The sequence below is a fragment of the Podarcis raffonei genome, chromosome 3 (assembly GCF_027172205.1).
Source record: "Podarcis raffonei isolate rPodRaf1 chromosome 3, rPodRaf1.pri, whole genome shotgun sequence".
NCBI lineage: Eukaryota > Metazoa > Chordata > Lepidosauria > Squamata > Lacertidae > Podarcis > Podarcis raffonei.
Window position 1 is genome coordinate 98,317,937 of NC_070604.1, and position 72,089 is coordinate 98,390,025.

General features: G+C 44.5%; 1 long non-coding RNA gene across 2 annotated transcripts; it reads right to left on the reverse strand.

Annotated features, from left to right (window-relative positions):
- Nucleotides 1-18,288: 18,288 nt before the first annotated feature.
- Nucleotides 18,289-23,334, reverse strand: LOC128411143 (uncharacterized). 2 transcript variants are annotated; one of them, XR_008329706.1, is made up of 4 exons: nucleotides 22,851-23,334; nucleotides 22,231-22,396; nucleotides 21,079-21,318; nucleotides 18,289-18,821 (listed from the first exon to the last, which is right to left on the reverse strand). It is a non-coding gene; the product is annotated as an uncharacterized LOC128411143 (long non-coding RNA). The 2 variants fall into 2 exon arrangements; XR_008329705.1 differs by lacking the exon at nucleotides 18,289-18,821 and adding an exon at nucleotides 18,849-19,841 and having other exon boundaries at nucleotides 22,851-23,333.
- Nucleotides 23,335-72,089: the final 48,755 nt, after the last annotated feature.

Genomic DNA, 72,089 nt, shown 5'->3' on the forward strand with positions numbered 1-72,089 from the left:
GACAGAGAACGAGATGGTTGGACAGTGTTCTCAAAGCTACCAGCATGAGTTTGACCAAGCTGCAGGAGGCAGTGGAAGACAGGAGTGCCTGGCGTGCTCTGGTCCATGGGGTCACGAAGAGTCGGAAGAAGAAGAAGAAGAAGAGTTTGGATTTGATATCCCGCCTTTCACTCCCTTTAAGGAGTCTCAAAGCGGCTAACATTCTCCTTTCCCTTCCTCCCCCACAACAAACACTCTGTGAGGTGAGTGGGGCTGAGAGACTTCAAAGAAGTGTGACTGGCCCAAGGTCACCCAGCAGCTGCATGTGGAGGAGCGGAGACGTGAGCCCGGTTCCCCAGATTACGAGACTACCGCTCTTAACCACTACACCACACTGGCTCCACTAAACGGACATGACTAAACGACTAAACAAGAAGTAGTAAACTGTGTTGAGGTTGTTGCTGTTGTTGTTTTACACACAAGCAGTATATTTTTTTTTTTGAAATAAATAAATAAACAAGTAGTAGCCAATTCATTCTCTTAGTGTGGAACCTGACTGAGCCAATGCAGGCAATTTATTTTCACAAGAGAGGTGTATATCAGCATGCCTGTGGGGACCCCAAAGTTTGAGAAAAACAGAAAACCCTAAGGGCAACAAACCTCTTCGAAATAACCTAAGGAAGGCTGAGCATGCTCAGTGAGCACAGAATGCGAACTGTGGTGGGTGTAAAGGCATGTTGCCCTTGAATGGACTTAATTGTCCCAGGATCCTTTACCTTTTACCTGGGAGGGGGTGTGACTAGCTTTCTAGAATCCTGAACCCAACATGTTGGCAGCATGATGTTGTGAGTACTAGTTGTTAGTGCCTAATTGTGCTACCTTTCTGGTTAAAAGAGAGGGAGAGACATTTCACCCCTTCAGATTTCCTAGAAGGAATCACTGATTGCCTATATGGACATCAAAGAAACGGAGCTGCTATTATTAATCTGTGTCATTTTCAAGTGGTATTCAGATTTAGTTGCAAGAGGGCAATGCACATAATAATAATAATATAATGAGTGACGTAACGGCAGCAGGAGATCAGCTCCTACCTCCACTGCTTTTCAACCCTCCCATTTAATGCTATATTTAGTTGTTTTTCATAAGTGCGCCCAAAAGCGGTAACCTAAAGGATTTGTGCGTCTGTTTTTAAAAAAATAAAATCACAGAGATAAGGCAATACTGATTTTTCCATGAAATCCGAGAACATTTTCTAGATGCTTACGGTTCTGATTTATTATTTCATTTGCATTCTGCTGGTGGAGCATAACTTAATTACCTCTGTAAAAGCCTATTTGTGGCTAGTGAAGGAACAGGGGTTATGAAATTACAAGTGGGTGTTTGGGAAGTTTCAATGGCTGGAACGTTGCTCTTGAACAGTCTCTCATTTTTTACACTGTTTACCATCGTTTCAGGAGCACATATGGGTACCGTGGATGAGTTTCTAACTTAGAAGGGCAAAATTGGGAGGTACAAGAAAGAAAACTGAGCCTTGCCTGAGGTTGTGCATAGTAAAGGTAAAGGTACACCTTGCCCGTACGGGCCAGTCTTGACAGACTCTAGGGTTGTGCGCCCATCTCACTCAAGAGGCCGGGGGCCAGCGCTGTCCGGAGACACTTCCGGGTCACGTGGCCAGCGTGACACCGCTGCTCTGGCGAGCCAGAGCCGCACACGGAAACGCCGTTTACCTTCCCGCTAGTGAGTGGTCCCTATTTATCTACTTGCACCCGGGGGTGCTTTCGAACTGCTAGGTTGGCAGGCGCTGGGACTGAGCAGCGGGAGCGCACCCCGCTGCGGGGATTCGAACCGCCGACCTTTCGATCGGCAAGCCCTAGGCACTGAGGCTTTTACCCACAGCGCCACCCGTGTCCCATGAGGTTGTGCATACTTAGGGCTCAAACACAGATCACGGTACAAATGGAAGTGTGGAGCCAATTTACAGTTTTGGGTGAATGCATAGAGGCCAGTAAACAGGGCTAGAGGGCATGATCCTGCCCTGCCCCTCTGTACAATCATAGCCACGAATTTGGCTCATGATCAGGGTTTACCTTTCATATCATCTGCCTACTGTAAGAATCTTGGGAATTGTAGCTTTGCGGAGACCAACAAGTTAATCTTTCGAAGCAATTCTCTGAAGACTCTGCACACTACTCTATTACAGCTTCAGCCCCTGCCCCCCAAATTCTGGGGAATGCCATTGTTGAAGATGTCAAGAACTTTCTGTTAAGAGTTACCTTAACGCCACTTGATTGAAGTGCAGCTCTCAGTGTTTCCTGGGGAGCGGGAATGATTCTGAACCCACTTCAACCTTGTAGTGTGGTGAGATACTCTGAGTCCTGGGTGCAGAGCAGACTTTATGTTCACCTTAGAGAGTCTCCATCTAGCAAAATGACCTGCCCCATGGTTATAATTCATGGAGCTGTTTGGGGAGTGTAGTTCCACCACGAGGTAATCAGTCTCAAGGCCTTCTCAAGGCAAGTCGGTTACTGCATCGAGATCAGACAAGTGCCTAGTGTTCTGATACTTAGTCAGTTCCCATTTTTGTTTAAGAAGATTTCCCTGGAAGTGTGACACAGCCATTTTATTAATAATAATAATAATAATAATAATAATAATAATAATAGTTTTATTTATACCCCGAACTTCCTGGATTGAAAACTGGGCTCAGGGCGGCTAACAGCAAATATAAAACATTGATTAAAATGTGACTCAAAAACAAACAGCATAAAATACAACATAAAATGCAGCATCAATTTCAATAAAATTCAAAAATTCAGGGGTCATTTTTTTTTGGGGGGGGGGATCTCAGTCAGTGGACACCAAATGATCACCTGGGCTAACTGGCCAAGTTGGTCCTACTAGGGCCAGCAAGGAGACTAGGGAAGAATTTAAATGTGGGGTCCCAGAAAGGGTTTCTTCATAGAAGAGGAAAGGGAAAAGGGAATGGAGGATCAGGCTAATTCAAATTGAAGGCCAGGAGGAATAGCTCTGTCTTACAGGCCCTGTGGAAGGAGATCAAGTCCTGCAGGGCCCTAGTCTCGTGGGACAGAGCATTCCACCAGGTTGAAGCCATCACTGAAAAAGCCCTGGCCCTGGTGGAGGATAGTCTGGCTTCCTTAGGGCCCGGGACCTTTAAGCTATTATTATTCATGGACCTTAGGGTCCTCTGCGGGACATACCAGGAGAGGTGGTTCCCATAAGAAAGAAAAGTCCTGTGGTTTTTTTTCTGGGCGTCCGCAAGGATACACAGTACTGGCACCTCCAGTTCCCCCGCTCCACGTGTTAAAAGTGTGTGGCACATACCGTAACAACTTTATGGTGAGAACCAGCACCTTTCTTTCTTAAAAATTTTAAAAAACTGATAATAACTATATAATTGTTGGACTGGTTTTGCGATCTTTGTGTACTGAGTTTGCAATCTCTTGTATATTTTTAAATCGTATTTTATGGTAGCCTGCTTAAGTATTCTTTTTTTGTGGTGAAGTGGCCTGCAAATAAATGAATAAAATAGTCTAGCATGGGCACAGTGAATCAAATCGTAAGGTCATAACTTCACTGTAAATAAGTATCTGTCTTACGGCCAGGCATTTTTGGCACAGCAAATGTAGCATGTACCCTGGCGCTGGCTCTCTCTGATTCACACTTACAATAGTGCAAAGTAAGTGCAAAGTGCATCCTGCCATTAATTGTAGATGCAGAAACAGACTGTCATATTCACAGCTGAGAATTCTAAGCTAGGCTAAACCTCAAGTCTAATATAATATCAACAACAGAACAGGCAGTTGCTCTCTAAGTTTATGGTAAGTCCATTTGCTCAAAATCTGCAGGGTTGTCCATCTCCTGTTCTATAATAAATGCCTGTTTATTCAGCACTGAAAAGTTCAGGATCAGGACCTGTGCCATCCTCAGGGTCCTTTCCAACGCTACAATTCCACGATTCTGATATTCAGGACACCAGGGTTTGGCTTTTGTTGTTGCTCCATTGCATTGCCACCTCAAATATGATTATTTATTTATTACTTGTATGTCCTGCCTTCCCTCCAGTGATCTCCATGTAGTGTACATGCCCCCACCCTTCTCTGTTTTGTCATCACAACAACCCTGTGGGGTAGGTTGGGCTGGGTGACCACAAATGGCCCACGTTCGCCCAGAGAGCTTCATGGCTGAGTGGGGATTTGAAGCCGGGTCTCCCAACGCCATAGTCTGACATGGGAACCACACTGGCTTTCACTTGCTGAGGTCAAGATTGCCCCAAAAGTGGGATTCTGTTGCTTCTTTCATTGGTTTGGGTGGTGTTGTTTGTTGGTTTGTCTGTGTTGTGTGTGTCACACACACACACACACAGAGAGAGAGAGAGAGAGAGAGAGAGAGAGAGAGTGTAAGGACTGAGCTTTAGGAACCAGTAACTGCGCCATGGTGTCAGAGGTGAACAACCAAGCCAGGAACCAGAGCTGAGAAACACACCCAACAAGCCTGGGAAATCATCAAGGCTCAGGCAATGTTTCCACCCAAACAGGAAGCCTTTTATAGCCCTCCCTGGCCAGGGAAGCCCACTGATTTCAGTGGGTCTTCATAATTAAGTCTTAATCCAATGCTGTAAAGCTAACTCAGTGGCCTTTGTCTAAGTAAGCAACTATCCCTCAGCATAATCTACCACTCAGGCTGTTCTGCAGAGATAATAATATACTAGCTGAGCTGCTTTGAGGAGAAGGTGGGACGCATACCCTACAACATTCCTCACATTAAACTAGGAACATTTCTCACTCACCCCCCAACTGACCCACCTCGATCCCCCCTCTTTTTTTGCCTTCCCCCTGAAGAGCATTTTCTATCAGAAGAAAGGCGAGTGCCGCCACCACTACAGCAGCGGGACACAGCACACACCGTCCTGAGAAAACCCCTTAATCCCAATTTTATTATATTTTATTCTTTCATAGATTTACAAAAAGAACAAAAAAACCCACACCAATAAATATATTTCGGAAAGGGTCTATATTAGACAAAGACACACAAAGCATTAAAAAACCAACAACATCAAAAATCATTGCGCTCTGACCCGCTTCCCCTTTCTTTCTACGCAGGGCAGCCCTGTCATCAGCCTACCACCTCAGAGCCGTCATGTCACATGGGGTTTGGCCTGAGTGGTGGCAGCCTCTTCCCCTCTTCCTTTTCCTCCTTACCCACGCTCCAGCAGCTGCTACAAGTTGCTCAAGGATGGAGGCCGGCAGTGACAGCCATGGAGAGGCCATGGAATATTCTCTCACAGCTGCTACTGCCACCACCGCTCAGGATGACTTGCCGGTTCATCCTCCTTACGGAGTGCAGTGGCGGCAGCAGTGGGAGTGAAAATAGGGACATTCCGGATTCAAATCAGAGGTGGGGATGGCTTTCGTAATTCTGGGACTGTCCCTGGAAAAGAAAATAGAGGCACTTGGAGGGTATGGACACAGTATGGAGGGTATGGAGGGTATGGACACAGTAAGCAGATAGCTGCTGAGGGGAACGAGGTCTATGCCAGTGCTATATCCAAAGCAGAAGCCAGATTTTCAGGGATCCAGCCGCTATTGTCAAGTGTAGCTGCAACAGCAAAGTGATAATACATTACAACCTTATCCAAAGAGGGGGATTTATTAACAAATGCATGTAGCAACCAAGAACACAAAAGGGAAAACGGGAATGGGAAGGTGTGTTGGCAACTGTTGTCCTTTAACATCTCTGAAAACATAGATGTTAATAACCAAGGTGCATCCAGTGAATGATAGATGGGTAATACATGATTCGGAGTACAGTTAAAAAAGGATTCATCTTGCTTACATGCTGTATGTTGAATTAGTTAAGGACGCCATAGGAAAGAGCACGATGAGCCATTGTCCCTGCAAAATTATAATGACAGCCTTGCTAACTACTGTATATTTATTATGCGAGAAAGGAAATGTCTGGTAAAATTCAGCATAGGTTAATAACACCCATATAGTCCTTCTTTTCTACTGTCTTGAATAGACCTCCGACTGACTTTTACTGGATTATTAGCGTTAATTGCATCAATTGCAATATAATTGATTCTTAAATACTATGTAGAAACCTCGTACAATTATGGAAAAACAAAAGTCATCTAGACATCTCAGATTTAGAATTCCTACACATTTAATTCCCGATAATCACCAGTCAGTTTGGATGTTAAGATTGCAGGGTCTCTTGTTTTCTTTCAGATAGGTTTTGACAGAATTGATAGTTTTGCAACATTTAACACATTGCACATGGAAATAATAATATTAAGGCTTCAATGCAGCTTGTAAAAAAAATGAAATAACTTTGTTTCTTAAATGTGAGGTGAACATCACCACTGAAGTATAGCCTAGAAAACACACACACAGAGAGAGAAAGAGATATTCATATGCAGTAGGGAGTTAATATTCTTATCTTACTTGCAGGGTTGGCGTAAGGATTGTTAAGATAATATGCACTACATATTAGTGTATGGCAGGAGAGATGAATTTATGGCTCTCCAGATGTTGGACTACAATTCCCATCATCCCTAACCATTGGCCATACTGGTTGGGGCTGATGGGAGTTGTAGGCGACCATCTGCAGAGCCACAGGCTCCCAACTTCTGGTCTAGGGTTTTGGATGTGAGATACTTTGCATGCAGATGGTCCTAGTTTCAATCCTCGGCATATCCAGCCAAACTGGAGAGCCAGCTGGTTCTTAGCTAGCTGGACCAATAGTCTTGACTAGCTTCCTATTATACGAAACAAAAACAAAGTAGAAAAATAAATCTGTATTTCCTGGTTGGTGAAGAATGAAATGCATTGTCCACGTGTGCAAGAATTGCTCTAGGTGATGCTTGTTAAAGTTACCCAGGCTTTTGGTGTCTGGCATGAAACAGACATGAAATGTTCGTGTCTTGGAGGCAAGAGTTCACTGAGGCATTAGTAGCTTCAACATTATTATTGTTGTTGTTTAGTCGTTTAGTCGTGTCCGACTCTTCGTGACCCCATGGACCAGAGCACGCCAGGCACTTCTGTGTTCCACTGCCTTGCGCAGTTTGGTCAAACTCATGCTTGTAGCTTCGAGAACACTGTTCAGCCATCTCGTCCTCTGTCGTCCCCTTCTCCTTGTGCCCTCCATCTTTCCCAACATCAGGGTCTTTTCCAAGGAGTCTTCTCTTCTCATGAGGTGGCCAAAGTATTGGAGCCTCAGCTTCAGGATCTGTCCTTCCAGTGAGCACTCAGGGCTGATTTCCTTAAGAATGGATAGGTTTGATCTTCTTGCTGTCCATGGGACTCTCAAGAGTCTCCTCCAGCACCATAATTCAAAAGCATCAATTCTTCGGCGATCATCCTTCTTTATGGTCCAGCTCTCACTTCCATACATCACTACTGGGAAAACCATAGCTTTAACTATACGGACCTTTGTTGGCAAGGTGTGCAAATTAATTGAAACAAAGCATGTTTTCTATCTTACTCGTAACCCTGTACTCAAAACAAACACGAAAAGTCAGTTGATCATTATGGTGTCGGAAGCCTGCAGCCAATAGAAGGAATGATGTACTCGCCACAATATATTGAGGTTCTACGAAAGAGAGTTATTCCAGAGCTGGAAAAGAGGTATCCTGACGGTACTGGGATATTGCAGCAGGACCTAGCCCCCTGCCACACATCGAAAGTGGTGAAGAAATTCATGACAGAGCAGCAAATACAGGTATTTGATTGGCCATGGAATTCCCTGGATGTAAACCCCATTGAAAATTTGTGGGCTATATGCAAAAGTTGCCTCCGTGCTGTAGACTGTACGACTATGGAGAAGCTCATTCAGGCGCTGATTCAAGTGTGGTACAGGGATCCGAAAATCAACAGTGACTGTTCAAAACTTGTAGACTCCATGCCAAACCATGTTCAAATGCTGCTTAAAATGGCGGAGGCCATATCTGTTACTAATGTACATATATGTGAGTTTTGTACATGTATATGTGAGTTTTGTACAATAACCTACATTGTTTGTTTCAATTAATTTGCACGAAGGTGTATATATGTATAAAAAGTTCTGAAAGACTGCCCTTCTTTCAGTAGAGTGGTATCTTTGGTTTAAGAACAGCTTAGTTTATGAACAACTTGGATTAAGAACGCTGCAAACCTGGAAGTAGGTGTTTTGGTTTGTGAACTTTGCCTGGGAATAAGAACATGTTTCGCTTCCTGTTGAGTGTGTTGCATTTGTAAATTGAGTCCTCCGCTGCTATGGGAAAGCACGCCTTGGTTTAAGAATGCTTTGGTTTAAGAACGGACTTCCAGAACGGATTAAGTTTGTAAACCAAGGTACCATTGTATAAGGAAGGATTACACAGAATATCGAGAAGCTCAGAGGCACTCAGCATTATTAAGCATCTATACCCCTTTGCAGTCAATTGGACATAACATTTCTTGCACTGCTGCTCATTCTGGTCATGATTCCTGACATGTTTCTTATTGGCTCATTCCAGGCTCTTTATTGGCCTTCCAGGAGTCATGTGGTGTGTTGTATGAGCTGACTTTCTTTGGGCATAAGCTTTTAACAGTCTCCGTAAGGCTAAATGCAGCACGCTTTATGTCGATGACATTGAACGGGACCCATTTTGACCATTGTTGGGAAGGAAAGCCTTCAAATGCACCGGCACTCCTCATTTGACATAGAGCACTTCCCACAGACTCTGCAAGTGGCCCCATTTTCTAGTGACTTACAAAAGCCATCCTGGTTTCTAATTTGATTCTGGAATGCCCCACATTTTCTTAGGCTGTCCCTATTTTCATTGGAGAAATGTTGGAGGGTATGGAGTTATCTGACCCCAAGCCATCTGAAGGCAGCATTGTATAGGGAAGTTTTAAAAAACGTTTAATATTTTATTATGTTTTTATACCATATTTTTTCATGTATAAGATGCTTTTTGCTAAATTAGGCAAAAATTGGGTGCTGTCTTATACACTGGTAGTGAATGCAGAGAGGGGACGTGCAGAGAGGGGACGTGGCAGCAGCAAGAAGATTGGCAGCGACGATTGGGTGGGTGATTGGTGGCTGCGGCAAGGCCTGCTGGCCACTGGCTGTGGCAAGTGGGCGGGTGGGCTGTTGGTGGTGGTGAGCGGGCAGACAATTGGCGGCTGCAGCGAGGTGTGCAATCGGCAGTGGCGGGCAGGTGGTGGAAGTGACCTCCCCCACCCCCCAAAAAAGCTAAACAACTTAGTTTCTTAATTTTGGGTTAAAAAAATAGGGGTCATCTTATACATGGGGGAGTCTTATACATGGAAAAATACAGTATATGTTGGAAGCCACCCAGAGTGGCTGGGGCAACCCAGTCAGATGGGCGGGGTATAAATAGTAAAGTTATTACATTCCTTCCTTGGAAGTCGAACGGAATCCGTTCCGGAAGTTCATTCGACTTCCAAAACATTTGGAAACCAAGGCGCAGCTTCTGATTGGCTGCAGGAAGATCCTACAACCAATTGGAAGCTGCAGAACCTGCACTAGACATTCGGGTTCCAAAGAATGTTTGCAAACCGGAACGCTCACTTCCAGGTTTGCAGCGTTTGGGAGCCAAAATGTTCGACTTGCAAGACTTTGGACTTCTGAGGTACAACTGTATTATTATTATTATTATTATTATTATTATTATTATTATTATTATTATTTAGGATGTCCCTATTTTCATCAGAGAAATGTTGAAGGGCATGTTTCACAGGAGCAAGCTGGGCAAAAATTTGGTTGCATTCTTGTACGGCATGTTATTATTTTGCGGCGAACGGTCCAACTTAATCTGTGTCACTTAAACATGCTGCAAAGCAGTCCTGCCGTCAAAAGGTTTCCCTGAGGAAAAATTAAGCCCTTGCAGGCATCAATTATGCAAAGACTACATCTAAGGGCACCATCCACCTTGTCCTCCTGCCTGCCCGAAGTGTTAAATAAATCATAACATCCTGTTCATCCTGCCGTCAGTGCGGGTGAAAGAAGTCATCGTAAATGAGGTCGAAATCACAGGGTCGGAGACGGCGTCCAAGTTTTTGTTTGCAAGAAGTAGCGACTCCAGAGCTTTTGATAATTCAGGTCCTCAAGGAAAGCCTTCCCCCCTATCTCAACTACTTCCTGTTAATATGGACCAGGGAGGAAATGGTCATTAAGCACAAGGAAGTGCCCACCCGTTTCCAGTCGTGTGCCTTAATTTGTCATGGGTAAAATTGGCACCTGGCGGCTTGTTTTGGCTCCTGTTCCATCCCTAATGAGGAAGTATCAAAATACTTGTAACCCGCTGTGTGAGGACTTCAAAGCCTTTCATCAGTGGAGACTTAAATGCATTAAAAAAAAAGCGGAAAGGAAACTTCTATGGCATTTCTTTTATGATGATTTTTTAATAATAGTGATAGAAGAGAAATGAATTAGTTAACAACTGCCCGTCGAAAAGTATGTTTACAAATAATGTTTAAATCGCTAGGAGTGATGCTGCAACTCCATCTTGAGGATTTGATATTTTGCCTCGATAGATATTGATGTTTGACAGTATTTGGCAGTTGCCATGGAAGTGTAAAGCACTCAAGTTTCGTCACATTTCAGACGCCGAAGCCTAATTTCAGAATCCAAATTCACATTTGGTAGGCTGGAGGATTTTGAAATGATCCACACTGCAATCCTTTATGGACCGCAGTCTGGGTTGGAGAATGCAAACTGAGAGTTGATTAGACATATCAGACCCAATCTTACTGTCAAGGAAGGCTGTAGCTGTAGCTCAGTGGCTGTAGCTCAGTGGCAGATCATCTGCTTTGCATGCAGAAGGTTCCTGGTTCAATCCCCAGCATCTCCTGATGGGGCTAGGAGAGACACTTTCCTGAAATCCTGGGGAGCTGCTGCCAGTCAGTGTGGACAACACCAAGCTGTTGTTGTTGTTTTATTTAATTAATTACATTTATATACTGCTAGATGGACCAGTGGTCTGACTCAGTAGAAGGCAGCTTCCTTTGGTCCTTTGTTGTTGTTTAGTCGTGTCCGACTCTTCGTGACCCCATGGACCAGAGCACGCCAGGCACTCCTGTCTTCCACTGCCTCCCGCAGTTTGGCCAAACTCACGCTGGTAGCTTTGAGTACACTGTCCAACCATCTCGTCCTCTGTCGTCCCCTTCTCATTGCGCCCTCCATCTTTCCCAACATCAGGGTCTTTTCCAGGGAGTCTTCTCTTCTCATGAGGTGGCCAAAGTCTTGGAGCCTCAGCTTCACGATCTGTCCTTCCAGTGAGCACTCAGGGCTGATTTCCTTAAGAATGGAGAGGTTTGATCTTCTTGCAGTCCATGGGACTCTCAAGAGTCTCCTCCAGCACCATAATTCAAAAGCATCAATTCTTCGGCGATCAGCCTTCTTTATGGTCCAGCTCTCACTTCCATACATCACTACTGGGAAAACCATAGCTTTAACTATACGGACCTCTGCTTTTTAAGATGCTGTCCTTTGTACTAACACAAATTATTGCCAAGTAGAAACTTATTCAGCTTTCTGTGCCTCTTTTCTCTTTGAGCCTTGTCCTCCCGCCATTCTCTCCTTGCCTGTCTGATCCCAGTCTGATCTCCCGCCTCAAGCCAATCTTGCAGAGATCACTAGTGCCTCAGCTCCCTTGCAGACATCAAGCTTGTGAGATCTTTTTTTCTTTTCTGCTAGAACCTTGAGATCCATAACGGGGCTTTCTGGTGGCGGGAGGGCACAGCACTGAACCAGCATCATGAACCACATATGATTCAGGGTTGATCGTTGCGCCAGCGATCTTGCTGTCTGTTGCACCTTCTCCTCCAGTTGCCATATGTGATGGGGCTGAGGTTGCAGCAGGGGCATAGGAAAGGGGGGCAGGGGAAGGAGGCCGCCCCAGGTACCATCATGTGGAGGGGTAACAAATTATCAACAATTACTGCCCTACTAGGTCGGTTCATAAAAAACTTTTTTTTAAAATGCCTGCTGCAAAGGTCTTATATTACTACACTAGGGATTATATAGATATATATGAAATGTCATGCATATCAGTTAACATCTTGACCCTCCTCCATGAAAATTCAGTGGTACCTTGGGTTACATACACTTCAGGTTACATACACTTCAGGTTACAGACTCTGCTAACCCAGAAATAGTACCTCGGGTTAAGAACTTTGCTTCAGGATGAGAACAGAAATCGCGTGGCAGCAGTGGGAGGCCCCATTAGCTAAAGTGGTGCTTCAGGTTAAGAACAGTTTTAGGTTAAGAACGGACCTCTGGAACGAATTAAGTATTAACCCGAGGTACCACTGTAGCTGTTTACTTGGCCGTTTTCCTATGTAGTGAAGGCTGAAATTTCAATTCAGTGGAGCAGGGTCAAGATATTAACTGATATGCATGAAATTTCAGATATAGCTATATAATCCCTAGTTTAGTAAAATAAGACCTTTGGAGCAGGCTTTTTTTTTAAAAAAAAAAGGTTTTTTTATGAACCGCCCTACTGCCCTACCCTCCGCTGGGCTTCCCAGGTCCTGGAAAGTCGGCCTATGTGAAGAAAATGAGACTAGGCCAAGTAGATTAGATAATACAGAGCATGGTGAAATCACAGTAAATAAAACCTCCACTTCAGTAGTTTCAAGCACTACTACAGGTTCCACATAATATCTGTACTGCATTGTTTAAGCGTGTTCTCCCTAACAGAGAGCATGTGTTGCGGTTGGGGGAACAGGCCACCCTGTCATGACTAGGCAAATTTGGTATGGAACCCTAGCCTTAAGGGGTTAATTGGGTTGCTGGGGAATTTTGGTTGTTGCCAATTCGGAGGAGGGGTCAGAGGCTTTAAATATAGGGGCCAGACGATGGGACGTCCTCTTGGCTGTTTTGCACCGGATCACCCGCCCTCCCTCCCTTTCATAGGGTGGTTTTTTGCTCGCTTGACCTTGCTATGCCTGTCATGGGGTCGTCCGCCTTGGAGCGGGGGCCTGGTAGGAATTTTGCCATTTGGCTGATTGGCTGGTGCCATTTGGTTTTCGCCTACTGCGTAGCAAATCGTCACAACTTGTAAGGTTGGCGGTTAGGCATTGGTTAAATTGGTGCTTGGAGGGGTAAGTGCCTATCCCTCCAAATGATGCGGAAAGGGAATTCCGTTAAAGGAATTCAGGGGCTTGCCATTCTTTTCGTCCTTGTCCGTGGAGCCGGACTTGGGCCGTGCAAGCCCCACAGGAACATGAGGGTGAGAGGTGAGGGACTGTTGCCCAGCTTCATTTTCTCACCCAATACTTGTTTCCCACGCTGGCTTCCGTTGGTGTCCGGAAGGCCAGCTCTGTCCCTGAGGGCAAGGACAGATAGTCATAACCAATGCCTAAGCAACCACTCACATTTTTTGTATTTGAATAAAGTTGTGGCCAAAAATTATGCCAAAAACCTTAAACAAAAATTGAAGTGTGAAGTGTGAATTATTTTGGGGGGTGGCACTGTGGGACTCAACACGCAACTGTGACAGCACCTGCACTTTGGAACTCCCCACCTATTGCAACAAAGCACGTGCCTTTGCTAGACTCTTTTCGGGCACCTGCTAAAAGCATTCTTCTTTAGGCAAGCATACCTAGATGCTTAGGAAGTTGAAGTAATTTCAATCTTAATATTTTAGCTTTTATATGTTTTAAAGTAGGATTGTTAATTTTTCTTGATTTTACTGCTGTGGTGTTTTTTTGTTTTGGTAAACCACTTTGCAGGTTTTTTAAAATACATTTTATTAAATAAAAAACAATAAATATAAATAAAATAACACAAGCCAAAACACAACCCATCCTGTAGATTTAAGTATCTATCCATAGTCGCCTACTTGTTATCAGAGGCCCAGAATCCACATTCCTTTGTAAGAAAATATGAAATAACGTAAGACCATTTTTGCAGGCAAAAACAAAAACAAATTTAAAAAATAATGTGTGTGGGGGGTGACAAGAAATTTTCCGTACTGGGTACCACCTGACCTTCCTATGCCTCTAGGTTGCAGCAGTGGTCCCACCTCCCTGGAAGCCCCACCAAATTCTGGGGTGGGGAGTCTGAATTGCTCCATTAGCTTCACAACAGGCTTATGAGAGGGGTTATGCTGAGACAAAGTGACTGGTCCAAGGCCTGACTTTCATGACTGAGCATGGATGTGTCATCACTGCACCATAAAACTGTCTCTTACCAGTTTTATGCAACTTTGTGCCATTTTAAGCAATTCGTTGACTGAGCCAAAGCTCATACGACTGACCGACTAAATTATTTTTAATTAACAGCCGTATCATTCTTATAAGTGTGGTGGCGTATTTTCAAGAACAGTGGAGCAACTAGTAAACAAAGAAATAAACCACGGCCATCCCTTTCGCCGCCTTAGAAATCCATGCCACCTCCCTGCCACCCTGGAATAAGAGTTTTTGCAAACTAATATTTACCAAGCAAATCCTGTCTTTTCCTGCCAACTGCCCAGGCATGTGGGTTTGGCCAAATTCACCGCTTAGACACACATCCAGCTCCTTCCCACTGAGCAGGTGAAAAGTTTCCTGACGTGATTCACCCCGCTGTGGTCTTCTTGTTTGCTGAATGTGATTTGGAAAGAATATACTTCCTCCACCACCCGCTTTCATTCTTACTATTATTATTAAAAATCATTGTTTCAAGAGGCAGCCATAAGCAACGAAACCACAAGGCTAGTCTTGGCTGGCTGACTACATTCAGCAGCTGCTGTGTTCCAAGTTCTGGGCAAGCCACCGTTATGCAGATTCCCACTTGTCCTCTGTGTCTTCTGCCTCAGTTGCATTACAGCATCTTGAGCAAGATGGACCACTAATTGACCAGTCTGGAAAGACTGCCAGCGTTTTGATGCAGCCCGTTCCCTATCCCCAGCAGACTGTGCCTGCCCCTGTCACGCCGCGTTTCCCACCCCTGTTATCTGAGGCCTGCGACATCTTCCAAGCCCTCCTTGAACGCAAGACTCCGATTTAGCATGTGATATGTGCTGTGTAGCTTTTATTTCCAGCAGGCTGCTTGGGGTTATTGCATCTCGACCAAAGTATATGTTCCGAGTGGGTAAGTTCTTTCGGCAATTATATTCTAGCAGACTAGCAAGGCAGCAAAGCCAAATTTCTTCTCCCCTTCTTTTCGTCTTCCTCTCCCACCCCTTCACACAAAGAAAAAAACAAACCCCATGCACCAAGCCCTATCTTGGGCTCCTTCGCAATTATTCTGAAAGCTCTGCACACTCACAAAAGTGTTGATAGCTACATATTTAGCGATCCTTTTCTTAAAACAAGAGAGAAAATGCTGGATGCGTTTTCCACTAACCCCCACACCTCCTGACTAAAGTCGGAAGGCTATTTAAGTTGGCTTCAGTGCATTTCTTCATTGTGTTGTGCTGACATGATTTGTTCAAAGAAATTGTGCTTTTGGAAGGAAAAGGTTAAAGTTTGCTACTGATATTCATCAGGAGATGGATATTTAATCTTTAATCTCTTGTTCTAGGCCCCTACTTCGGATCAACTCATTATCCCGAATAAACGATGTGTCATTCCCATTATTTATGTTTCATTGCAGCCAAAGTATCTGGACCTCGTTTGGGTAAGCACCATTCATTTCGACCCATTCAGCATTAATCTCCCTGCTAACATCTTTCCTGTCCTATGCGCTGTCCCCTATTTGCTTTTATGTTTTCCGTGGAGTGTTTATAAAAGGATAATCTTTTACAAAGCAGACAGAATTTTTTTGTGTATAAACTGCTGGGTTTGAATGCCTCATTGATACACCATCTAAACTGAAGTGTTCAGCAAGATTAGTGCATCCAGCGAGCTTCTGAACTGGGTAAAAAAAAAAAGAATTTAAAGAACAGAGGGACTGCGCCTTTCTTTATGGTGGGAAAAAAAAGGGTGGCTAATGATTCCGTCACCATTCAGATGGGATACTTTTTAAAGCAGATGGACTTGGGGAACAGGAAAACATTTGAAAAAAATAATTTTAAAAAACCAGCCAAGGAGGTCGCTTATGGTGACAGAGAGAAAGGGAAAAGAGACAACAGCCATGTTATTTTGTGGATTCTGATTTGCTGGGGAGTGAATGTCAAGCTGGAATGGAGCCACGGAAATCGGCAGAGTGACTTCTTCTACATCATGGTAGCTGCGATCAGAAATTGCCTCCTAGCACCGCTAAATGCATACGACTTTTGCTGGGGAGCAGAAGCACATCGCTCTGTAGTATGGAAATAGGGTAATTATTTTTTTTAGAAGAGAGATTCATAGATGCATTAGCGATGCATTTTGCCATCAACTCCCCCCTCCCTCCCTCCCCCCCGCCCGCCGCCCAATCTGTGCACTTTACAAAGCCATATCTTTGAGGATGTTGAATGTTGGGTGCTATTGACAGACATCCCCCTGTACAATGCAAACACTTTTTTGTTGTTGTTTAAAGAACACAATATGCAAGTGCTTTTCTGCCCATATCCCCCACATTTAATAGGGAAAATTCCAAAGCAGACATGTGGTGGTATCATTTGAATGGCATAGATCCTTAAATACATTTGTCACTTTGCTCGCTTGCCAGATATTTTTCAAAGATCCACACCATCGAAAACACTCCAAATTATATCCATCATGACACTGTCAACATGTAGCACTGTTTAGCGTTTTATTTTCATTAAACTGCACTATTGTTGTCCATCTATTATGACATAAACTAGGATTCGTGCCCTTGCATTAAAACGAAACGAAGACTGAAAGAAATCATCGGGAAAAATGTTCAGGAAAGCTTGCAATTCGTTTGTGTTTGTTGAGCTGCCTGGGCACATGTGGAGGAAAAGGGTAGGTGAAATGTCATGTAGATCAGCTGTGCATTGCATAACGGTGGGTATTAAATTCCAAAGGGACTCAGTCAGACATGTAGCCAAGAGCATGGGATGCAATTTTACTTCTGTAACTACTGCTTCTGTTGTGTATATTACCCCACCTTTCATCCACAGGGCTTAAGGGAGGGATACATAGTTCTCTTCTCCATTATAGCCTCACAACGATCCTATGAAGAAGGCCAGGTTGAGAAAAGAGTGAGAGGTCCAGTGTCATCCAGTGAGCTTCATGGCTGAGTGGGGATTTGAATTTGGATCTCCCTGGTCCCAGTCTGACATGCTGTACTGCTACATTGCACTGGAATAAAGGGGTGGGAAGGTAAAGGACCCCTGGATGGTTAAGCCCAGTCAAAGGCGACTATGGGGTTGCACCACTCATCTCACTTTCAGGCCAAGGGAGCCGGCGTTTGTCCACAGACAGCTTTCTGGCGCATGTGGCCAACATGACTAGACCACTTCTGGTGCAACGCAACACTGTGACGGAAGCCAGAGTGCACGGAAACACCGTTTACCTTCCCGCTGCATTGGTACCTATTTATCTACTTGCACTGACATGCTTTCGAACTGCTAGGTTGGCAGGAACTGGGACAGAGCAACGGGAGCTCACTCCGTCACAGGGATTCGAACCAGTGACCTTCCAATCAGCAAGGCCAAGAGGCTCAGTGGTTTAGACCACAGCGCCACCCACATCCCTACTGCACTGGAGTACATATGACTGTTGTAGTCATGGTAGTTATGTGCAGTGGTATTTTTCTAGAAAAAGAGGTTCTAGAACTCACCATGAACACCTCTTTTGTTCTCTTAGAATGGCAATCCATATGAGAGGCACCAGACCTAAGTTCTGGTGAGCTCCAGGTGGAAAAAAAGAAGAAGCCCTGGTTACGTGTAAACAGTGGCTCCGTTCTCACAGAGGTGGCAAACCTGGCCCAAGCTTTATCCTTTAGATTGCAAGAGCTTTCGTGATCGAATGTTCCTTTACACGGGGGGAAGTGCCCTCTGGATTTGGGTTTCCAGACCTCCAGGGCTGACCTGAAGTCCCCAGATTTGCCTGGCTCCCTCCAGCCGGCAGTGGGAGGGCTTGAATCTACAGTCTTAATATTTTATTATTTTAAAATTGCGCACACAGCTTGCAAGCTCTGGTTCAGCAGGAGTCAGATTTAAATTATTTCATAGTCCCTTTAAGTGTGTGTGTGTGTGTGTGTGTGTGTATATGTCCTGCCTTCCATGCTCATATAACTTCCATCTCCAGCCCACTCCTGTAACATCACCAGCAGCTACCCCTAGGTCTCAGGTTTGGGCCATGAAATCTCAGCTTCTGGGATGTTTCTGACTGGGCAACACTACACTGCATAGAGAGGTAAACTGAGGTCAAGCTCTAGTCTGCTAGTTTTCTAGGCCCCATTCACACTACACTGTACCTCAGGTTACATACGCTTCAGGTTACACACTCCGCTAACCCAGAAATAGTGCTTCAGGTTAAGAACTTTGCTTCAGGATAAGAACAGAAATCGGGCTCCGGTGGCGCGGCAGCAGCAGGAGGCCCCATTAGCTAAAGTGGTGCTTCAGGTTAAGAACAGTTTCAGGTTAAGAACGGACCTCCGGAACGAATTAAGTTCTTAACCTGAGGTACCATTGTATAATTTTAAAGCAGTGTGCCAAACCACTTTAAACAGTCACACTTTCGTGTAATGAATCTTGGGAGGTGAAATTTAAGTGCAAATTTAGTTACCGACAGAAGAGCCAGAAATTCATCCAATGATCTCAGGGCAATTATAGTTGAAGGGAGTTTGGGCAGTATTCTGTGTTGCAGGCAGACAGGAATTGGGGAGAAATTCAGTTCTGTTTGCATTTGAAGGCGAACCTACCAAATCCACGCTTCCTGAATCATTACATGAACTGAAACACATCCATCATATTTTGCAATGCAGGTCTCCAGTCATGTAATGGGCAGGATATGCTAGGATAAAATGTGCATGTTACTGAAATTAGCTTATTAAAATACATTATAATAGAAAGATAGTGCTTGCACACACACACAAAAATACTTGGCTAAATTGCTGAGAAATTTTAAAGAGGATTTTAAATGCAAACTGATGTGGAAATGTGGAGAAGTGAACTTAAGATTGTAAAAAGGAGAAAAAGAGGGACAGGTCTCTCATTACAGCAGACTAATTATTTTAGACTTCCACAATATAAGCAACTGGATAAAAAGGAGACTACTTGTAGGACCACTTGTCTCTGTTATAATCCCAGAAGGAATCTCACTGAACTAATGATTAGCTCTTGGTGGGGAAGACCCGCGCTCTGTCTTGGGAAACTGAATGACTCTAGAGATGGGTAATGGGACGTATAGCTTCCCATCCTTCAGTTTTTTGGCTGAAATTCAGCTCAGCTTGAGTGTAACCAAAGGTTCACAGCCTAATTGCTATTTGATGTTCATCAAGTCTTTGGTGGTCTCCAATGTAACTTCCAAGGGATTCAATCAGCCATCATATTTGGCATACTCAGCAAAAGTGAACGGTGGCCAGGACTGAAATAGTTTGGAGACAGAAACCCCTCCTCCCTTTTTCCTCCTCAACTCAACTCAGCTGGTGCTGGTGCAGCACTTTGGAGAAGTGTGAACTCTCCAGTTGCTTCTGCTGAGGTAAATTCCCCAGAGAACAAAGCACTGCATCTTCGCTCCCCAATTTGGTTTGCATCTTTCACAAGCTCAAAGCTCCACGAAGACAAAATGGAGGGAGAGGGAAATTTGAAATTTGGTTGCCTTTCAACATTGTTGTTGACCGGAAATTATCATGAGCCAGTGCGCCTGCACAACTTGTGAACTATGTAGGGGCGGACATTTCCTACAAGCCTCTTCTGTCCTGTTTCCACCTTTTTGTTGTCGTTGTTAGTCGTTTAGTCGTGTCCGACTCTTTGTGACTCCATGGACCAGAGCACGCCAGGCACTCCTGTCTTCCACTGCCTCCCGCAAAATCTGCATTAAAAAAAAAAAGTATTTTGATCATGTGTTTCTCACCAAACATACATTCCAAAATCTATTTTCCCTCAAGACCGCATTTCTAAGGCTGCAACCTTATACTTTACCTGGGAGTAAACAGGAAGGACAGATCCTGAAGCTGAGGCTCCAATACTTTGGCCACCTCATGAGAAGAGAAGACTCCCTGGAAAAGACCCTGATGTTGGGAAAGATTGAGGGCACAAGGAGAAGGGGACGACAGAGGACGAGGTGGTTGGACAGTGTTCTCGAAGCTACCAGCATGAGTTTGACCAAACTGCGGGAGGCAGTGGAAGACAGAAGTGCCTGGCGTGCTCTGGTCCATGGGGTCACGAAGAGTCGGACACGACTAAATGACTCAGCAACAACAACAACAACAAGAACAACAACAAACATAGCAGAATTGCCAGGAGGTCAGAGAAGCACCTCCACCCCAACAAGGTTGTCAGCTTGTCAGGGGTATGTCAGACATCTGGCAGACCTCACCCTATGCATAACTGGGGAGCTGCATTCAGCTTGGTGGTCTCTTTCAGGATGTCAATGCAGAAATGTTCACATGGATATTAACCCATGCTGGTCAAGGAGAAAGATCACCTCAAAGATCATTCATCAACAGCCTAAGTGGCACTTGGAAGATGTGAGTTGTAAAGGACTCTTTAAAGATGTTGTAGCGATACATCTTTTGGCATGTAGGTATTGATGCTTAAGTGATTGATACTGTTCCTCAACAACAGGGAATTCTCACATTAATATCCCTCAGAAATAGCCCTCCATGAAATTTATGAGAGCTGCTGGCAACCCAGGTAGCCATAAAATATTAATCAAATGTGTGTGTGTGTGTGTGTGTGTGTGTCCGTGTTGCCGTAATATATATATAAAGAAGCAAAGAGCATTAAGAGTCCAATGGGACCTATAAAAATAAAATGTCAAAAGACAGGCATTGTCAAGCTTGTCAGGATCCAGAGCATCATTTACTCTCATATTTCTTCTTTATGTTCCTTTTTGATAATAAGGAAATCTGTTGACCTCAACAGGACTGGTTTCTTAGCCTTGGTGATTCATAAACAAAGGGGGATGATGGTGGTCAGATCTGTATGTCATAGTGGATAGCATGTCATAGCGGACAGAAAAATAAGCAGATAAAGAGATAGGGCAGCGAACAAGAAAAACAATACAAAGATTGTAAAAACTTTTAGGAACGATCAAATATCCTCACCACTAAATAATTTCAAGGTTGCCAGTAACAAGATCTTCCAGCCATCAAATGCCTGGGTGAACAGGAATGTTTTCAAATCCACCTAAATATTCACATTGAACCCAGGTTCAAATTCCTGCTGTGCTCCACCGCAACGATCCCTGGGTGGCTGTGGGTTATGTTGCATCTCTCCATCCAACTTGCTTCACAGAGTGGGTTTTTGTATAAATGGGATCATCTTTTGCTCACCGCCTTGAGCATCTTGGAGGAAAAATGGGATACGAATGCAACAAATAAATCACAAGAATTGGAACATGGAAATTTAATATTAATTACAAAATCTCACAAGCTATGCTGGATTCTATCTAGGAACATCTCGGGCTGCCTTATACCAAGCCAGACCAGAACGATCCTCCAAGGTTAGCACTGTCTACCCTGACTCTCCCAGGCCTAGTTGGAGATGAACCTGGGACCTTTGGCAGGCAAAGCAGATGTTCTGCCACTAAGCTGTGCCTCTTCCCCAGTTGGTTTCAGCTAATTCAGGCTTAAGTCTTGAGAAAAGAAAAACACCTTGGTCTCTCCATTGGTTAGTTATGCAAATGAGAGCGTATTCTGCAGGCCAGTATCTAAAACACTGAAAGCTCTCCTTCGAGTAGCTGTCAGGTAAACCTGTAGAGCAGGTACCACCCAAGGACCACTCAAGGACCTTACCTGATGCTCTGGATCATCAGATGGATCTGGAGGAGAGAAGGCAATGTCTTGGGTATCCTGGTCCCAAATAGCTTAGAGCTTTGTAAACTAGTAACAAAACCCTTAACTTGGCCCAGAAGTATATTGACAGCTTGGCAAGAGATGGTCACGTCCACAGAATCCCTTCAGATCACATGGCTTTCGACAAAGAATCCTGGAACTGTACATTACCCCAAACAGGGCTGCAATTCCCAGCACCCTTAGCATACTATAGTTCCCAGGATTCCTTGGGCAAGTGCTTTAAATGGACGGTGTGGATGTAACCATGAAGCAAACTGAGGAATGTGTTTTTGCCAAAAACTTACATTTTGCAAGGGAAAATGTGTATTGAAAACAGTTACTTGATGTACCTGTTTTTCACATGAAGTTTTAGATAGGGAAACAGATTGGATTGCCCCCCAAAAAAGAGGAATTAACCTTTACCTTTGTAACTGCCGTCCACAGCTTTCTCTTCGCCCTCCTTTTCTTTCTCCTGAGAAGCCCTGAAACATCTAAATCTTAACTCTCTTCAGGCCTCTTATTTGATGAAAGCTCAATCAGCGACCAGACTTTAAAAAGCTACGTTGTGAGGGAATCCTTGTCTTCTTGGCTAACAATACGAAAACAGAGAAAGGAATTGATTTGACAGCTGAATGGATTCCAAAAGGGAGCAGGGCAGCGGTGGGGGTCATTTTCTCACATGGCCAAAGAATATGACAGAGCCACGCAAGGGTGTATGTGTGCCTTTCAACACCTGGCTCAACTCTAGAACTGTTTCTTTGGAGCCCAATAATAAAGGCTGGAAACCTTAAACTCCTTACTCCCGAGAACGATACAGGGAAATGCAAACTTGTGCAAACTAATATGCATAGGCGTTGACTTTCTTAACTAGCGATTAATCAGTTTTTAATCAAGGTGTTCGTACGGAGCCCCTGGTCGCCTCACGGACTATTGACCACTAATCCGCTGCCACCAACCAGGTCCTCCCCGGTAAAATCACTTCAGCCTCAGTCAGGTTCTCAATTAATAAAGAAGAGTGTATTTTATTTCAGACACAAACAAACTTTTCCGGCATTCCAAACGTTGTTACTCTTTACTTTCTTAGTCTTGTTTTCCTCTCTCTATCTCTTCTACCTCCCCTCACTCAAGAACCCACTGCCCTGTCTCTCTATTTCCAACTGCCTGCCAACTGCTTCTCCAACTGCCTTTCCCAACCAGCCAACCCACTACAACCAACCCACCAACAACTCTAACAAACCTCGGGCTAAGCCCTATTATACACATGTAGGCTCCGCCTCCAGCTTTCCTATTGGTCTACATTTTTAACTCTTTCTTTCCCCCCTGTACAGACAGGCTCTAAACGAATAGGCAAATGCCACTTCAACGCACATGGTTCTCCCCATCCTTATTTAATCCCCACAACAACCCTGTGAGGTAGGTTAGGCTGTGTGACTATGCCTGGCCCAAGGTCACCCAGCGAATTTCCTGGATGAGTGGGCATTTGAACCCTGGTCTCCTAGGTCTTATTCTGACACTCTAGCCATTCCACTGCACAATTTTAGGTGGCGCCGACCACTGCAATTTCACTCAGTGCAAAAGTGAAAAATAAAAACATGGAGGATGTCTGTGGCTAAACTTTCACCCTTGGCCAAGCCACCAGGGCTGTGTGTGCCAGGGGTAAGTGTGGCCAACTCACACTCACAGCACACAAGTTTATCTTCTCAGTTTATCTGTGTGGAGAGGATTGCTGTCTACCCTCTGCTCATCAAACTATCAATCCGATGGGAAGGGGGCAAGTGGCCTCCCCATTATGGCACTAAGTTCTGCCTTGACTTTATTTTTATTTTATTTTTGCTGCTGCTCTTTCGGTGGGGGGTGGGGTGGTGGGATTTGCTGGGGGGTCACACCAGGCCTCTAAAGCGAGAGACAGCCACTCTAGGCAAATTTTGGAGGGATGGAAAGAATTTCAGCAAGGTTAGTGGCATTTCTGAACAGGAGGAGGAGCCGGGCTTGTCGTCTGTATATTGTTATCAGATCTCACTCAAAGCAACATTTTAAGCACAGTTCTTATGCCAGCAAAGTATCTGAGGCAGTTCCAGGGAAAACTGACAGCATTTCTCAAAGTATTCCCCCACTGCACATTCCTAACTTGAGGCTTTGGGGGGCAGGGGCGTAGGAAGGGGGGGCAGACAGCCACGGATGCCCTCACTGAGGGGGGGGGTGAAATTTGGCGCACCGCACGCCTGCAACTCCCAAACCTACCCCCAAGCCATCGGGGTAAGGGGGGGGAGCTGCGCCGCTTTGCCGGCGGCATTCCCCACTTCCCACTTCATTTTGACTGCTTGGAGGAGACTTGGGAGTCGTGGGCGGACAGCGTGCTGAATGTCCATGATGGACAGCTTGCTCTGCCCCCGGCTGCAGGGTGCTCGTGCCACTCCGGGCACCCGAGCGTCTATCCCACACCTGGGAGGGCACCCTCCATGCCACGTCCCACTTTAGGAGCACGCCATGCCCTCCTCGGAAGGGCGCCCGCCCTGGGCAGCGTGGGCATATGCTCCGCCACTGTTTGGGGGTCTTGTGGCACCTTAAAAGTGCACACACACACAAACACACACACACACACACACACATATATGAAGTACAGTGGTATCTCGGGTTACATATGCTTCAGGTTACATATGCTTCAGGTTACAGACTCCACTAACCCAGAAATTGTACCTCGGGTTAAGAACTTTGCTTCAGGATGAGAACAGAAATTGTGCGTCGGCAGCAGGAGGCCCCATTAGCTAAAGTGGTATACCTCAGGTTAAGAACAGTTTCAGGTTAAGAACGGACCTCCGGAACAAATTAAGTTCGTAACCAGAGGTACCACTGTATTAGTTATATATACACACAATTTCACACACACACACACTTTCCTTTGCCCCGCAGCTGTTTCTGCTCCCTCTCAGCCATCATGGAACATCGAGGGCACCGTCAGGCCCACAGTTTAAACTGGCCAATCTGCGGCGACCTGGAGGCCAGGGCTTGGCAAGTGCACCTCAGGGATGCATTCTTTCCTCAGGTCCGTTCCCTGGGCATTTAAGCAAGCTGGGGCTGCCCTCGGCAGCGCAGTTGGCCAGGGAATAGACTGCAGAGAGTACAGTTTGTGACAATTAAATGTGAGTTTAAATGTTTACAAAATGACCCTTCATAGCAGCAGCAATTGGTGAGAACCAGTCCACCATAGCATCTCTAGTCTTTCACCCCTCCCATTCAGAATGTGACTGAACCTTCCTTCCCCACATTATTATTATTATTATTATTATTATTATTATTATTATTAATTATTATTATCTAAAAAGGGCTGCATGACTTGGCTGCAAGCCTGCCTGGTTGCTGCGTGCTTTGAAATTTTGCCAGGTGAAAATGCCTCTCCCTGGACATGGATGGTATGTGATTGTGAATGATATATCATTGCTATGGAATTGCGTAGGGAAAGATGGCTCCCTCCATGGACAGCTCAGGGGGTCAGGCACCCCCCTCCCCCCCGCCAATAGGGGTGGCATTGTATAATTCCAAGGGAGGGGCATATTCACCAAGCAAGTTAATTATTATTATTATTATTATTATTATTATTATTATTATTATTATTATTATTATTTTATACCCTACCCATCTGGCTGGGTTTCCCCAGCCACTCTGGGCGGCTTCCAACAAAACATTAAAATATAATCATTCACCAGATATTAAAAGCTTCCCTAAACAGGGCTGCCTTCAGATGTCTTCTAAAAGTCTGCTCATTGTTGTTCTCTTTGACATCTGGCGGGAGGGTCTTCCACAGGGCAGGTGCCACTACTGAGAAGGCCCTCTGCCTGGTAAAAAGTGCACGAGAGCCAGGTGGGCTGAGAGGCAAGCTGTTTGGTACTTTAAATTTGATTGATTGAATGGAAAAGACCCACAAAATTGAATCGGTGGAGGCTGGTCCACCTGAGAAAATGGGGCCCCGCCCATCTCATTCTGCACTCAGCCAGCCCCCAACTTTCCTGCTTTCTGACTTACAATGACTCCATAAAGTGTCTCTGCCTGTTCACTGAGTCCTCCTCTGTTGTATTGCCCTTGTAGAACTTAGCAAGGAAGGCGACGGGAATAAAACCAGACATAGTTGGCTTTGCCTGACATTGGCTCCACTTGATCTCCCTGCCTTCGCCACACCAACCAGCCTCAAAGGACTCTAGCCATCATGGCATTTAATTGTCAGTTATAACAATAATATAATAATAAATTTTTATTTATACCCCGCCCTCCCCAGCCAGAGCCGGGCTCAGAGCGGCTAATACCAATAAAATTACAATAAAACATAATGGGAGGGAGGGAGAGAACCAGTTTATTAAAATACGAGTTAAAATACAATTTAAAATGCAGCCTCATTTTAACAGTAGCCCATGAATCAAAAGCATAATGGGAGGGAAACATAAGGGTCAGACTGAGTCCAAATCAAAGGGCAGGCGGAACAGCTCTGTCTTGCAGGCCCTGTGGAAAGATGTCAAGTCCTGAAGGGCCCTAGTCTCTTGTGACAGAGCGTTCTACCAAGTCGGGGCCAGTACTGAAAAGGCCCTGGCCCTAGTTGAGACCAATCTAAACACCTTGCGGCTTGGGACCTCCAAAGTGTTGTTATTTGTCGCCCCCCTGCCTCCATCCTAAATGGTCACATCCACACATTAGCCTTTTTCACCACTTACCTCACAATGGTAAGAGGAAGAGGGTTTTCACTCCTGTACCAAAAACGTTCAGTAGACATTTGCATGAATCCGTGATCACACTGAGTGGATCTGTTTGTGTCACCATCCCGCCACCCACCCCCAACTCTGATTTTTTTTGAGGGAGGGAAACATAGCAAAGTTTTGCCCATATTCTCTATAAGTTTGCCTTTATTCAGCATCACAGGCAGTCTGTGGGCATATTTAGAAGGTATTATGAAGCAGTGATTTGCTGCTTCTGAAATGTTGTGTACCATATCTCTCCGATCTCAACCCATCTGTCATGACAGTCTACGTCTTGGCATCTCTGAGGAAAGAAACCAAATTAAAAAGGGAAAGGAGTTTTTTTGGGGGGGTGTTTGTTTTTTAAAGTGGCTTTTGAACACCCACAAGTGTGAATTAAAAATTGCTCTCCTCTTGTGGTCTTACAGCAGTATTACATGAAAATGGGAGAGAAAAATATATTATGACTGTTTCAGTGTCCAAACGCTGCGGAAAGCTATTTGCTATGACCTGTTGATATTCAGGATTCATATCATTTGCATTAATAAAAAACAAACCTTAAGCATTGTGATCTACAGTAATAGAAAAGCTATTATGGAGGACTGTCATCATAAGCTTCTTTGTCAAAAAGCTAATGTACTTGCTTTCAATCACTAAACACTTTTTTTTAATGCCCTAATACTGGAAGGCTTGATGGAATACATAACATTCCTTTGCTTCAAAGGATGGTCTTAAGCAGGGGTCAGCAAGGTTTATCTTGCCTGGGCCGGATCGGTCCCGCAGAGATCCCTCCATGGGTCGGATCACGAGCGCCCGTGATTTTCTGCATCTGCACATGCGTAGACGCAATTTTCGGCGTCACAGAAGCGAGTCCCCGCGCTGTGCTAGTTTAGTGCAGCGCGAGAGTGGGCAGCTCAGTTCGGGGGCTGCTCGTGGGCTGGTCAAACGACTTCCGTGGGCTGCTTCTGGCCCATGGGCCTTACGTTGCTGACCCCTGGTCTTAAGGAACGCTCCTTGTGGATCCTCAGAAAGAAATCAGTGCTCCTTCGTGAACTTGGCTTTAAACTGAAGAAAGTAGTTGTAGCCACAAATGCACAAGGTCCGGCTTCCCATTTACTCCAGACAAGTAGACTTTGCTGGAATAAAGACGCTAAAAACATCTTCAGAACATTGGGCTGCTTTTCCACTGGCTTCTCCCGCTGCTCACTTGCTGCTCACAGTCGCAGTATTTGTTGTGTGAGGAATAATTATAAGAAGAGTGTGCTGGATCAGGCCAATGGCCCATATCTAGTCCAGCATCCTGTTCTCACAGTGGCCAAGCAGAGGAAACCCAGAAGCAGAATCCAAGCACTCTTGCCTCCTTTGGTTTTCAGCAGCTGGTACTCCAGGGGTGTAGCGTGGGGAGGGGGCTGGGGGGCAATCGCCTCGGGTACAGTTTTCTGGGGGGCACGCCGCTCCCACCACCCTCCCCGAGCCAGCCCTGCACTGCTTTGTGAAGCTGGGATCTGATCTGATCGGATCGGATCTGATTCCCCAGCAGCTTGGGGAAGGCAGTGTGATAAGGATGCAACAGCCACATGCCCTTTGATCCCAGGCTAATAATACGTTTTTGCAGGCTAGTAACCTTTGCTGGCTTATTAGTTTAGCTATAGGGGTGGGGAGCAGTGGTATCAGGCATGAGTGGACATTGATTTCTTATTTTATTTAATGGATGTGATTTTATTGGTGATTTTATGCTGTTCACCACCTTCCTTTTTTATGTTGGTGGTATAGGAATATTTGCAAAAGAAAAAAAATATCATGAAGAAGAAGAAGAAGAGCTTGGATTTGATATCCCGCTTTATCACTACCCGAAGGAGTCTCAAAGCGGCTAACATTCTCCTTTCCCTTCTTCCCCCACAACAAACACTCTGTGAGGTGAGTGGGGCTGAGAGACTTCAGAGAAGTGTGACTGGCCCAAGGTCACCCAGCCTTGTGGAGTGAGGAGACTGCATGTGGAGGAGCAGAGACGCAAACCCAGTTCACCAGATTACGAGTCCACCGCTCTTAACCACTACACCACACTGGCTGTTATTTTTTTCCCAGTTCTGTGAAGCTCATTTCCGAAATGCATGACCCTAAACCTAAATACTCAAAGAATCCTGTGAACCTAATTTCTTAAGGATGCTTTGAGCTGGAGCTCTGTGTGGTGTCTCCTAATTCTTGGGAGCTGTCATTTGGGAAGGGTCCTAAGAGTTCTTAGGAGACCCCACCCAGAACTACAGTTCCCACTAGCCTAACAAATTACAGTTCCCAATATTCTTTGGAGGAATCCATGACTGTTAAGATGGCATAAGAGTTCTTTAAAAGTATGTTCAATGAAGCTCCCAGGTTACTCTTCCCAGGCAGTGGTGCAAAGACACATGATGCAGCACAATCACCAAAGTTGATCGGTGTCTGGAAGAGAAACTGTCAGAGAGCTCTAGGTACATTGCCTTGACTTTCACTGAAGAAAGGCAGGATATTAATTTTTGTAAATAATAATAGCTAGACTGTGTTAGAAGTGAATGGGAGATCATCATCTTTTTTATTTTTTTTATTTTTTAAATAATATTTTATTAAGTTTAACAATAAAAAAGTAGAACAATAAAAACACAAAGAAAATATAAAACACAACAATACAAACTTTCATGATACATAAAATACAAACATTTAACAAGAAAACAAAAAAAGACAATCAACACTCAAAAAGTAGAATAAGAAAAACACAAATCACTCTTTTCCAATTATTCATCTTCAATTAACTTATTTTCCTGACTTCCTCACGCCTCCCTTTTTTATATCCCTTTTTAACAATTAGTTCAGCAAATTCGTATCCTACTACTTTATCCTTATTTATTTTACCTCCCAAATTTCAAATTTTTATCTCTTATTACTAGAACCCCTTCATTTTAATTCAATGTCATCAGCATTCATACATTTTACAATACTTCTGTAAATAAGTTTTAAATTTCCTCCAATCTTCTTCCACCAACTCTTCTCCCTGGTCTCAGATTCTGCCAGTCATCTCAGCCATTTCCATATAGTCGATTACTTGCATCTGCCATTCTTCCAAGGTGGGTAATTCTTGTGTCTTCCAATACTTTGCAATGAGTATTCTTGCTGCTGCTGTAGCGTACATAAAAAAAGTTCTATCCTTCTTTGGCACCAATTGGCCGACTATGCCCAGGAGAAAGGCCTCTGGTTTCTTCACGAAAGTATACTTAAATACCTTTTTCATTTCATTATAAATCATCTCCCAGAAAGCCTTAATCCTCGGGCACGTCCACCAAAGGTGAAAGAATGTACCTTCAATCTCCTTACATTTCCAACATTTATTACCGGGCAAATGGTATATTTTTGCAAGCTTGACTGGGGTCATGTACCACCTATACATCATTTTCATAATATTCTCTCTTAAGGCATTACATGCCCTAAATTTAATCCCAGTGGTCCACAACTGCTCCCAGTCGGCAAACAAAATATTATGACCAATATCTTGTGCCCATTTAATCATAGCAGATTTTACCGTTTCTTCCTCAGTACTCCATTTCAACAGCAAATTATACATTCTTGACAATATCTTAGCATTGGGTTCCAACAATTCTGTTTCCAGCTTTGATTATTCCACCTGGAAACCATTTTTTTTATCTTGATTATAAACCTCTCTTATTTGAAAATAATGTAACCAGTCTCGCACCTTCCCTTTGAGCTTCTCATAACTCTGCAATTTCAGCTTGTCACCTTCCTGTTCCAAAATTTCACAATACTTTGGCCATTTTGCCTCCATGTTAAGTTTTTTCATAGCTTTCACTTCCATAGGTGATAACCACCTCATCATCTTTTTTTTACCACCATTTCTGAGCAAGCACCAGGTGGCTAAAGTCTGTTAAAGGATACCTGTTATGCGTTAAGTGGCTTTTAATATGCATCTCTCACAAGACTTTGCCATTTCTTGGTGCAATTTGCTGTGTTTAGGGTGTCTCCGAAAAATGTCACTTGGGAAGACAGGCGAACTAATGCCAGTATACTGGAAGAAGCAAAGAACACCAGTGTTGAAGCAATGATTTTTCAACATCAACTTCGTTGGACTGGTCATGTTGTGTGGATGCCTGATTATCGTCTTCCAAAGCAACTACTCTTATTCCGAACTTAAAAATGGAAAGCGTAATGCTGGTGGTCAACAAAAGAGGTTTAAAGACTCTCTCAAGGCAAATCTAAAAAAAAGTAGTATAAACACCGACAACTGGGAAACACTGGCCTGCGAGCACTCTAACTGGAAAACAGCCTTTACCAAAGGTGTCATGGGCTTTGAAGACACTCAAACTCAGGATGCAAGGGAGAAACGTGCTAAGAGGAAGGCACGCTTGGCAAATCCACACTGTGATCAACTTCCACCCGGAAAGCTATGTCCCCACTATGGAAGGACGTGTGGATCCAGAATTGGCCTCCACAGTCACTTACGGACTCACTGTTAAGACCGTGTTCATGGAAGACTATTTTACTTGGCTATGAGTGATCGCCAAAGAAAAGAAAGAAGAGTCCCATTGCTGGGGGAAATGCCATGTATAACTGCAAACATTGCTGGTATATCAATAAGAGCATTACCCAAGCAATCCTTGTATGCCAGTGTTGCATCAGTTAGGGAATTTAGTGTGGGGGGTAGAAAATCAGCCAGGGAGAGGAATTGTGTGTTGAGGATCAAAAGAAGCTGTTATATATAGACCACTGAATCCTCAGTGTGTTGTCTACACTGGAAGCGCATCTCCAGGGTTTCAGACAGCACTGCTACCTGGTGATGGCAGGGATTGAACCTGGAACCTTCTTCATGCAAGGCAGGCGCTCTGCCACTGAGCTACTGTTTTTGCCAGTGGACTAGGCTGTGGGAACTCTGAGTATCAAGCAGCAGTATATTGCATACATGCCTATCTGCTTGCAGCCCACTGTGTGCTAGGCACCACATACTCTCCATGTTCTTGGCACTTCAGATATTGAGAACTGTTGTCTTAGTAGTTCAGGAGCAAAAAATTTATCTTTCTCCAGAGATTACTTCAAACAGACTCCTCGAATACGCTTCATAGCTCATAAAATCTGCATGGTCACCCTATTAACAAAATGTCAGTGCCCCTTCATGTTATTGAATACCTCTCTTGTTTTGCAGAAACGATGTTGCCGAAATTAAATGAATTCCCCAGTCTTGTTTTTTTGTTATTAAAAAGTTTTCCACAAATCCAACAGTTTCCCCTTCAGTCCGTGCTCCTTGGCTTCCTTCAACCACCCTGCGCACAACGCCTTAGTTCTTCCTAGAAGTGCAATTCAATAAACATGGTCCTATTGCCTATCAATAAAAGACAAAAAATATGTAAAATGATACATGAGTGAAGAAGTTAGCAAGAACAGCCTTGCTACAGGCCCAATGCTTTACATGTTGAATTATTATTGAATTTATACTTCTGCTTTTACTCTGGACAGTTTACGAATGCTTTCAGGGCTACACATAACATAGAGGTCAGAGTTGCCATACATCTGGAATTTCCCGGACATATCTGGAATGCTGCAGTTGGAAGCAGTGTCCAGGTGGAAATCGCAAAAAGACAAAAATGTCCAGGAAAATTCGGACGTACAGCAACCTGTGTTGGTGCCGTTTTCTGCAATTTCCCTTAAAAATAGCTTTTTTGCGAATTTGCTGGATTTTCACTGTTTGAAATATGGCAATCCTAATACAGGTGGATTTCAGGCTGGGACTAGTCATCCTGGTAATTGCTACAGAGACGTGGGTAAGAATACTAGATATACTTTAGGTGAAAATGGGCCTAAATGGAAAAACAAGGAAACAGAGCCCTGAGGCAATGTAAGCCACGTTGTAGCCAAATGAAGAAGTTCAACAGGGAAGCAGTGGCATAAACTAAGCATCCTCCCACAGCAGAAAGGGGAGTAGGAAGCTAATAAGTGCAGTAGTGGAGCCTTTGCACCAGACTGAAAAGACTGCTGCATTAGATTTACTCCCAAGTGGCCTGGTTGTTCCCCTGCTACTCTGGGTCTATGTAAAGGCTTCCTCCCCTATGGTTTCTCTCCATCAGTGTGAATCTCCACACCGTTTGCTGGGAATCACAGCTAGGGAGAGTACGGTTGCACTCGCGTCCTGCTTGCGGTCTTCCCATGTGGTTGGCTTCGGACAGGAGCGAGCCAGCAGTAAATCACACCATGCAAGTTGGAGTTAACTCTTGAGGATCTGCACAGGAGTGTCAGGCCTAATGAGCAGAGCAACACATTTCCGGCAGGTCTTGCCCCCATGAGGCAGTTGCTGAGACTAAAGGTCCCTGCCTCCTCACAGCTCCCTATATCTCCTCCTCTCCTAGGTTCTCCTCCCATCCAGGCCCTGACCAGACCCATATTTGCTTCAGCATCATGTGCCTTCAAATATGCTAGCAATGTAGGCCCGATAGCTGCAGAAGGAGATGGACCCCACCACATTATTAAAGAGACTGTGGGAAAGTAGTGTTTCAGCAACTACCATGGCACCATGGGAATGAGAGTTTGGATTTACAGTTCAAGATGTAGTAGCTACAAGTCTGGTGTCAGACATGTCATCTTTAGGAAGCTGTATCTGCCTGCCAGTGTGGTGTAGTGGTTCAGAGCGGTGGACTCATAATCTGATGAACCGGGTTCACTTCCCCGCTCCTCCACATGCAGCTGCTGGGTGACCTTGGGCTAGTCACAGTTCTCTGAAGTCTCTCAGCCTCACTCACCTCACATAGTGTTTGTTGTGGGGGAGGAAGGGAAAGGAGATTGTTAGCCGCTTTGAGACTCCTTAAGGGCAGTGAAAGGTGGGGTATCAAGTCCAAACTCTTCCTTTTCTTCTTCTTCCGGCTCCCAGCACTCCACAGATGATGGATCCACCCTGTCACCCACATTAAGTACCACAGAAATCACCATTTTATTTTCCCATAGCACCTTGGAGCAATGCTGTGTGGAAAATTAAAATAGCACATCCCAGGCCTTCACTGGGGGCTGCCCAAAACTCATCAGAGTGCCTTTGCTGGATGCTGCTACCCACATAGGAGTGGTCCAACCACTTGGGCCCATTCCCCATTAGACATGGAGGCAGCTATGGCTGACCATTTCCTCATCATGTAACAGAAGACTGGTATTTACTCACCCACAAGCAGAAGGATGCAGGGAACTTACATAATATGAGAAGCAGAACTTCTATGCAGGGGGTGTGGTTAGCAGAAGGAAAGAAAGGCGCCTTTGCCAGGGCCTATATGGCTGCCTGGTGCTCAGCTTCTTTTACGACGAGTTACAAGTGTCGCAACACCATTTTTCAGAAGTCCTATAATGGAATTTGGCAAGGGGAGCCATGTTTTTTATTCCAGTGCTCGTGGTTACAACTTCGGCCCTTACTTTTTGCCTACAATTAGATATGCATCACAAATCCTCTTTATGATCCAAGCATTGCTGGGGGAAAAGATTTTTCCCCCCATTTAATTTTACGGCATTAACTCAGACATTTAGGAGATGCTCACCTCTTGCTCTGATATAGATGCATTGAAATCCTGCTGTCTTCATGCATCTCAATCTACAGATGTCACTAGCTAAAAAAAACCCCCAATTCTTTTCAGAAAACAGGGAGACTCTTAACAGTGAATAAAATGTATCTGGATCATTTATGTTTTGAGTTTAAGACTAGCACAATGAAACATTTCCCAGTCCCCAAAGACCCTTTAGGAGAGATGCCAGGGTTAGGCTGTAATTCCTTATAACACAATATGCCACTCAGTCAAAGCTCACCACATACTTGTGGACATTACACCCACCCACCCACCCACACACTCATTCTTTGGTTCACCGCAAGACTGTATTTATTGCCTGAATCCAGCTACCAAGGACCAGACTATTAATTATTACATGTATAACAAGTAATGGCCAGTGTGGGGTACCACTGCTCATCTGACCTCTGGTTGGTTGCATAGTTGCTGCTTAATGGGAAGTAGAGGGTGGGGAGTGAGGCAGGCACGGTGATGTTGGTGTGGTGCAAATGCAGCAGCAGGAATGCCAGATCGGCTTTGCCCGTGTGTTTGCACTGCGTCACCCATGTCGCTGATTCACCCCTCCCCTCCACCTCCTGGTAAGCAGCAACAACACAACTGACTGGAGGTATGGTGAGTGGTGCCACCCCATCCCACCACCTGCTACTGTTTATAGACCACCTTTCCTTCCAGTAGATTGAGAGGCAGGTGTGGTCTTCCCTCTACTTGTGCCCTTACACCAAGCCTATGGTGTTGGTTGGGCTGAGAGACAGCAACTGGCCCCAAAGTGAGCATCTTGGCTGAAAGACTTGACCATGGATCTCCTCAGTGCTGATATGACACTCCAGACACAACACTGCATGAGCTTTGTTTGTAGCATCTCTTTTGGCCCCAAGTCCTGTTGAAACCACAGGACTGAAAGTGGTTGTTGCTATTCATTTGTCCCATTGTCTTAAGCGGGTGTGCAGTGCAACACCATGCATAGCTTCTCGGAGGTATTGTTGGCATCTGCCTGTCTCGGGAGACAATAGAGGAGTGCGCCTTTGCGGTGAAGTCAAACCATTGGAGAGTTACAGCGCCTGCTGTGGCTGTAGAGACCGATACAGGAGAGACATGTTTTGCTGCAGCTGGGCCAGATGAAAGTGTCCGGCTGTGCTACTACAGATGCACCATGTCATTTCTTCTCTCTGCGCTCCTTCCAGTGGTCATTCCTCTTCTGGTCACTGCTGTGGATACACGACCTGATTGTCTGTCTCCAAGCACTGCAGTTGTCTGCAAGGGATTCACACAAGGCAGGGTTGATCTTGCCAGCCTTCACGTCATGTTTGCAGACATCTTTGTAACGCAGAGATGGGACCATTCAGAGATAAGGACCACTGAATGCAATGGGAATTATTCCCAAGGAGGAATGGATGAGTCTGTCAGTTTCTCATTCTCTCAGTTGCTAATCACTCCAGTCTTAAGAGTCAGTGTGGTGTAGTGGTTAAGAGCGGTAGACTTGTAATCTGGTGAACTGGGTTTGCTTCCCCGCTCCTCCACATGCAGCTGCTGGGTGACCTTGGGCTAGTCACACTTCTCTGAAGTCTCTCAGCCCCACTCACCTCACAGAGTGTTTGTTGTGGGGGAGGAAGGGAAAGGAGAATGTTAGCTGCTTTGAAACTCCTTCGGGTAGTGATAAAGCGGGATATCAAATCCAAACACTTCAATTTACCAGAGTTCTACATCAGTCTGCAGGGGTTCGGGAGGACATCATGAAAATTCATTAGTGTTTTACTGTGTGTTTATCCTAATATACACAGTTTTAATTTTGCCTATAGAAACATTCTTGCAAGCAATCTCCCCATGCCTGCTACATTTTTGGTAACACAATAATCTCAGCAATTAACACCAACCCACTAGTTTAAGAAGTTAAAGGTGTTCCTATTTAACATATAGTTAAGCTTTAAATATCGCTGGCTGTAATTTGTGCATCTCGTTGCCTTTCAGCACCAACCTTGCAATTTTCTCTTTTATAATCCTTTAGGGCTTGTTGAATTGATTTTATTGTTTTGATAGTTTGCGTCTTTGCTTTTCATTCTGTTTTAACTTGTGCACCACTTTGGTCTATACATTTGTGTAACAACAACAATGATATCGCTTCAGGCAGCTGACCAAGTGGGCTTATGCCACATAATACATGAATTTGCCTTCAAGATGCCGCAAGACTCTGATTCTTTTTACTGCAAGAGAATAACTCCACTACCCCTCTGAAATATTTCTGCACTAGTGTGAACTGTTATTATGATCACTGTTATATTATTGGCTGGCGGTCAGTATGTTATTATTATTGTTATGTTTTTATCTTTGATGTTCTGTAACGTGTTTTTAATGTTGTATATTAAATGTTTATTTTAAATGCACAGTAGTAGTTGTTGATGATATGTTTTTAACTGTTTTTAACGACCTTATACATTTATTAGAAGGCAATTAATAAACCAGTGATTATAATAATAAAAATGTGAACAAAATTGAATTTCTCCCTCACCCCTAGTGATATCCAACCAAGTCATACTCAAAAGTAGACCCACTAAAATCAGCAGACTTGAGCTATTGACTCTGAGTGTGTCTAACCCACTGTCTAGTCATATATTCAACATGAAATCTCAAAATACTCCCATTTAAAACTGTTCTATTATGCCCTGTTTTCCCTCCTTTTTTTGCATTACTCTGTTATTCCCTCTCATTTGACCGCAGAAGCAATACTTCTTCCCCACCTCTATCTTGATTGAGAATAAAATCAGAGGGCTATGAATCATTGCGCTTTCTGCTGCTTTGGGCAGATCCTGCACTTGGCCTTAGCTGCGAAGTATCTGCCTTCGTAAGTGCCATGGCCTCTAACCTCTCTGCAGCGAAGAGAGAGCAGCGAAGATCTTGGGTGTCTAGGAGAGGCCAGGCTTGTTCAGGCACGGCTTCCAGGTACCTGCTTGGCAGCCTTGTGCAGGAGAGGAATATTCTTAATGCTCCTTCTTTCCCATCCTTCTGTTCTGCCTTCCTCCGCAATAGAGTCAACAGCTGTAACAACACATGGAGGATACTTGGCAGCTGCAAGACACAGATGCCGGGTTTTATAATGTACTTTTCCTGTCGAAGCAACGGAGTGTTTTGCTGGCTGCTCGAATGTCTTTATTGCTGTCTGAGTGGCTTGCTGTGGCACTAGTTAGAGTTATGCTGATGGTGGTGTGCAACTGCCCCCAGGGAATAGGAAATCATGTTGATGGCAGCACAGGCTGACGGACTAGGCTTGTCCTTTAAGACGCTCACTCTCATTTACACCACTGTCCCCAGAAGAGCACTGAATGCTTTATTTCAGCATGAAGGATGTGCATTTGATGGCGGAGTCTGTCCCGTGTCTATTGCGTTTAAGGGAAAAGCGATGCTGCTGTGCTTGTTGTGCATAGATGCTTGTTCTAATTGAATTGTGACTGTCTGTACTTTTTGCCTTTCATTTCCCTCTGAACTCATGGCTAACAAATGCAGCTTCCATGCAGTGGTGGCTGGCATGTACTGTGGCTGGCGGGGTACAGGGTAGGGCGGCCAACGATAGTTGGAGGCAGGGAGAACAATAGGCAGAGCTAGGAATGGGGCAGAAATTCCATTCAATTCACAGCTGAAGGCAAACCTACCCAATTTGTACTTTCTGAAATGTTGCATGAATCAAAACACAGCTGTCCTTCAAAATGTGCTTTATCTGAATTTTGCAATGCAATTCTTCAGGCAAATCCTGATGTACTAGGTAAGGTGTGAATAAAGCAGCATATATTTGTGGAAATAACATACGGAAATGCATTCTATTAGGGGAAATTGATTTGCAAAAAAAGAAGTGTATTAGACAAAATTGCATATGAAAATGGACACATTGAGATAAATGCACACAAAAATACTGATGAATTTTCAATATTTTTTAATTTTTAAAGTGATGTGGAAATGTGGAGAACTGAAGTTAAGTCTGAAAAAGGAGAGAAGTCAAAACAGATAGATTTGCCCATTCTTGCTCAGAACTCACTGCTTACAAATCTACACACACACACACACAAAATGATACAGTTATCATCAGAGCATATTCTCACAATTAAGAGTTTACCCCATTGAAGGCAGTGGGACTTATAAATAAGTAAAATATACAGGATTTTATTAATAATCACAACTAAGTGATTATTGTAATTAGGCATTCCATATAGTGGTAACACTCACTTTTATAGAGAAGACAGATAATACTGCCTTCAGGGAGAGAAAACGCAAAGCAAGCCATGTTGAGCCATAAGCGAGAGAGAAAACTTCAGCAATTCCCAGCTGGGCAACACCTTTATTAGTACCAATCAAAATGTCACAAAAATAACTGCAAACTCCTGGCTTCTTCATCAGGCCGGATGTCAAATGAAACAGAGGCTGTGGGAACATGGAAACATAGCAAGAGAAGTGCAAAATTAGGCTGGGTGTCCATGGGCATACGATTCTGCCTGATTTTGTACTCCCCCCCCAAAAAAATCCCTCCTGACAAACTGTCCCTGTGCAACTGAGGATTATACATAGTGCATCAGATAAGTAGACAATGTTCACGAAGGATTATACCATGGACTCCCTTTGGGAATCAGTACGAAGAGCCTGCTGGATCAGGCCAATGGCCCAACTACTCCAGCATTCTGTTCTCACAGTGGCCTGTGGGAAGCTTGCAAACAGGATGTCAGATATGGAAACAGAGAGCAGCATAGGAAAGGCAAACACACTTACACACATACAAGGGCGAACAAAAAAACATTTTCAGGCAAGGGTGGATGTGCAGGGAAGTCCAGTGTTGAAGAGATATGAACATCTTGAAGATTTAGCACTTCACCAACTCTTAGAATGCTTCCAGATGAACTGTTTCTTGAGCATTCGTCCTGATTTGTTTGCAAGGAGATTAGACGACACTGGACATTTAATTACCATCCATTTGGATTTGTTGGCAAGGAGGTTAGACAACGTTGAGTCAAAGGAAGTGTTCACAGAATTCTAGAATTGTAGAGTTGAATGAGGCCCCAAGAGTCATCTGGTCTGACCCCTGCAAATCAGGAATCACAGCTAAAGAATCCCTGACAGATGGCCATCCAAACTCCATTTAAAAACCTCCAGTGAAGAGGAGTCCACCACCGTCCTAGGTAGTCATTCCACTGGTATCTCACACTTTCCAGCACAATTCTCCATCACTTTCCGTAGTGAAAAAAAACCCAGTCTTTTAGGAAAGTAGCTTCATTGTGCTACTGAATTTGCCAGTATATGACTGAATCCCACCAGGAAAAAAAAACAACCGACTGGAAGAACTCATGATCAAAACTTCATTGAAGCATGTTCATGAGAGTTCTGGGAGCCTTCTGAATACAAAAGTCAACTTAATGCACCCCACTTTCCATCCACATTCAGATTCGTGTTCCAGTAATGGTGCAACGCAATGTAAAATGTTTGCGGCATCTCTCATTCAAGATTGACTCTCTTTAGCAGCTGAAACATAGCAGCCAACTACTAAGTATTGTAAGTGGTAGCCATGGAAATTGCTAAAGACAAACAAGGAGTGCTCAAGAGGAATCCTGAAGCTGCCAGAACACCAAAGTGCCAAAACTCAGCCAATTTGGGGTGTCTGTGTGATGCACACTGATTTGGGGAAGGGAACCGCAATCATAATGCCCCCCAAATAACAGAAAAGTACTACTTTGGGGGGATATTGGAAATAACGTGGAAGGTGGGGGAGGCGTGGAGGAAAAATAGAAAAAGCCTCATAGTTGCTACTATAAAATATTTGAGGGGTGTCTTTGTGGGTCCCACAAAATTCTTAGGGACAATACCAGGCCCATGGCCCACAAGGTAGTCATCCCTGCCATATACACTTAGCTGTGCATAAGTCTCACTGAACTCAGTGGAGAGTAAGGGTGCAAGCCTACATATGCATACATGGGAATAAGTCCCATTGAGCTCTGGGGGTCCCATGCAGGGAAGCTGCTCATGAAGCAGCAGCAACTGGAACCAAATGGAGATCAAATCCTCCACTTACCATACTAGGATTGTATTATGTTTGCTCAGAGGAAATTAACATGCATGCTGGTTTGATTGTGTGGAGGGTATACATCTTCCCCACAATGGATCATTCTCTCTTACATTTTAGTGCATTTCGTACACTTCCCTGTCACTTTCCTAACTGCAAAAGCCTTTTTTTAAAAAAATTAAAAAGTGGATTAATTGCACCAGAGCACAAGCTTTAATTTATAGCTTGTGATTGATTGTTGTTGTTGTTGTTTAGTCGTTTAGTCGTGTCCGACTCTTTGTGACCCCATGGACCAGAGAACGCCAGGCACCTCTGTCCTCCACTGCCTCCCGCAGTTTGGTCAAACTCATGCTGGTAACCTCGAAAACACTATCCAACCATCTCATCCTCTGTCGCCCCCTTCTCCTTGTGCCCTCCATCTTTCCCAACATCAGGGTCTTCTCCAGGGAGTCTTCTCTTCTCATGAGGTGGCCAAAGTACTGGAGCCTCAGCTTCACAATCTGTCCTTCCAGTGAGCACTCAGGGCTGATTTCCTTCAGAATGGAGAGGTTTGATCTTCTTGCAGTCCATGGGACTCTCAAGAGTCTCCTCCAGCACCATAATTCAAAAGCATCAATTCTTCGGCGATCAGCCTTCTTTATGGTCCAGCTCTCACTTCCATACATCACTACTGGGAAAACCATAGCTTTAACTATACGAACCTTTGTTGGCAAGGTGATGTTTCTACTTCTCAAGATGCTGTCTAGGCCTGTCATTGCCCTTCTCCCAAGAAGCAGGCGTCTTTTAATTTCGTGACTGCTGTCACCATCTGCAGTGATCATGGAGCCCAAGAAAGTAAAATCTCTCACTGCCTCCATTTCTTCCCCTTCTATTTGCCAGGAGGTGATGGGACCAGTGGCCATGATCTTCGTTTTTTTCATGTTGAGCTTCAGACCATATTTTGCGCTCTCCTCTTTCACCCTCATTAAAAGGTTCTTTAATTCCTCCTCACTTTCTGCCATCAAGGTTGTGTCATCTGCATATCTGAGGTTGTTGATATTTCTTCCGGCAATCTTAATTCCGGCTAGGGATTCATCCAGCCCAGCCTTTCACATGATGAATTCTGCATATAAGTTAAATAAGCAGGGAGACAAAATACAGCCTTGTCGTACTCCTTTTCCAATTTTGAAGCAATCAGTTGTTCCATATCCAGTTCTAACTGTAGCTTCTTGTCCCACATAGAGATTTCTCAGGAGACAGATGAGGTGATCAGGCACTCCCATTTCTTTAAGAACTTGCCATAGTTTGCCGTGGTCGACACAGTCAAATGCTTTTGCATAGTCAATGAAGCAGAAGTAGATGTCTTTCTGGAACTCTCTAGCTTTCTCCATAATCCAGCGCATGTTTGCCTCCCACAAATTACTGGCAGCCTGGAGACAACCCATTTTTCTTGTGGAGATATTAAAAAAAGGAAGCCTACAAGAGGAATTCTATCCAACTGAACACTAAGACGTCCCACAAGCAGACTGAAATCGTTTATATTATGGAGAGGAAGAAATGTATGCATTCCCCTTTGAGCTCATTGGAGGAAAGGTGGGATATAAATGTAATACATAAATACTACTAATAAATAATACTTTTGGTCACCTAACCACAGGCTTGTCTCTTCCCCACTGTCTACACTTAGACTGAAAACAATAGGGGGCACCTATCTTCTTTGCCTATATTAGATTCATTGGCAATATTTTAGTAAGAACGTAGGAATCTGCCTTATATGGTGTCAAACCATGAATCCATCTAGCCCAACATTTAGTGGCAACACAAAAATGGTCCTTTTCTGTGATGGCTCCCCTTTTGTGGAATGCTCTCCTCCAGGGAGGCTCACCTGGCACCGTTTAGGCACCAGGCAAAAGCTTTCCTTTTTAACCAGGTCTTTTAACTATCTGTGGCCTCTTAGAGGGGATGGAATGTTTTTAATGTATTTTTAATGCATTATTTTAATGTGGTGTGTGTGTTTTTGTATCTGTGAGGGTTTTTGTTTGTTTATTTTTGGCTGTAGGTCTCTCTGAGTTGCCTTTGGCAAGAGAAAGGGACCAATAAATTCAACAATAGTAATAGTAATAATACGATTTGGTTGGCACTGACTGACAGTTGCTCTCCAGGGTTTCAGGGAGTGGACTTTGCTGAAGGCACCAGGGATTGAACTTTCCTCATGCAAGGCGTATGAACTACCCCTAAGCTACAGCCCTTCTTTATGAGTGGCAGTCAAGGCCACTATTACTACTAGTTGTCATTATCCCCATCGTCAAATCTCTGAACACCTTCAAAAACATATTGGAAAATAATGCATTATATAACTAAATGGCCCCTCCGACCTCTCCCTCTCAAGTCGAAATAAAACCACAAGTAAAATAGCCAGTTCCAATGATGATACAGTTAAAAGCTTCAGCAGGTGTCTTTGTGCTCCTTTGGATTCACATGAAAACATGTGAAATATTTATTTTTCGTTCATACTATCTCATGATTGCAGGTTTCCTTTACAACAGGCCTCGTTTCAAAAGCAAAGGGAAAGAGAGAGAGAAATTCCCCATGATTTTTATCTGAGCCTGAAATTTTCCAGTAGTAGCAGGTCACACAAACGTAGCATTGGCCGCAACCAGTACAACCCGTTTGTTTTTACTGCTTCTTTCATCAAGTTGGATGTTCACCAGGTAAAAAATATTATGAGGGGTTTCTCTCTCTCTCTCTCTGGTGCTGAAGAGAAACATATTACAGACAGAAAGCTGTCTGAGCATCTGAAGAGAAACCTGAAGTGGCTGTTTGCAACAGGAAACCATTAGAAACCAGATGTTGTACTCTTGGCTTTCAAGGCTTGTGCATGTTAAATTTGGGTGGTGGGATTGGATGCTACATGCAGACAGCAAAGGCCTGGTGTGGCGTTTTTGGTTTTCTTTTTGACTGATGAAAAGTAGCATTGTGGGGCTATCCTTAAACCTTTTTCCTTCTGGGCAGTCTTTCAGGGAATGCAAGTCTGTGGTGGGTGGGGCCAGAGACAAAAGGGGCATTAGTGTAGACCCAGTCCCAACCACTGGGTGCTCCCGACTCTTACCTAGGAACAGCTCACTCTCACACGACAAACCAACTCAAATCACAAGTACTAAAGAGGATAGCATCCTTGGGATAACACAGGGGTCAGCAAACTTTTTCAGCAGGAGGCCAGTCCACTGTTCCTCAGACCTTGTAGGGGGCCGGACTGTATTTTGAAAAAAATAATGAACGAATTCCTATGCCCCACAAATAACCCGGAGGTGCATTTTAAATAAAAGCACACATTCTACTCATGTAAAAACAAACAGATTCCCAGACCATCCGTGGGCCGGATTTAGAAGTCGATTGGGCCTGATCCGGCCCCGGGGCCTTAGTTGCCTACCCATGGGATAACCCAAAGGGTAAAAAGCCCTTTGTTGTTTTCTCCACTGGCAATGACCCACTAGCAGCAACCCTTAATCCCCTTGCCCATGGAAGATGATCACAAGAGAGGAGAGGCAGCTAGTGTGAACTAGATGGTCCTTCCTTCCTTCCTTAGCAGCAGAGCAAATAGTTTACTAGAAAGCAGCAACTCCTTGGGAGTAGGAGGCCGGGTGTTTTTGATCCTCCTCTGCCAACGTCTGATGCTCTGGCAGCAGGGCACCCACATTTGTTGTTTACAGAATTTACGTACCACCCTGTACCCGGAGGTCTCAGGGCAGTTCACAGAATAAAATCAAAATATAAAACCACAAAATACATAATCAAAATAAAAACAGCAACCCAATAACCCCCCTGCCCCCTAAAATACCTCAGCTTGCTTCATAATGGTTTTATGAAAAATGAGTACAATCTTATGTTCATTAAAAAAACAACAACACCTTAATGAATTGGTGCTCTTGAAACGCTTCACATTCCACATGTTCTGTTTGCCAGTTTTGTCATACTTATCGTCATCACTGCTATCTTGGGGGTAAAATATAGTTTTAAGCTTTCAAACTGCTATCTCTGCTCTCGCTCACCCATTTCCATGGAAATGGGGAAAGCAGAACACACACGGCCACTGAGTGCCAGTTCCAGCGCCACGCGGACTCCCATGGAACAGCGAAAAGCTCCGTGTTATCATTGTACCCAACAATAGAAATGATCAAATGTGAGCTTGGAAAAAGAAGAAGAAGAAGAAAGCACTCCATATGTTTAAAGTGTCTTTTTTGCCACACAGCTTTCTTAGGGAACAGCAATTCAACTTCCTGGCGGTGTCCTGCAAAGTCTTAAATAGCTTGGCATTTGAAGTGGGATGCTTCTGTCTTGTCTATCTATCTATGTCAGGGGTGGGGAAGCTTCTTCAGCCCAAGGGGTGCACTCCCTCAAGGGGCAGACCTTTGTGGGCTGCATGCTGGTGGTGGGTGGGGCCAGAGGCCAAAGTGGGTGGAGCAACAGCTGTGATGCTTACATTGGTATAGCAGGTCACATTCCAGGCAGAGGAGAAGCAGAAGTTTCTACACACCTCTCTCCATCCTTCATCTGGGAGACCAAAGGTGCTATTACCGCTCAAGGACACACTCCAGTCAAGCTAAAGCATATGAGGAGGGCACAGAGCAGGCTTGAGGAGAGGGGGAAGGACCTGAGGAGAGTCCCGAGGGCCTGCATAGATAAGAGAAGAAGAAGAGCTTGGATTTGATATCCCGCTTTATCACTACCCGAAGGAGTCTCAAAGCGGCTAACATTCTCCTTTCCCTTCTTCCCCCACAACAAACACTCTGTGAGGTGAGTGAGGCTGAGAGACTTCAAAGAAGTGTGACTGGCCCAAGGTCACCCAGCAGCTGCAGGTGGCGGAGCGGGGAAGCGAACCCAGTTCACCAGATTACAAGTCTATTGCTCTTAACCACTACACCACACTGACTCTCAGCCCTTAGGCCTGAGGTTTTCAATCCTTGATCTATATCGTACATTTCTACCTTGCTCTTCTGCCCTGAGAAGTGTTCCAAAGCCAGCTTACAAATCAGGAAAATTTTAAAAAGCAGTTGGAGGAGGAGGACAGAAGGTGAAGAAAGAGATGTGAGTGGAGAGGGCCCCTTTCCCCATCCATTGGAACCCCCCCCCCCGGAAACTCAACGAACCTACTGTACTGGGTGTGGTGAGTACAGCTGAATGAGACACAGCTGTGGGCAGCCTGAGGAAGCACCATCCACCTTGGGCCTGTCCCATAAAAAGCAAGTCTAGAGTGAGGGGCTAGGGTGATGTCTGCTGTTTCCAGGAACTCTTCTCACTTGTGAGACTTTTGTGGATGAGCTGAGAGTTGGTTTGGACCCTGGTGAGAACCCAGAGGACTCATCTACCTTCACACCATACCCTGGAACCTATAGAATTTTACTATCTCCATAGGTGAATGATGACCATTCACTTATATGGGAGACTGGTGAACCCAAGAAAGCAGATCTTGTCTCTTACCAAGAACTGCTGTCAATTACAGCATGCTTACTTGGTTCCAAAGAACTCAGTAGGAACCATTGCGAATCCAGCCAGCTCCTATCTGCACAGCTAGGCTTTAGATTATGTATGTTGGTCATACTAAAGTGGGGCAGGATGTTTGGAAAGTGAAGTTTAATTTTATGAATTGGCTTTATACACACAGAGAGAGAAAGACAGAGACAGAGTAAGAGAGAGAGAAATTTCAGTTTGAGTATTAAGGAGAACCAAGCTAAAGTTTATTAAGACTTAAGACTTGGATATTACCTCTGCTTCAAAACAAATGAGACAAGATGCACCATTATTGGGGGTCGGGTGGGATTCTGGCAATTACAAACAGTACCAAAGAAGTCAAATAGATGTACCACCATCCCTTCCTCTCCTAGTATGAAAAAAGCAACATTTTGCAAGCAATGGCCCATATGGGCTCGTGACATGGATGCCAAAAAGTGTTAAAATCCATTCCAGCTTCTACACACAAGCTGCCTTCATGGCAGCATGTGGCAGAAAGGTGGTCCTTCCATTATGGGGCTGGAAAAAGAATGGTGAAATTGAGAAAATGTGTGAGCAGTAAGAAGGTTCATGCAGATCTATTATTCTGCAGAACATCCAGAGCTATGACCATCCAAATGCTGCCGAACTACAAGTCCCATCATTCCTGCCATTTGCCTTGCCAACTGAGACCCTCCAACAACATCTGGAGGCTCACATGCCCCCTCTGCTGTCCCAACACACACAGCGGTAGCAAAAACGCTTCCCCATGATATTTTTTTTTTTCTTGGGGAAAGGGTGTAATGCAGTGACAAATGACATGTTTTTTCATGTCAAAGTCTTCAGGCTCAATCCCAGGCATCTCAAGATAAGGCTGGGAAAGATCCCTGCTTGAATGTTAAGTATAATGGTTTAATTGACACAGAAATGAAAAATGGCTGAAGGTATGTTGAAAAAGGTTTAACATGGGTCCCGTCCCCCCAAATAGGGGTATATTAAAGCCAAGAAGAGAACTCTGAGCTCCTGCAGAGTTAATGATTAACTGATTGTTGTTTCTCTGGTAGCTAACACACATGTAAGTGTTGTAACCTGAGATGACGTGAGAGGTATTGGGTTGCAAAATCTCCATTTTGAAGAGAGTTGCCTTTGAGTCTTTGTCTTCCAAACACCATGAAGTGAAGATATAAATGAAGCTCTCCTGAAGGGAGACAGGCTGGAGACTCTCTCTGTGCAGAGAGAGAGAGAGAGAGAGAGAGAGAGAGAGAGAGAGAGAGAGAACTTCTAGCTCTGTTTGGATTATTTCATATTTTGCAAGATGCTGAGCCTGTGCTGGACCCTAGAGAATCGCTGCCAGTCTTTTCAGGGAAGATAGATGAACCAACAGTCTAACTCATTATAAGGAAGCGTCCTATGATTTGTGAACACATGTTATTTAGCAGATCTTGCCTGAGAATTTCCCCTCTCAAATCCTTTCCAGCATGTAGCTGAGATGCCGAAATGTTGCTACCAATATGTTCAACGAAGTGGTCCTTGTGTAAGAGGGAAAGCAGAGTGTCAGCATGGTGTTGCATTATGCAGAGTAGCGCAGCTCAGCCCCCTTCTCTAGCTTTCCTGTGGGGCAATACAGAAGTACTGTCTGCTGAGCTGCATGCGGCCTCCTGGCAGAGTATGCCAGAATTTCCAAAGGGACATCACTCATACCAAAACCTGTATCTGCCTACCTCAAGGGTCATCTTCTCCTATATCAACATGTCTTACCTCTAACAATGCATCTGCACTATGAATGTATCGCACCACTTTAATCAGTTGTGCTTCCTCCAAATATTTTTATTACTGGTATTTATTCAGTTTGAATACCACCCTATACCCGCAGGTCTCAGGGTGGTTACAATAATAATAATAATAATAATAATAATAATAATAATAATAATAATAATAATTTATTATTTATACCCCGCCCATCTGGCTGGGCCTCCCCAGCCACTCTGGGCGGCTTCCATAAAAACCAAAAATACAGTAAAATATCACACGTTAAAAACTTCCCTGAACAGGGCTGCCTTAAGATGTCTTCTGAATGTCAGGTAGTTATTTATCGCTTTGACATCTGCTGGAAGGGCGTTCCACAGGGAGGGCGCCACTACCGAGAAGGCCCTCTGCCTGGTTCCCTGTAGCTTTGCTTCTCGCAATGAGGGAACCGCCAGAAGGCCCTCGGCGCTGGACCTCAGCGTCCGGGCAGAATGATGGGGGTGGAGACACTCCTTCAGGTATACTGGACCGAGGCCGTTTAGGGCTTTAAAGGTCAGCACCAACACTTTGAATTGTGCTCGGAAACGTACTGGGAGCCAATGTAGGTCTTTCAAGACCGGTGTTATATGGTCTCGGCGGCCGCCCCCAGTCACCAGTCTAGCTGCCGCATTCTGGATTAGTTGTAGTTTCCGAGTCACCTTCAAAGGTAGCCCCACGTAGAGTGCATTGCAGTAGTCCAAGCGGGAGATAACCAGAGCATGCACCACTCTGGCGAGACAGTCCGCAGGCAGGTAGGGTCTCAGCCTACGTACCAGATGGAGCTGGTAAACAGCTGCCCTGGACACAGATTTGACCTGTGCCTCCATGGACAGCTGTGAGTCCAAAATGACTCCCAGGCTGCGCACCTGGTCCTTCAGGGGCACAATTACCCCATTCAGGACCAGGGAATCCTCCACACCTGCCCGCCTCCTGTCCCCCAAAAACAGTACTTCTGTCTTGTCAGGATTCAACCTCAATCTGTTAGCCGCCATCCATCTTCCAACCGCCTCCAGACACTCACACAGGACCTTCACCGCCCTCACTGGTTCTGATTTTAGATCTGGTCCTAACCAATGTTGATGACCTGGTTAGTGGGGTAGAAGTGGAAGGATCATTAGGCGCGAGTGATCATGCTCTTCTGAAGTTTACTATACAGCGGAAAGGAGCAGCCAAGCATACTAGGACTCAATTTCTCGACTTTAAGAAAGCCGACTTCATAAAACTTAGGGAAGTGCTGGGTGAGATCCCATGGACAGTAATACTAAAAGGAAAGGGAGTTCATGATGGCTGGGAGTTTGTTAAGAGGGAGATAGTAAAAGCACAACTTCAGGCAATACCAATGAGACGGAAACATGGAAGGTGCCTAAAGAAGCCAGGGTGGCTATCTAAAGAACTTTTAACTGAGTTAAGATTAAAAAAGGATGTGTACAAAAAATGGAAAAGGGGGGAAACCACCAAAGAGGAATTCAAACAAATAGCCAGCACGTGTAGACACAAAGTCAGAAAAGCTAAAGCACAGAATGAACTCAGGCTTGCTAGAGAGGTTAAAAACAACAAAAAAGGCTTTTATGGGTATGTTCGTAGCAAAAGGAAGAACAAAGAAACAGTGGGGTCACTCAGAGGAGAAGATGGTGAAATGCAAACAGGGGACACAGAAAGGGCTGAACTCCTCAATGCCTTCTTTGCCTCAGTCTTCTCCGATAAAGAAAACAATGCCCGACCTGAAGAATTTGGAGCAAATGATTCAGCAGAGGAAACACAGCCCAGAATAACTAAGGAGATAGTACAAGAATACTTGGCTAGTCTAGATGTATTCAAGTCTCCAGGGCCAGATGAACTGCATCCAAGAGTATTAAAAGAACTGGCAGATGTGATTTCAGAACCACTGGCAGTCATCTTTGAGAATTCCTGGAGAACAGGCGAAGTCCCGGCAGACTGGAGGAGGGCAAATGTTGTCCCTATTTTCAAAAAGGGGAAAAGAGAGGACCCAAATAATTACCGCCCAGTCAGTCTGACATCAATACCAGGGAAGATTCTGGAGCAGATCATTAAGCAAACAGTCTGTGAGCACCTGGAAAGGAATGCTGTGATCACCAATAGTCAGCATGGATTTCTGAAAAATAAGTCATGTCAGACTAACCTGATCTCGTTTTTTGACAGAATTACAAGCCTGGTAGATGAAGGGAACGCAGTGGATGTAGCCTACCTTGATTTCAGCAAGGCATTTGACAAGGTGCCCCATGATATTCTTGTAAAGAAGCTGGTAAAATGCGGTCTTGACTATGCTACCACTCAGTGGATTTGTAACTGGCTGACTGACCGAACCCAAAGGGTGCTCATCAATGGTTCCTCTTCATCCTGGAGAAGAGTGACTAGTGGGGTGCCACAGGGTTCTGTCTTGGGCCCGGTCTTATTCAACATCTTTATCAATGACTTGGATGATGGACTCAAGGGCATCCTGATCAAATTTGCAGATGACACCAAACTGGGAGGGGTGGCTAACACCCCAGAGGACAGGAACACACTTCAAAACGACCTTGACAGATTAGAGAACTGGGCCAAAACAAACAAGATGAATTTTAACAGGGAGAAATGTAAAGTATTGCACTTGGGCAAAAAAAATGAGAGGCACAAATACAAGATGGGTGACACCTGGCTTGAGAGCACTACATGTGAAAAGGATCTAGGAGTCTTGGTTGACCACAAACTTGACATGAGCCAACAGTGTGACGCGGCAGCTAAAAAAGCCAATGCAATTCTGGGCTGCATCAATAGGAGTATCGCATCTAGATCAAGGGAAGTAATAGTGCCACTGTATTCTGCTCTGGTCAGACCTCACCTGGAGTACTGTGTCCAGTTCTGGGCACCACAGTTCAAGAAGGACATTGACAAACTGGAACGTGTCCAGAGGAGGGCAACCAAAATGGTCAAAGGCCTGGAAACGATGCCTTATGAGGAACGGCTAAGGGAGCTGGGCATGTTTAGCCTGGAGAAGAGGAGGTTAAGGGGTGATATGATAGCCATGTTCAAATATATAAAAGGATGTCACATAGAGGAGGGAGAAAGGTTGTTTTCTGCTGCTCCAGAGAAGCGGACACGGAGCAATGGATCCAAACTACAAGAAAGAAGATTCCACCTAAACATTAGGAAGAACTTCCTGACAGTAAGAGCTGTTCGACAGTGGAATTTGCTGCCAAGGAGTGTGGTGGAGTCTCCTTCTTTGGAGGTCTTTAAGCAGAGGCTTGACAACCATATGTCAGGAGTGCTCTGATGGTGTTTCCTGCTTGGCAGGGGGTTGGACTCGATGGCCCTTGTGGTCTCTTCCAACTCTATGATTCTATGATTCTATGATTCTATGATTTAAAAGAGAGGTAGAGCTGGGTATCATCCGCATACTGATGAACACCCAGCCCAAACCTCCTGATGATCTCTCCCAGCGGCTGCATGTAAATGTTGAAAAGCATGGGGGAGAGGACAGAACCCTGAGGCACCCCACAAGTGAGAGCCCAGGGGTCTGAACACTCATCCCCCACCACCACTTTCTGAACACGGCTCAGGAGGAAGGAGCGGAACCACTGTATGACAGTGCCTCCAGCTCCCAGCCCCTGAAGACGGTCCAGAAGGATGTTATGGTCGATGGTATCAAACGCCGCTGAGAGATCCAGCAGAACTAGGAAACAGCTCTCACCTTTGTCCCTAGCCCGGCGGAGATCATCAACCAGTGCGACCAAGGCAGTTTCAGTCCCATGATGAGGCCTGAATCCCGACTGGAAGGGATCCAAATGGTCCGCTTCTTCCAGGCGTGCCTGGAGTTGTTCGGCAACCGCTCGCTCAATCACCTTGCCCAAGAATGGGAGATTTGAGACTGGGCGATAGTTGGCCATCGTGGCCGCATCTAAAGATGGTTTTTTAAGAAGCGGTTTAATAACCGCCTCTTTCAGCGGATCTGGGAAGGCTCCCTCACGGAGGGAAGCATTCACCACCCCACGAAGCCCATCGCCCAGTCCTTCCCGGCTAGCTTTTATAAGCCAGGATGGGCAAGGATCCAGGAGACAGGTGGTTGGTTTCACTCGTCCAAGCAGCCTGTCCACATCCTCGGAGGTAACAGATTGGAATTGATCCCACTCAACTTGACTAGACAGAACTCTGGCACTCTCCCGCCCCGGCCCTGCTCCCACGGTGGAGTCTACTTCTTCCCGAATCTGAGCGATTTTATCTGCAAAAAACTTTGCAAAATCATTGCAGGAGAACATGTGGCCCGTACTGGGCCCCGATGTTGCAGGTGGTTCCGCTAAATTGTGAACCACCTGAAAAAGTCTCCTGCTGCTGTTTTCTGCAGATGCAATAGAGGCGGTGAAGAAATTCTTCTTCGCCATCGCTATCGCCACTTGGTAGGCTCGACGTTGAGCTCTAACCTATGTCCGGTCAGATTCGGAATGAGTTATACGCCACCGGCGCTCTAGCCGTCTCAACGATTGTTTCATTGCCCTCAGATCCGTGGAAAACCACGGGGCTGTCCGGGCTCCATGCAATCGGAGAGGGCGCTTCGGAGCCAAACAGTCAATAGCCCTGGTTAACTCCACATTCCAGCGGGCCACCAGGGAATCAGCTGAGAGGCCATCAACATGGGATAAAGCATCCCCTACCACTCTCTGGAAACCATTTGGATCCATTAAGTGGCGGGGGCGGACCATCCGAATTGGTCCCACCTCCCTGCAGAGGGGATGGGTCGCAGAGAAGTCCAGTTGCACCAGGAAGTGATCTGACCATGGCACTTCTTTCGTTTCGCTTTTACTTAGTGTCAGATCACCAACATCCATAGAGGTAAACACCAGGTCCAAGGCATGTCCGCGGCTATGGGTTGGGCCAGACTTATTCAGGGACAGCCCCATGGAGGCCATGCTTTCCACGAAGTCCCGAGCGGCCCCTTGCAAGGTCGTGTCGGCATGGATGTTAAAATCCCCTAGGACAACCAAGCTAGGTGTCTCCAGGAGAACATCCGCCACGACCTGAAGCAGCTCGGACAGGGAATCCTTGGTGCAGCGGGGAGGTCGGTACACCAAAAGGAATCCTGTACTGCCCCTATTGCCCAACTTCCAGAACATGCACTCGGAAAACTGGGTCTTCCCAATAGGACGCCCGGTGCAAACTAATGACTTCCTAAAAATCACTGCAACCCCCCCTCCCCGCCCACATGACCTGGGTTGCTGTGCGTAAGAGAAACCTGGTGGACAAGCAGCGTCAAGGACAGGCCCATCTGCTTCATCCAACCAAGTCTCTGTTACACATGCCAGGTCAAGTCCTCCATCCATGATCAAGTCATGGATGGCAGTGGTCTTATGAATCATTGACCTGGCATTGCACAGCAACACTTTCAGGTCATGTGGGTATCCCTTGCTGATTCTAGTATCCATCCGGTCAGGACCAGACCCGGAGGCAGGAATAGTCCTCAGACAACGACTAAACCTGCCTCCTCTGTAATGACATGGTCTAGTCTTAGCGTAACTCCTCCTCCTACCCGTGATCACTGAGATCGGTTGCCCCAGTGCATCCCCCCCTGTGGAACATGCCCCAGCCATTTTGTGGGCTGGGGCCCACTCCCCGGCAGCCCTGACCCCTCCCCCTAAGAACAAAATAAGACCTTAAACAAACAAACAAAACCAATAAAACAATACAAACAAAAAAAGTAAAAATTACAAAAACATCAAAATAATAAATAATTCCCCAAGCCCAACCAAACATCCATCCCACCCCCACCCCCCACATACAAAAAATCCAAAAGAATTTTTTTTAAAAAAACATTTTAAAAACACTCTGTGCCCCTCCGGCAGTAACAACTGTCCTAGTGAGGCCTGTCAGGCCCTGCCCTGGGCCAGGTGGTAAGTGGCAAGAGCAGGGCCCTCAGGCACTCACTCAGGGGAGTTCTCCTGGGCAGCGGCAGCAAGCAGCACACAGTCCTTATGAGGCTTCAGGCCCCGCCCCAGGCCAGATGGTAAGTGGCAGGAAGGAGCAGGGCCCTCAGGCACTCACTCAGGGGAGTCCTCCTGGGCAGCAGGCAGCAAGCAGCACGCAGTCCTTATGAGGCTTCAGGCCCCGCCCCAGGCCAGATGGTAAGTGGCAAGAGCAGGGCCCTCAAGCACTCACTCAGGGGAGTCCTCCTGGGCAGCGGCAGCAAGCAGCACACAGTCCTTATGAGGCTTCAGGCCCCGCCCCAGGCCAGATGGTAAGTGGCAGGAAGGAGCAGGGCCCTCAGGCACTCACTCAGGGGAGTCCTCCTGGGCAGCAGGCAGCAAGCAGCACGCAGTCCTTATGAGGCTTCAGGCCCCGCCCCAGGCCAGATGGTAAGTGGCAAGAGCAGGGCCCTCAGGCACTCACACAGGGGAGTCTTCCTGGGCAGCAGGCAGCAAGCTGCACGCAGTCCTTATGAGGCTTCAGGCCCCGCCCCAGGCCAGATGGTAAGTGGCAAGAGCAGGGCCCTCAGGCACTCACACAGGGCACTCACACAACATAAAACCACAATATAAAACCACAAAATACATAATAAAAACAAAAGCAAAGGGCGTTGGATGTCACTCAGCCAAAGGCCTGGTTAAAGAGGAATGTTTTCGCCTGGCACCGGGTGGACCTCCCTAGGGAGAGCAGAAAATGCCCGTTCTCATGTTGCCACCCTCCAGACTTCTCATGGAGGAGGCACATGAAGAAGGACCTCAGAAGATGATCTCAGGGTCTGGGTAGGTTCATATGGAACCTTCACAGTGCTCACATTCCCAGAGTTCCTAGGAAGGGTTGTTGTTTCTGTGAGAGGATTAGGGGACTCCTATCAACTCCCAGCACCCTTAACAAACACCCAGGATTTTATGGGGGGAGACATGAATGCTTAGTTGAAGTGGTTTGATACTGCATTTAATGCATAGTGCAGATGGGGCCTGAGAAAGGGATTCCTGAGAAATCTCATCTCTGTGAATTCCTGCATGAAACTGCACTTCTTGAACTGTTGAGTAGATTGGAACTTATCTGCACCCTGGATTTCACATTTCTCTAAATGTTGTGATGAAATTTTTGGCAATTTAAACCTACCAAAATATGGATTTAAATGCAAGTTTTGAAAAAAAAAACCAACACATTTAAATATGTATTTTAGATGGTTTTCTAAAAAGAAAATTACAGTTTAATCAGGGAGGAACAGAACAGACTGATTCACCAGCCCCTACTGTAAAATCAGTTTCAGAAGCCATGCTCTTTGTCCTGTCGTGCGAGCTAATGATCACCTACAAGAGACAGGGCCTTTTTGGTGGTGATGAAAGCACCAAAACTTTGCAAAGCCCTTCCTGGAGAGATCGCCAGGTCTCCTCTCTTCCTGTATTTAGAAGGGTTCAGTAAACCTACTAGCTCAAACCTAGTTTCTAATGTGTACTGGTATTTTTACACATTTCTACAATTAAAGTCTACTTTATTCCCATCTTGCATTATTATTGTTATTGTTATTGTTATTATTGTTATTGTTATTACTATTACCCACCCTTCACTTGACGGTCTGTGGGCACATTACAGCCATAAAAAATATAGCATTAAAGACAGCTTGAAACAAATTACTATCACAATTAGAGTGGGCTCTAAAAATCTTTAAGCGTATTTTTAAAAATCACTTTTTTATTTCTCAGTCCTTCCACTGATTGTCGCTTTGGCATTTTGCAAGCCTCTTTGGGTGTGATTTATGACAGGAGAGCAGAGTATAGGTGGCAAATAAATAAAAACAACAATTGCTCTCCTGGTTATGCCAGTTATTTTTATATTAAGGATTCATGGGCAAAAGAAAGTAATAGCAGATGGCTCCAAGTCTGAGAAGGGCATGTTGTAGAAGCTTGCAAGAATTGACATTAAGCAGCAGCAGAAATGTTTATTAAAATTCATATACTTTTAAAAAAACAACAACAAGGAAATTAAATAGAAAAGATGGGCAGATCAGTAATAAAGAGCATAATGGGAACAGCAAAGTGGTGTAATGAGAATAATGCCAGGGGATTATCTGTGGGCAAAATAGAGGCATAATGGGAATGAGATAGTATTAAGGACAAAAGGTTCAATCCTGTGGGATGACAAGCATAGGAATTGGAGGGAAAGATTCCCTGTAAAGTCTGTGGGAGGTGAAAGCACTCAGCACCGTGAAGGATGAGCCCTGCAATCAGGGAATCCCATATTAAGGACAATAGTCTCATCCTTAGCTCTTATGAGATGCCAATTTAGACATCTTAGCTGAGGACGGGCGAGTAGAAAGTGCTTGTACACAGCTGGGCAGATTTCCACCCTGCACCTCATGTATATCCTACTGGTGTTTAGCTGTGTCTGCATCACACAGCAGCCAGGTGGTACGCCATGATGGATTCACTCGCAGTGCTTATTTGCCATGCTTCACCCCTTTCTTCTTGTTCTCCCACAAGGAATGCATTAAAAATAAATAAATGAAAAACCCTCTGCGCTCGTATATGTGGCATGTGGTTATCTCTGAGGGAAGCATAGGGTGGTATCCAACAAATGCGTCCCACTGGCAGGATTTACATTTGCTCAACAGAACGCCTCCCTCTCCTCCCTCTCGCGTCCTCTACGTCTGTTTTAGGGGTTCCCCCAACCCTCTGGAGCAGATTTGGGGAGGGTGTGGGGTACACATGAGAGGAAAAGGAACAATAAAGTTCCATTGTGCAAGCACAAATCCTCATGCTGATGAGAGGGGTTGGTTGGATACAGCCCATAGGTCCAAGTCACTTGCCTGCCTGCCCGCCTTGTGCTGAAAAAATTGCTTTCTTTGCACATTCAAGTGATATTATATGTGGATTGTGTCTCAGTGAGGAAAACAAGGCAGGACATGAGTGTGGGGAAAGTGACTTCAAACTGGGTGCAGGAATATGAAAGACTAAAATTATGTTTCTTCGTTCTTAATAAAATGGATGGAAAAGTCTCAAGATGAATGCCAGATTCTGGACAGATTGCTATACCTGAAGGAGCGTCTCCACTCCCATTGTCCAACCTGGACACTGAGGTCCAGCTCTGAGGGCCTTCTGGCGTTTCCTTCACTGCAAGAAGCGAAGCTACAGGGCACCAGGCAGATGGCCTTCTCAGTAGTGGTACCCACCCTGTGGAATGCCCTTCCATCAGAGGTCAAAGAAATAAACAACCATCTGACGTTTAGAAGACTTCTGAAGGCAGCCCTGTTTAGGGAAGTTTTTAATGACTAATGTTTTAATGTATTCCCCAGAGTGGCTGGGGAAACCCTGCCGGATGGGGGGGGGTATAATAATAAATTATTATTATATTATTATTATTTCCTCTGTGTCCATCGATGTGGTTTAATGTCATGTGAGATTGGTTAGTTTCAATCAGTGCCTTAGGCTGCAATTCTTTGTCCACTTACCTGGGGGAGTAAATCCCACTGGACTTGTCAGGACTGAGCTTCAGATTATTGACACTCAGCCAGCCCATCACCAGTTCCAAACACTGTCTGGTCCATCAATTCACCTGACTGAGAAGAAAAAATAAAATTGGGTATCATTAGTGTACTGACAGCATCTATCTCCAAATCCCTGGATGATCTCAACCAGTTGCTTCATATAGATAATTTTAAAAGTGTGGTAGCGGATGCCGTAGCACAAATGCCAAGGGGTTGGGCTGAAGTCCTGCCTGACAACCCTGTGGAACCAACCCTGCCAGTACATATCACTTTGCTCCCTGTTTTCAGCACACAAAATTAATCCAGAAGGATATCATGGTTGATGGTATCAAAAGCCTCCGAGGGGTTCAAGGGTAACCCAGCTGGCTCACACTTCCTTTTGTATTTCTCCTGGCAGAGGTCATCCATCAGGGTGGCCAAAAACAGGTTAAACAGCTGAAGGACTGACAAAAATCCAACAGGTGATGTTGTATCCACCACCAACTCCCTTGTGGCAGAAACCACACCTGTTGAGTCTCGGCCTGACACATCCTTTCTGCCCTGCCAGAAATAGAAATGAGCAGCCCTACTGCTGAGTCATTCCCAACCATCGCAAAGATCATAGCTTATTCAGCTGGCCATGATCAAAGTTGTACCTAAAAGACACAAGCCATCCCCAAAAGATCCTCGGGGATAAAGGCCTTTATCGCAAAATGGTCAATTACCACAAGCCTTTCAATATAGGCTACCAAAAAAACCCAACAAAACAAAACCCTTAAAAAAACCTCTGCTCCGTTTTCAGCATCTAACATTGAGTGATTCCATATTCATATTTTTAGTAGCATATACCAGTGGTCCAACCTTTAGTGTACTGTATGTACTTTTAATAATCTCCATAAAAGCCTGATTTCCAATCCCTAGGCTCAAGCTGACAGTGTAAATAAAATCACCCAAATCCACAGGGTAAGAGAAATGAAAATGACAAGGATTAAAATTTTGTCAAACCTCTTTCTTTTTAAAATTCTGCTTCTCTTCCAATTGGATCACGACCCTCTGTGTGCACAGCTTAAGACCAGACGGTCTGCTTTCACTTTTATTCCGCTCTGCAGCAGGCTTACAGTATTTAGTGAAAGTCTGTAAAGAATGTGTGCTGTGTAGAGAGTTAATACCATAATCCCCTATCGTTGGGGTCAAATGCTGAATAGAGCAGAAGAATTAGAAAATATGTTACATACAATGGCAGGAAAAAATGCATCAGCATGGTGTTCTGTTAACACAAGCATTCATTACCCACAAGCAAAATAGCCCATGAGGTAATAGAGTGTATAAAAAGATATGTGTACTTCAAGCCCAGTGTGCACGCTGTTACATTGAGGATGTAAGGCTTTGAGTGAGAGGTTAAACACTATACAAACACTATAGCATTTTCCCATCAGGCATAACTGCATCTTTCTGCGGAGCAGCTTAGATTGTTGTTTTGTTTTGAAACAACAGCATTTTACCTTTCTGAAATGTAGTGGAAATAGCTTGGCTTCTCGCCATTCCCCCCCCCCCCACTTGGGGGTGTGATGTATGTATTCCATGCTACAAACAGAGAATTTCTGAGATCTTAAAGCCCCCATAAATATCACTGATTCCCTACTCATGGAAATAGCAGTTCTGTGTAGGCAAAACAAGCAAATCTCTACAGTGGTACCTCAGGTTACAAACACTTTGGGTTACAGACTCTGCTAACCAGGAAGTAGTACCTTGGGTTCAGAACTTTGCTTCAGGATGAGAACAGAAATTGCGTGGCCACGGCGGCGTGGCGGCAGGAGGCCCCAGTAGCTAAAGTGGTACCTCAGGTTAAGAACAGTTTCAGGTTAAGAACAGACCTCCGGAACAAATTAAGTTCTTAACCAGAGGTACCACTGTAAATAGGACCAGCTCAAAGATGTTTTGCTGCCCGCGGTGGACAAGATGGCTTCCCACTCCATTTTATGTACAGAAACCAAGCAGACAGGCGTTTGATTTAGAGCACATCCGCACCATACATGAAGCAGCACCACACCACTTTAAACAGTTACAGCTTCCTTCAAAGCATTCTGGAAGTTTGTTAAGGGAGATCAGATTTGTTGGGGGTCCTTATCCCACACATGGAGCTACAATTCCCAGAATTATTATTATTCCCTCTTCCCAGAAAACTTCACAACTATACTGGGGCCTCTGGCAAACATGCACCTGTGCTTCATAGTGTTGTCAGCTAGACTAGGCTGAAAGTGGAGCCAAACAGCTTCATGCTTTGCTCCCACGCTGGTTTATTGCTGTGCCCCAGCCTTCCTATGCAAAGTGAGAGGCTTGCTCCCATGCTAGTTGGTACCTCTTTTGTTAGTCCAATCACCTGTTGCAATTCTGTGACCTCTCTACTCCCTGACAGCCTTGAGATCACCGCTCACGTAAATTTTAGAGGGGGAAAGTGGTGTTTGTTTATAAGTGTTCTTATCCACCCTTTACCATACGGCCTCGAGGCTGGTTTCAAAAGTATAGTACAGTGGTACCTCGGGTTACATACGCTTCAGGTTACATACGCTTCAGGTTACAGACTCCGCTAACCCAGAAATATTACCTCAGGTAAAGAACTTTGCTTCAGGATGAGAACAGAAATCGTGCTACGGCGGCAGTAGGAGACCCCATTAGCTAAAGTGGTGCTTCAGGTTAAGAACAGTTTCAGGTTAAGTATGGACCTCCAGAACGAATTAAGTACTTAACCTGAGGTACCACTGTATCATGAAAAATATAAAATGACTGCAATTATAAAACACGTAAAGCTGTTCCAATGGAACAAAACAGTATAAATTCTGAAAAGGAGGTGGATCTCCCAAAACAGCATCCCATAATTGTCACAGGCCCTGTTTATGTATGCACCTCCTTTATAGTTGAAGCACATCCACATGTATTTTGGACTCCATAGCTGAGGGCAATACACCCTGTAAAAAGGGGCAGCAATTTCTGCCTTTGTTAGGGCATCGTGGCTTTTACACGACCTTGAATTCAGACCCCACCGATACTAAGTGCTCCTCCAAACCTGTGATCTGCCACAACGCTGGCACTGAACAATTCAGTTTAAAATCGTACTAGTAGTTGTATACAACCTAGAGAAATTACTGCAACGAGAGGAAAACAAACATTTGCATAATGTCTGCAAAAGTGGCATGTGTACAGTGCTGTTTGATACATATTTACATAATTCCAAATTCATGCCATCATTACTAACTTGGCTATTTGTATTCCAAGTCGAGTTGAGGGTGTAATGCAAGTAACACAGCTGAAGGGGGAATGGAACTGAAACAGCAGTTTCACTTATACTGGATGGATACTGGATGCTTGGAGCTGCCTCTCAGGGTATCTGAGTTATGGGTCCCCTCTTGCTTCATTCAAGTCTCTCCTTTTCCACAAAGCCCTTGGGCACTCTCCCCCAGTAGGGATGGGCAAATGTGTCCTCAGTTTCTAATTTTTCCAGTCTTCAGTTCTCCACATTGCCAAATCAGTCTGTAACAATAATGTAAAATTCTCATTCATTAGCATTATAGTGTGAATTTCTCCTACTATAAACATTTTCGTATGCAATTGTACCTAATACGCACATGTTTACAAAGCAATTTTTGCTAATATAATGCTTTTTGTATGCTATTTCCTCTAATATATGCATTTTAATGCACATTTTACCCTAATATATGCATTTTTGCACATATTATGTGGTTCATTGCAACATTATCTTATTCTCTTTTTTTAAGCAATGTAAATAAATGCCTAGGAAGATGGTGCTGGGGTGTCTGTTTCACTTATGGATCACTTCCCACAAAATATCCCAAAGCGATTTGCAATAAAATTTGCACATATGCAATAAAAGCATGTATAAAGATGATTTCAAAACCAATGCAGGCACAGACTAGGATAAAAAAAAATCAAATTAAAAGTTTTATTTTTTAACAAATAAAGGTTTTCAAAAAGACCATAGTGACGATGCCTGTCTGATATGTAACAGGAAGGAGTTTCAGAGGGCTGCTGCCGCCACAATGAAGCTTGTTGTCATCTTCTGAAGATTTGGCTCCCTAGGTTGAGATCCAATGACTAACAGGAACAATGTTATACAGTACTATAGCTATCCCTGAAACAGGACTTACTGCAACTTGTAGTTAAGTTTGAGCACATGCAACTGAAACAAGCACAGATATAATGTATTCACTTATTAGGACTTTATATGTCGCTTTTCACTTCTCACAGAACTATCCAAGCAGTTCACGTCATAGAGTCAATATACAATGAAATATAAGCTGTGCGTTCCAAATGAAAGTCAAATCAGAGACTGTCAACAAGCTTTTCCAGCTGGGTGTTAAGGGGTTCATAATTTTAATAATAATAATAATTTTATTATTTATACCCTGCCCATCTGGCTGGGTTTCCCCAGCCACTCTGGGTGGCATCCAGTACATTTTAAACCATAATAAAATTCACCGTAACTGTTTGTTCGGCATTGTTTTTCTACACTCTTAATTTGGCTACATTTTGCTGTTCTTTTGTAAACCACAATGTTCCATAGAGACATCTTAAGGTGGAGACGATCTCTTTGAATTTCTCTCTCTCTAATCAGGACAAAATAAAGAACTTCACGCAGCCCATAGTTCAGCTCTGGAACTTTCTCCAACAGGAGGCAGTGATGGCCACCAACTTGGATGGTTTTAAAAGAGGATTGGACAAATTCATGGAGGAGACGGCTCCAAATTGCTGTCAAGGCCCACTTGTCCCTGAGTCTGTGTTGCCTGAACCCCAGATTCACATACCTGAAAACCTCTGCCCGCTACGCTCCCAAATTTGTCATCTTCCTCCATGCACCTGTCCTTTGTATGATTTCTCTTTTCACAGATTGCCCTTCTGGTTGAGTATTCTGAAGAGGGTGTTGCCATAGATGCGCTGACTTGCTAGTGCAAGTTGACCCTCAGCATCTGTATTCCCCTGTTAGAATAATTTTCTTCTAAATACTTAAGTGGACTAGCATTAGGGATGAGCGTGACAAATCTTTCATGGCCAGTTTTACCTCAGTGTTTCAGTCCGCATGAGAAAAAGGAGTATTAAAGCTACTATTTATTATTTATTTATTTAATTTCTCTATGGCCCTATACCCAAAGGTATACTATACTATATACTATACTATGCGAACCTAGCAGTTCAAAAGCACACCAGTGCAAGTAGATAAACAAGTACCACTGTGATGGGCAGGTAAACTGTGTTTCTGTGTGCTCTGGTGTTGGTTATGGTGTTCCATTGCACCAGAAGTGGTTTAGTCACGCTGGCCACATGTGCCAGAAAGCTGTCTGTGGACAAACGCCGGTTCCTGCGAGATCAGCATCACACCCCATAGTTGCCTTTGACTGAACTTAACCGTTCAGGGATCCTTTACCTCCCCCTCCCTTTACTCCAGTGCACTGTAGCAGTACAGCACGTCAGACTGAGACCAGGGAGATCCAAGTTCAAATCCTCACTCAGCCATGAAGCTCACTGGATGACACTGGACCTCTCACTCTTTTCTCAACCTGGCCTACTTCACAGGATTCTTGTGAGGATATAATGGAGAGGAGAACTGTGTATTCCCGCCTTAAGTCCCGTGGATTAAGAGAGTTGTTAAAAAGTCATTAAACTATAATAGAATCAAAAAATATAAAAAAATGTATTAAAATACAGGTAGTAAAAACAGCACAGCACTATTTAAAAGCCCTTTCCTTAAAAGCAGTTAGTTCCCCAAAGCCTGTCACAATAGAACAGTCTTCACCTGCCAGCAGAAGGACAACAAGGAGGGAGCCAGTCTAGACTCTCTCAGAAGGGAGTTTCAAAGTCTGGGAGCAGCCACCAAAAAGGCCCTCTTCTGCCTCATCACTTAACATGTCTTGTGAGAGCGGGATTGTATGGGAGAATACGTTCCTTCGAAGAGCCTGGGCCTAAGATGCAACAGAGCAAAACCACACACACATGCAAGAAGTAATTTATGGCAACACCCCTTAAACAGGGAGCTCTAGTTAGTCAATAACCTGATAGTTCTCTCTTCTTCTCAGTCCTGATGAAACTCATAGGCCTTAAGGTGGCCAGAGAGATGGAGATGGGTTTGCTGGCTTCCCTCATCTCTCTTCTTACTAGTCGGCACAAACAGCATTCAAGGTCTATTGGTAGATACATCCAGTGGTTTGAATTACGGCTTATCCACACTTACCTTTCCCTCTGATCTTTCCAGGCACAGAAAGTGTAGTTTCTTACGGATGTTTAAAGTTTCTAGGAGACCTCTATTCCCCTCATGGAACTACAGTTCCTACAGGTCCCTGGGAAGAGGGATAGACCATTCTGAGAATTATAGTTCTGTGAGGGGAATAGGAGCCTCCTAAAAACTCTCAGCACCTTTAGCAAACTACACTGTTTGCAGGATTCATGATGGTTTCAAGTAGTATGAAATACTGCTTTAAATGTATAGTGCAAATGAGGCCACAGCAGGATAAAGGAAGTGGGTGGGTGCAATCCTGCTTTTATACAGACATATACATTTGTGGTACAGGTTGAAAATACTGAAGACAGAGCTTCAGCAATTGCAAAGAAAGATATCAAAGCTTAGCTTGCATTTCTGATAAGCGCTTTCAAACAACTCCACTGATTTTAAGGGCAAGTTGTCTGCTACCGCCCTTTGCGTGTTTTCCCACTTCTGAATGAGGATGCTTCTGTTTTGTTTCCCATGGGGTATGAACTTGCTGTTCTGCAAGTTTAAGGAAGTGATCTCATCTCTTCTCATTCCTCTACAGTTGCACAGTCGCTGGTACACTTATGCATGATTCAGCTCATTTGAGATGAAGTTTTTTGTTGTTTCTTTAAAAAAACAACTTTAAAAATTATTCTACCCAAATAAGCTGAAATCATGCAGAAACCTATTGGAGACTGAGCAGCTTTAGAGAGATGAGGAATGGATGAGATCACTTCCTCGGTTAGGGAATTCGACAATGTTCTTTGGTTCCTTCCCGGTCTCTAGTTCAACAATCAAAGAATCATAGAGTTGGAAGGGACCATGAGGATGATCTCGTCCTAAACCCTGGAATGCAAGAATATTTTGTCCAGTGCTATTTTTCCAGAAAAAGAGTTGGTGGAACTTACCATGAACACCTCTCTTGTTCTCTTAGAATGGCAGTGGCGCCCATTTGAGAGGTGCCGGAACTGAGTTCTGGTGAGCTCCAGCTGAAAAAAGTCCCTGCTTTTGCCCAACGTGGGGCTTGATCCCACAGTCCTGAGATTCAGAATTTCATGCTCGACCAGCTGAGACCATGGCTCTTTTCGTGGACAAAACCTTGCTGCCTCCAGAGACTTCCCACCAAGGAATAACCAAGAGATCTCTGGCAGCTTTAAAGGCATGTAGATTGTGGCATGAACTTTTGTAGACTAGAGCTCATCATTAACTGCAAGAAATGCTAAGTACATCTATCTGATGCACTTAAGAACATAATAATAACCTGCCAGATCAGGCCAGTGGACCATGTAGCCCAGCCTCCTGTTCCCACCCAGATACTTGTGGGAAGCCAGTACGCTGGATGCAAGCACAAGAGTCCTCTCCCCTCCTGTGGTTTCCAGCAACTGGCATTCAGAAGCATCGCTGCCTCAAACTGTGGCAGCAGTGCATAGCCATCATGGCTAGAAGCCACTTGACCACTGTGGTTCAGGCACTGGTGACTCCAAGGTGGCTGGAAGAGTGTTCGGCAACATGGAACCAATGTAGGCAACTGCATGCCTGACTTTTGGTTGAGGCCAGTTGGGCCTCTGAAACCTGGAGAACAGCCAATGGTGCTTCTCTGAATGATCTCAGTTATCAGGCTGTAACATAAGGGCTCAGGTGGTCCTTGAAGCATGCATGGGCAACAGGGACATGATGGCAAGGGCAAAGCCAGTGGGGGCATTCTCCTCCCATTCCATGCACTTGTGTGTGATCTGCATGTCTGAAGATGGCTGCTGTAGATCACTAGCAACCTAGCCACTGTCCTGTGATAATCATAACTCTCATGGTCTAAATATTCACTTTTGTTTTACAGTGACTGTATTGAATTATGTTTGTTTATTGCCCCACCCTTCCTTATTTACAACAGTGTGCCCGATCCCCCCATTTTATTTTATTTATTTACTGCATTTGTTAAGATTGTTTTTTTAAATCTCCACTCTTAATTTTCAAAGCAGCTTGAGACGTCCTGCAATCCAAAACAATAATAAAACGTACAATGATCCCTATTAAAATCGCAAATATTTATCCTCACGAGAACCTTGTAAGGTGAGCTACCGTGAGAAATGGTGACGAGCCTCAGGTCACTAACCAAACTTGACAGTTAAATGGAGTTTTGAACCTGTGTTTGGTCTAAAACTCTAACGGCTACTACTATTTCTATTCTGCCCTACATCTGGAGATTACAGGGTGCTTTGTAATATAAAAAGACAAAAATGCATACCATAATAATAAACAAAATCAATTCTCGCCCCCGTTTAATTAGCCAAAGGTTTGGGAGAAGAGGGATTTTTTTGCCTGGTGCCTAAAGATACGTAATGAAGGTGCCAGGCAAGCCTCCCTGGGGACAGCTTTCCAAAAATGGGGAGCTACTGCAGAAAAGGCCCAGTCTTGTGTTGCTGCCCTCCAGATCGATCGCAGAAGAGGCATGCAATGAAGGGCCCAGGGGACGACTGCAGGGTCCGGGTCGGTTCATATGAGGACAGGCAGTCCACAACTATTTAAGGCTTTATAGATCAAAAACAACACTTTGAATTGGACCCAGAAACTAACTGGCAGCCTGTGCAATTGGGTCAAGATTGGCGTTATATGCTCAGCCCATCTTGCTCCAATGAGCAACCTGGCCTCTGCATTCTATACCAGCTGAATTCCAAACCATCTTCAGAGGCAGCCCCATGTATAACATGTTGCAGTAATCTAACCTAGAGGTTGGGACGCGGGTGGCGCTGTGATCTAAACCACAGAGCTTAGGACTTGTCGATCAGAAGGTCGGAGGTTCAAATCCCCGCAACGGGGTAAGCTCCTGTTGCTCGGTCCCTGCTCTTGCCAACTTAGCAGTTCGAAAGCACGTCAAAGTGCAAGTAGATAAATAGGTACCACTCCAGTGTTTCCATGCGCTGCTCTGGTTCTCCAGAAGCAGCTTAGTCATGCTGGCCACATGACCTGGAAGCTGTACGCCGGTTCCCTTGGCCAGTAAAGCGAGGTGAGTGCTGTAACCCCAGAGTCATCCGTGACTGGCCCTAATGGTCAGGGGTCCCTTTACCTAACCTAGAGGCTACCAGAGCATAGACAACAGAAGTTAGGTGATCCCTATACAGATAGGGGTGCAGCTGGGCCACCAGGCAGAGCTGATGGAAGGCACTCTGTGCCACCAAGGCCACCTGAGGCTCAAGGGACAGTAATGGATCCAGAAGGACCCCAAAGCTGTGTTCCTGCTCCTTTGGAAGGAGTGTAACCACATCAAGGGCAGGCAACATCCCATCCATCTGGTCTAGGGATCCACCCACTACCAGTGCCTCAGTTCTATCAGGCTTGAGTTTCCATTTGCTGGCTCTCATTCAGTCCATTTCTGAGGCAAGATACTGGTCCAGCACTTCCACTGCCTCACCTGCAGATGTAAAGGAGAAGTACACCACATTGGCTCTGAGGTGAATTGTTGCTTCCCACCCTGAGAGTCTTTTAGATAGAAAGGCAGATTAAAAATGTTTTAACGAAACAAAGAATGTGGGCAGTGGCCTGTAGGATCCCCACAATCTGAGATGCTGGTTTGAGAACATTAGTCTTACTAAAATGTGTGTAATAACCCTGTTCTGGGTGGATGAGCAGATAGATTCCTGACCGACGCTGCTGAATGGGTGGGTAAATGATTCATTTTGGCTTCCATGATGACAAGGCCATTTTTACATGATTGTCGTAGTTTCCTAGTAGTCTAAACACAAGGGGAAATATTTCATATGAATAGCCTTCTGCAGCTGTTGCTTTAGACTGAGTGTTGGATAACAACGGAAGAAAATGTTGCGGTGGCTATTTACCCGATATGTTTTGTTCCACTTTGGAGAAATTAGCAGAGTCTTCATTAGTCTGTTTCACTAGATCTGGTGTGTGAGTGTGTGGGGTGGTGAACGAGCTGCTCGCATTAGTATCATAGGGCCTGCTTTCATTTCATTTACATGTTATACTTGGCTAGTTTAAATGGGAGAGATAAATAACTATCCCTTTACCTTTAATTTACTTGAAATTGCTAAACCTGTGAAATTCTATGCTGTGACAAAGTTACAAAAGGAATTAGCCACTCAAGGAAGAGGTGAGGATCAGAACGGTATAATTTGCTGAAATGAACATGCTATGCAGCCTGTGTTCATCGTAATTATAGACATTTTCTAGCTTGGATCGGTTTAAGGCTGTTCTTTCCTTTGGTCCAGAAACTGGATTCATGGGCAAAATTCGGCTCTCGCATGTGCTTAGGAAGGAACCAATTAGAGAGAGATTGCTCCCAAGATTTTCTCTCAAACCCAACAAACAATGTGTCACTCTTGGATGGACAATCAGCCAAGATTTCTGCCCATCTTTTTTATCACTGGATGCCAAGCCCCCAGCGATACAGAAGCAGTGAGCAAAGCAGCATTTATGTAGCGCAATATGATGCAACTAAATGGTCAGATTGACTTGGCTATCCAGCCGCCCAGAGTCCTAAAAGCCGTTACTTGTCCTATACACCTGCCTTTTGCGGTAGCTGCAAATAAATTAGTCCCAGCTGCCTTCTGTTTTGTCCCACCATGCAGATGAACAAACAATTTCATAGAGGAGGGTCATGGGGTGTTGGGAGTTGTAGTCCACAACATCTGGATGGGACCAGGGATAGAATTTTAATAGATACGATGGACAGAAGAGAAAAATGAAGGAGTTAGTGACAATGCAAGGGGAAGACTGGAGAGACTTCACCACCATTAGAGTGGCAGTATAAAGTCTCTATCATCTATCTTTCTATCATCTATCTATCTATCTATCTATCTATCATCTATCTATCATCTATCTATCATCTATCTATTTATCTATCATCTATCTATCATCTATCTATCTATCATCTATCTATCATCTATCTATCTATCTATCTATCTATCTATCTATCTATCTATCTATCATCTATCTATCTATCTATCTATCTATCTATCATCTATCTATCTATCTATCTATCTATCATCTATCTATCTATCTATCTATCTATCTATCTATCTATCTATTTATCATCTATCTATCATCTATCATCTCCCTCTCTCATCTATCTATCTATCTATCTAATCTATCTATCTATCTATCTATCTATCTATCATCATCTATCATCTACCTATCTATCTATCTATCATCTATCATCTATCTATCTATCTATCTATCTATCTATCTATCATCTATCTATTTATCATCTTATCTACCTATCGTCTATCATTTCTCATCTTTCCATTCTTAAGTTTAGATCAGTTTACAGTCAAAACATGTTTGCAAATTTAAAAGCTGGATGAAAAGATATATCTGCCTTAGAATCAGAAACAGTACAAAACTCTTATCTTTGGTTGTTTTGTACTTTTCTCATAGCACGTTAGTAAACTGCCTTGAGACACATGTACAAAATGATAAATGAATGAATGAATAATAAATCGCTCTCATGCAAATTTATTGTACTTTCCCCTAATAATACCCATTTAGCACACAATTTCACCCATGTACACCTTCCTCTAATACACACATTTTTGGTACACATTTCTAGGTTGGAGAACTGCACCACAAAATTTGGAGAAATGTGCTATTCAGAGGATATCTGCCTTTCAGTTCGTGTCTTCTTTTGCGAACTGCTCCAAATGCCGTCCCCATCCCTAGCAATCAAGACACCATGGCTGAATTATGAGGGCAGCACCATCTGCTCAATGATGCTGCTGAGTAATTGGAATCAAAGGTTATGCCATTAGTCCATGAATGGCTTGCCCAAGTGACAGACCTCAAAGGAGAAAACTGCGTATCCAAAATGGAGCAAACTGGAGGTGCCTTTTATTTATTTGCAAAAATCTCTGTACTGCCAACATTTTATATATATATATATATATATATATATATATATATATATATATATATAAAATGGTGGTGAACAGCATACAATCAACAATAAAACTGCATTTGTTAACACTAACACAAAATACATCACAGATCGGTGGATCAGCTTAAAACATCAGCAAAGCTAGATCACTCCCCAGGCAAAGTCTTGGGAAACAGATGAGATTTAAACAGGCACATAAATGCCAACATCAATGCTGTAGCCTCCTGCCTGATGTTTATTTGAAGTGCATTCTAAAAGGCAGGTGCCACCACGCTAAAGGCCCTGCTCTTCATGGATGTAAGATGAACCTCAGGAGCCTGTGGCACTAGAAAGTGTGTCTCTACCAACTGGGAAGGGATAAGGCAAGTCATTCCAGGAGGTAGCCTGGTCCCGGGTTGTTCAGGGCTTTTTTAACATGCCAATAACAAGACCTTATTGGCAGCCAATGCTGCTCTTTCAGTATAAGCACCATGCACTGTTGATAGGGCACCTATACACTAGCTGCAGCTTCTGAACCAAACCTGAGGGAAACCACACCAAGAGTGCACTGACATAATAATAGAATTGTAGAGTTAGAAGGGATCCTGATGATCATCTAGCTCAACCCTCTGCAATGCAGGAATATGCAGCTGTCTAACAACAACAACAACAACAACAACAACAACAACAACAACAACAAAATTTATTTATTTATTTATACCCAGGGCGGCTAACATCGAGTGTGATACATTAAAAACATAAATCAAACAATCGATTAAAACACAGCTTAAAATCAAATTTGGAGCAGAATAAAATCAGATGGCAACCCACAGATTATAACTATAGGGGATGGGAACATTGAGTGCTCACCAGGCCCAACTGTTTGTGCTGGACTTATATGAGCCGGTGGAAAGGGTTAGGGAGGCCACTTACATACTGGGTCTTATAACAAAAAACGGGGATCGAATTTGCAACCTTGGTGGTTGTTGGTTTTCAACCCTCCAGGTGCCCGGCTTGAAACCTTGTTGACCTCCCTGTCAGCGACTCCCGGCAAGACAAGGCGAGGTCTCAATCGGCGATTCTTCTCAACGTGAAGAAGAACACACCACTTCACCCCTCCCATTCCCAGGGAGGGGAAAGAGACAGACAGAAATGTATTTACATGCCTTTATTTCTGTCCTTCCAGCAGTACAGAGAAAACGTGACTGCACTCTCTCATCACTAACAGCAGAGAGAGAAAACTCCTCCCATGTACTTCCAGTACAGGGTCATGTGACACTCTGAGCAAACATCCGGTGCTCAGTACACTGTCCCTTGTTCCCATGGTACAGTCCCAAAACATCAACATCCTGTTTGGCTTTCCAGCCACCTGGAGCTCGCTTCTGCATTGCTCCTTTTTCGTAACAGTTATCAGCACCATGCTCTAACCAGCTGAGCTACCCAGGCCTGCTGTAATCCAACCTGAAGATTACCAATGCCTGGGCTACTGGAGCCAAACCATCCTGATCCAGGAACAGGTGCAGTTGTTGCGCCAACTGAAGCTCACAGACCGTGCTCCTGTGTTGACATTTCTGGACTGTTTGCGGAATAAAGCACAATAAACTACAGTGGTACCTCCGGTTACGAACTTAATTCATTCCAGAGGTCCATTTGTAACCTGAAACCATTCTTAATGTAAGGCGCGCTTCCGCTAATGGGGCCTCCTGTCATTGCCGCGACGCTGCCGCGCGACTTCCGCTCGCGTCCCAGGGCAAAGTTCGCAACCGGGAGCATCTACTTCTGGGTTAGCGGAGCTCATTACCCGAAGCGTGCGTAAGGAGGATGGTACGAAACCCAAGGTTCCACTTTAGAATCATTCCCAGACACATGACATGTCAATGATTTTACTCCATGTCCACAAATTATTAGTATTTAATTCTTTGGAATATGCCAGTGGTGTGCTTGGTACTTTCCAGAAGAACAGGTCCCTGCCCGATAAAAGCTTACAATTGATAATTTGACACAGAGGAAATGGACGATGGGGACAAAAAGTAAATGTGAGTGGAATTCAACAAATTAAAATATATAGTTAAATAAATAAAATCACCAGTAAGCTAAAAGCAGATTAAAATGCATGTCAGCATCTAAACGAAGGCTTGCCTGAAGAAAAATGTTTCAAGCAGGCATTGGAAAGGGTGCAACCGAGGGGCCTGCCTGATGTCCACAGCGAGTGCCCAAACGTAGGTGCTGCCAAACTGACAGAGCGATTTCTTAGAAGTTCAGAATGAGCATTATGCAGCACTTGTAGCACTGCCAGTTACGCAGATCCAATTGGTAAAGTGGGCATTTAAAGGGTAAGGTGATCCCGCAAGTAAACCAGTCCCAAGCTGTTCTGGGCTTTATATACTAATATTAACACCTTGAATTTGGCTCGCCAACAAATCACAGCCAGTGCAGATCTCTAAGCAAAGATGTTGCATGCCGGAAGGGGCTCAGTCCCAATGGCAACCACCTGCAGCCTAGCACACTAGCTCCAGTTCGTGGGTCAAGTGAAAGGTAAGCCCCACATAGAGTGCATTGCAGTAGTCCAGTGGTAGGGATATATGCAGTGCTTTTTTTCTTAAAAAATGTTTTGGGGTACTCTCATTTTGACTCAAAAAATCACCATTTTATAGTTCAAATCAGGGAAAATAAATACAGTAAATGGACAAAAGTACAAAAAACATGCATTACACCGGGAAAGGAAATGAAGCCGCCATTGGAGGTGGTAACAACAAAACTGACCAATCACCATGCTAGATTCCAACTCCTACTTCACATATTAAACGCTCGCTTCCGTCTGAGACTCAGGAAACACGGTAACAGGAAAAGAGGCCACCAACAGGGGTAGCAACTGTTTCTTCTCCTGTTAGATTCAAAAAAATGTTTAGGGGTATGTGTACCCCTGCACACCCCCCCCCAAAAAAGCACTGGATATATGCAAGCTCTTTTCTGCAGAGGGTTACTTGCCCTTGGTGGTTATCTGGTTATCTGTTGGGAACAACATATTGACTGTGGGCAGGGCAGACGCCAGCAGCAGTCTCTTTCTGCTACATGCTTTCTTGCCCCTATTCTTCCCTGCTCAGTAAGCTGCTGGGCAAGGGACAGAGGACTCTTGGCAGACTCTTATTGCTTGCAAAGGGTTTTTGAAAT